General features: G+C 41.8%; 2 protein-coding genes across 2 annotated transcripts; both read right to left on the bottom strand.

The window, feature by feature from the left end:
• Positions 1–13,181: 13,181 nt before the first annotated feature.
• Positions 13,182–21,996, bottom strand: LOC121597673. The gene is made up of 5 exons (XM_041923629.1): positions 21,784–21,996; positions 21,520–21,721; positions 20,899–21,443; positions 13,469–13,755; positions 13,182–13,410 (listed from the first exon to the last, which is right to left on the bottom strand). Exons 3-5 carry the CDS (start codon positions 20,911–20,913, stop codon positions 13,182–13,184), a joined length of 531 nt encoding a protein of 176 aa, XP_041779563.1. The 5' UTR covers positions 20,914–21,443; positions 21,520–21,721; positions 21,784–21,996.
• A 766-nt stretch (positions 21,997–22,762) lies between these two features.
• On the bottom strand, positions 22,763–30,289 carry LOC121597543. Its single transcript, XM_041923366.1, has 21 exons — positions 30,192–30,289; positions 30,032–30,121; positions 29,763–29,967; positions 29,549–29,692; positions 29,287–29,482; positions 29,042–29,222; positions 28,725–28,977; positions 28,398–28,663; positions 27,348–28,325; positions 27,085–27,186; positions 26,350–26,472; positions 26,080–26,281; positions 25,845–26,012; positions 25,681–25,775; positions 25,473–25,624; positions 24,855–25,038; positions 24,530–24,785; positions 24,203–24,471; positions 23,532–24,133; positions 23,139–23,469; positions 22,763–23,072 (listed from the first exon to the last, which is right to left on the bottom strand). The coding sequence occupies exons 1-21, from the start codon at positions 30,247–30,249 to the stop codon at positions 22,789–22,791; spliced, it is 5,139 nt and encodes a 1,712-aa protein (XP_041779300.1). The 5' UTR covers positions 30,250–30,289; the 3' UTR covers positions 22,763–22,788.
• Positions 30,290–72,089: the final 41,800 nt, after the last annotated feature.

The following is a 72,089-nucleotide window of genomic DNA, read 5'->3' as shown; positions in this document are numbered from 1 at the left end:
TCACATTAACTGATTAACGAACAGATGCGTTATTTTCAAAACATAAATAGGGCTTTTTGTAAAAAAAAGATATTATTAACAATCTGTCAAGATTCATTCATAGTTACACAGCCAGTAGGGCCAAAATAAAACTTTTTGTATCGCATAATCCGTAAATTCAGATTTTTTACTTTATATAGCACGCACCGTTTTGAAGAAATCAGCTGCCATACATAATTTCTCTACACATTTTTATATATTTTTTATCTCAATAATCTCATGTGAATAACTTACCCGCGTAGCCTTTTCCCGCTAAAAACATATTCAAAGAAACAACACTTTGTATTGCTTTTATGACGGAACTTAAATTCCAAACAGTTGCATGAGAAGGTACAATTCTTTCGTTCTTCACCATAAGGTGGCCAGACGTGGGTTTTGCTAAGAACCACTTTCATGAATTTGACACCTTTCTTGCTACTACAGCCAAAAATACACAAGAGAAACGTCCCACTTATTTCGTGAGCACTGGAAACGCTAGTCTTATGTAAATTGTTCCCGTTTTGTTGTGTCACCTCAGCAAACAACTTTATTCTTACCCAATGTTCCCGAAAATTAACATGCCTCCTTGTTGCACACAGTTGTAGATAATGTAATAGCAGAATAGCTTGTTAAGTTGCGGTTCTAGGAACAAGAAGGTACATATCTCACATATCTCACAAATGGGTCCTATTTCCTGGAAGTTTTCAAAACACACAGTCACAATGGAAAATTATCCTCGGAAAAATAAAGAGACAGTAAAACATATCTGCAGATGTGTGCGATGTACTGAACGAACAACTCACTCCTCGACTGCAGTCAACCCAGTACCCTCCACCTTCAAGTATTAGCGTCACTTTATCACACGCAAAGCAGCATCCCACACCACCTACCTTGCGCTACGCGAAACACAAAATCCATTTCCGTTTCTGTATTGTCACGAAACCAAAAATATTTCACACTGTTGTCTGTGTGCACTTTGCTTTATTTTGATGCGATTCTATAAATACACATAGAGTGGCATAAACACGCAAAATTACTTTGAACTTTATCACAACTGACTGCATAAGCTTTGCATATTCCAATTTGATAAATGTTTGCAGAAAAAAAGTTATAATCGTTTTATATGGTCTCGTTAAACTCGTTTAGTGAACGCAATTGACCGGAAATTGTTTTGGTTGAAAGATATGAACAAAACAATATCATGTGTTGTCGTTTGGAATTTGCAAAAAATGTTTAATGTAAATTGCAACCAAACACATAATGTATTCGAAAAACTTGATTTTTTTATCTTATTTTTTTGTTTTACAATACGCATAATTACATTTGTAAAGCTCATTCAGACGTGCGAATGCGTCATGAACAACGACGAGCACAATGCGGAATATTTTAATAACACTCCTTTTCTGGTATCAAACTGTGCTCTTTTTGCTTTAAATTTTGATCAGTGAAATATTTTGAAATCCATAGATTTACGAAATTACTATGCCAACTCCAATTTCCCACATTCCAATCGAATTGATTCTGCTCGAATACCGACGTTCATTGATACCATTTCCAATTATTCTCTATGCGTATGGGCTTCACACTCTCTTTATTAAACAAATGAAAAACAACAATTTTCATGAGCTGGTTCACATGCACCAGATAAAGCAAAGAGTGGAAATTGATTTCATCAATCGGAAGGAAACTTTACAAATTCTTGCGATAATTGAAATGCCACCGGCAAGTCACACCGAGCTCATAATCGTCTTTTTTGGTCGCAATCATTCTTCGTTTCATCATCAGAGGGTGGTTCTACGAAGTCACCTGATGGATGGAAGTGAGTAGCAGAGAAACTTTTGCTTCTCAATTTTCCGATACCTTATCGTGACGAGCCATATCGACGACGGTCGTTCAACATGATGTGCAAAGAAGTCTTCAGGTATAAGCACACACACATGCATACACATAACGAAGTCAATGTGGTACCACCATTATGTGCTTTTGGATAGCAATTGTTCTTATATTTATTCGCTTGAGTCTAGATTTAGAACAAAGCTGATTAATTATTCAAAATCATATAAAATATGTCACAAAATATTACTTAAAATGTGATAATAGTGACTGTTGGAAAACGTTTGCTTTCCGTGTAAAAAAGTGAGAGAATAAAATTCTTTAGGCTACTTCAACGCAGTGCCAAAAATAGTGTTTTAGGCCGAGGGGCCATGGGGATTCTCAACGCTTATTTTCTCAAGCACTTATGAGTGCTTTTGAGAAATCCTCGTTCTCAGCGTTTGTCGAATCGGAACAAAATCGGTTTTGAGAATCTTTGAGAATCTTTGAAAGTTGACGATGCAGCGATTGGCTTATTGAAATAGGAGCAATTGTGCTATTCGTTTTTCGGTAATCACTTTGCACAATGTATTCAATGTTTATAATTAAAAAAGTAAAAAAAAAACATGCGATCAAAAACATATTTTCTATTTAAAGCTTCAAATAAAGCTTGAGTGGCTAAATCAGTTTCTCAGAGTGAGAAAAATAGACGACGGCCACGGGCTCGCGCCTGAGAACAAGTTTTGAGAGCTTGAGAAACTTAAATGAGTGCTTGAGAATGTTTTCTCAGCTTGAGAAAGCCCCGTGGCCCCGCGGCCTTATATTCTCTCTTATAATCGTTTGTACACTTGTTCGCTTTTTGCCGTTAAGGCACCGATTCCGAGATTTTTCTCCCTTTTTATATGTTTTGAACCGGATCAAAACATCGCCTAGTCTGACAGATGTTGGAACCTTTCAAATGTTCCAACAGTGACTGTGTTCCAAAATGCTACTCTTTTTTTAAACGGAATTAGAATATTGGAATCCAATCATCATGGAAAATGTACAAAAATTAGCCAGTCGTAAAAAGTTTTACAGTAGCATTCTCTTTCTTTTCTCGGAACTGAACTATGAAAACCAACCAATGACTTTAAAAGAAAGCTCTTATAAAATGAACTTGAAATTTGCTAAATATTCATCAAATTACATGCGCTCACTGCTACAAGGTTCTTTCGACTCTGCTTCGGTCCGGTACGCAGTCCAAACGCTGACTCAGTCACAGCCAATTGCATTATCCTTCGAGCCATCACAAAAGTCGATTATACCAATTTCAACATTCTACGGAAAGCTTTGTTTTTGGCTCTCTTTCTCGCTTTATTTCACTTTTTGCTTGCAAAAGTTTGATGCATCTGTGAGTATTTTACATTTTTTGTTTTTCGTTTTGTTTTTGTTAAACAATATTTTATTACATTTCCCAATGTCCGTCTTTTATTTGTTATGAGCTACGATCTAGTTATTTTTCATTTATTCAAAGAATGTATGCAATGCAAACGGGCGATTTCTGTGAATCGTGTTGCAAATAAACGTGTCACCAAGCAATAAAGAAGTATAATATGGTTCTCTCAGTAAACATACTTTTGAATTCTTGTGCCATTCAATTGCAATTTCAAATGTTTTCTTTTACATTTAATGGCTGAGTTAACTTTATTTTACTTACAACTGGTGGCACTTACAACTGTGTAGCTTTTATACTTCAGTCACTGCCCTCAATTCAGTCCTGTCGTTAGCTTACAACTGAGTCCCCAAGTAAGCTTGTTCATAACTATTTCTCATTCCTTTGCTGGAAGAAACGTAATGAAAGTGTCTTGAAGTTTATCCTGAAAAAAAAAACAACTCAAACGAAACGTACACGATTCAGCAGCTACCTCAGTGATGACGAATCGTTAAGCTCACTGCAAGCTGAAATGGTTGAAAGTATAGTGATCCTTATTTCGCGTTATGATTGCTGCGTTATTTTTGCACCTGAGCATCTTTTTGTTTAGAATAATTTAATTCATTCCCTTTGCTAGCTTTAAGCAGTACTTTGACGTTTTTGGTATTGCGTATCGCTGGCTTTCGTGTTATTTTTACTTACCCAAGACGCATCCTACGGCAGTCCAACCGAGTTTCAACTAAAGATAGAACAAATCAGACAAAGTTACCATCTTCAAGTATAATGACCAAATAAATGAATCTTCCTCAGCTGCTTCAAAACGTTGTGTCTCGTTTGGGCCAGTTTTTTTTGTTTCCATTAAAGTTTGCCGCATTAGCACTCGCCGGCGAGAAGGTCAATTTTTGAAATTGATGCCCACCGAACGGAAAGCTTTCCACCTGGCAGAAGTCTCACGGTTTCCGATGCCATTACTGGACCAGAAGTGTCAATGCGGACGATAATCAGATAAGCGAGCCTGTTTAATTACCGCCCGGGATCCGATTTAATAACTCAATCGGTTTGGATCATGACCCGGTTTCAAACAGCTTTTTTGCAAAGAGCTTCAGAGAAGCTGGCAAAAGGCCGTGGGAGTGTGAATTGGAAGATGCCACTTCAAGAAGTCTTCACGATAATCGCTTTGGTAGTGCTCTTTTATGTGAAACTTATTCATTTGCACGGTGCATCTCAACAGTTTTTCGCTTCATAAAAATGAGCATAATAGTCAATGTTCAACATCTTTAGAACGCTCGTTCTTATCTCACTTGAAGCACTTCGCGATGGTTGAAGCTGTTACAGGTACGTAACGAGTCACACGTTCCGTTCAATCGATATCCATTGCGAAAGGGGAGAAACAGAAAAGAACACACACAACCTCGGGAAACCACACTATCAAAACCATTCTGCGGTATAACTTGAGCGACGTGAGGTTTCGCGGCTGAAGCTAAATTGCCATACCAAACCAAAACGGTAATCGATGCGAAGCAGTCGCATTCTCGAACAGTACAGTTAAATGGCAGTGGCATAGAGTGGTGAGACGCATTGCTTATTCTGTCTAGACATTGCGGTGTTGTTTGGGGGAGAAAATGAAATTCCTACCCTAAACTGATCGGGCAGATTCGGTATTTCATGATGAAAACATTCAGCCAACAAAAAAGAGAAAGCCATATTACCTTCTGCGCCATTAACCGAACTCGCCGCTTGAGCACTTGAGAAGTTTTGAGTTTCTTCTTTGCTTTGTTGCTGTACATTCGCGTTACGATATTGCTGTCAACAAGCACGAGGGGTTGATATCACACAAAATCAAAGCGGGTTCATTCCAATGGTAAGGGTTAAAGGATGCGTGGAAAAAGCAAAGCTTAAAAAGAGTTCAGGAGGAAAAAATTTGAAAATCGGTGTGATCATTTAACAAAAAAATCAATACTAGAGATGATGCAATTTAATACAAAACAACTTTCAAACCTCTCAAAGACCCTATTTTCAATGATGGATGAAATTGATTCATTGCCACGTTTTTTCTATTCAGAACATGGTCTCAGGTTTCTTTTAAAAGCGATAATAAGGATCATTCCGTCAGAAAAATAAACGATTCGCTTGAACTCCCATCACATCGTGTTTTCATGAGAAAAATTTGTCCTCAAAGCTGTGATGATACCAGGAGCGACAGATCAACGGTATTGATCGATAAATATAAACACGTACCCTTCGCTAAGCAGCAGCCATAATCCACCTCTAGATCGAGTCTAGGGTAGTAAGAAGGAACCAAGAAATTTTATGCCATCCTTATAAAACCTTATTTATGGTCTATAGAAATAAAGGACCGAAGCAAAAACAAACAAAAAATCAACACAATATGCATTGCTTCAGTAGGTTTAATCACTGGTACTCAAGAGCGCGTTATTTTTGATGTTTTAGCTTGCCAGTCATTTTAACCGCGTGACTGGAATGTTCCGCCATCCCAATTCATCTCGCTTTTGTTGTACCGGCACTTGTTGAAACTGTCCCTTGCCATAAACACTTGCGCGGGATCGCCAAAGAAAACACCGAAGTGCTTCTAGAAAAAAAAAAAACAAAACGAAGACGACAAGCACAGTTATTCGTCGCTCAAAAGATGCCTTGAATTTTCTCTAGCATTCTAAGCAGTGTTGTTCTTTCGAGTGATGAAAATTTTCATTTTCTTATTCTAATACGAAGCAAAATTGTAGAAAGTAAAGCTTGTCAACACGCTGGGGCATAAAATCCAGAAGCCGCAAAGGTCGCGAGTAGGTTGTTTTTATGGCAGATGCTTCTATTTCACGCGGAACACATTTTTAATGGACAATAAATATGATTCTTAATCATGGTTCTATAAGAAAGAATACAATTTAAACAGTACGTTAACGTAGTAAAATTACATTATTAATAGATTTTTCAGCAGAACAGTTTGGGAACGCGTACCTCAAATTTGCGAAGGAGACGCCCAGTACTTTGCCCCAAATACGTTTTGTTTCGCATGGAGACGCATGGTTGTTGTTAAATTTTATGATGCAAAATAATTATATAGCTACCTACAAAAACAGAAAACAAAAAACGCTTGTCAAAGGAGTGCTTCGCTGTGCAAACTACCACTTTTTATTTCACACCTTCACTAGCATGCGGTTTTGCCTTTAATTTGGGTGTATTTCCTGCTGTTTACCACAAATTGTCAATTAAAGCAACACCAACCGCGATTTGCACTTGTTACAGCGTAAAACCGACGTACGCTGGTCGCAATTGAAAACAGGCCCCAACGTTATAGATCAGACTATGGGTGCACGAACCGAGTTCCCAATTCCGAATGGATGTTTGAATTTCGGATAGGTTTAATCACAACTACTATCACAAGGACTGCCGACCACATTTGCCATTAAAGATTCAAATTTTTTTCATTCCCTGTTGGTTTAATGTCATTCTGTGAAAACCATTATATGAAATCAGTGAAAAGAAGAATAAATGATTAATTACTATTCAAGGATTATAGTTACTTTTAATATTTTTCAAACAGATCCCAAAGCTAACGCAGAAATAAAGAAGAATAAAGCTGTTTGCTGATTTTTTACTTTTTTAAACAAAATTCCAGCCATATTTATCAAATGATGCTGTGAAGTACTTTAACAATCCTTTTTTGTATCATAACCTTATCTACACATCATCAACTATCAAGAACGTCAGCAGAAACAAAATTATGCACTGTATGGCTTTATTAACTTGTCACATGTTAACAGTGTTACTTGTCTAATACAATTATCGTAACATCCCTGTTCACCCGTGCAAACGCTCGTTCCAACAATCAAAACGTCCCTCTATCGTTCTCAGTATGCTCACACACACTCACACCTCCTAAATACCAAATACAGCCGAAAGAAGTCTATCAAATTATGAGATAATCGCCTTCCAACTTCCGGTAAACAATGATGCCTGCACCCTTTCAGCCGATTGCCGAACCTTTTCGTAGTAGAGATATTAACAATGAGACAGCTCTAGCATAATAGCGTAACATTTACGTGCTCAACAAAACACTCCCTGCTGGTTGTAGTGTGACCGTGGCACTGCCTCGTTTTCTCGACCAAAAGCTCAGTTTGAGTGCCGGAAGCAGCGTGAGTATTTGAGTGATATTTCTCCTCCCACTTACAACCAACTGAAGTGTAACTCACACGCCACAAGCGAGACAAAACACGTTTGTTTACGTTTCCGGAAAGGTTAGTGCTCTTCTGAGCTGTTCGCTTTTTTCTCTCTTTCCGTCTCATTCTTTCCTTGTCTTTCACACATTATGCTGTTTACTGGAAGGAAAGAAGATTGCAATTTAGAATAACAGCATGGCACTCTGTCTATTTGTTTTTCATTTTTCGATGTTATTTTTACAAACGAATAATAAACCGGAATACAGGAACAGAATTGAAAAACAATTGTTTGTTTGTTTCTTTGTAATTTCTTGAGTGTTTTAATATCGGATAATATTTTAGTTGTTTATTTCCATTTTTAAAGCTTTCAGTCACTGGTAATCTTACTTCTCAAGAACTGTTTCATATGAAATTAATGCACAGTATCGCCAGCACTGTGATAAGATTATCTAGCATGAAAAACATGACTCGATTATGTACACATGTCATGAAGCGGATCAGATCGGTACCATGTAACAGCGGCCTACGGCCAACTTTTTCAATCTAATTATCGATAGTTTCGACCGAAGTTTCTTATCACACCCCACACATGCTGCAAACATGTACCGAGCTCGTTGGCCTCTATCAACCGTTCGTATCATAAAATTAGTGATGGTGACATAAAAAAAAACTACAAACAGCATTATTAACTTGTATGCTCACCACTACCACCATTTTGCCATCCACAAAATATCCTATCAACACTCAGCGCAAGCTCAACATCACATTATGTCAGCCGAAGGGAACGCGTAGCGCTGGGTTATGCTGCTGCTGTGATCCGTTGAGCGATATTTTCCACCACAACAACTCATGGGACACGACTCGGAGTGGAGGAAGTGGGCATAATGCCTATCCTATCACATTATCCCAGCCGCACTGCAACACCAACACTGTGTAAACTGTGCCCGGCAGCAACACAGGCCACCCCGTCGAGCGAGCGTTGTCCCGATGGTCTCCGACGACTAAAACGCGCTGTCCACGCCATGATACAGCTTTATACCCTCGTACTGGCACAACTATACGCACGTGACTGACCCTGCCATGGAAATCTCTCCGTTGTCTCTGTCGCTCTCATCCCACCCAAGTCCCACTTAGTTAGCAAGGACCATTTCAAACCAAACCGACGATGCTTTTATGCGATTTTTAACGCTACAAAACCATTCCCTCATAAAGCGCAAACCGTTTTGCTATTCCCGAAACCCCACCCAGACCACCAGCACTTGCCTTGTGTGAAAAGTCTTTATCTAAGCGGGCACAAACTACGACCCACATAAGTCATCCAGTGACCATTTCAGGTACGGTTTGGCGTCTGTGTAATGCATGCCATAAAATAAACAAGATGTACGCGTTCCGTGGCGCAGATAAGTTTGAGCAAAAGTGCTCATACATGGTACAACTTTTGGTCCTCCACCGGGTCTGTGTTTACAGCGGAAGTGAAGCATAGAACCAGGACTGGAGGGCTAACAGTTTGGCCTTTTCATTGCTAGTTTCCGAATCGCAATGCTGTAAGTTTGTAGTCGGTTTGTCTGTTTGCTTTCCGTTCATACTTGTATCGATGTCGTGAATGTGTGTGTTGTTATGTGTGTTTGTATGAGTGCTTGAAGAAGTTGGTTTAGAATGCTACACTCCGTACAAACACGATGAAAAATAAGAAAAAAAAAACACACAAAAATGGCAACTGGTAATAAAACAACCGAAAGAACCATCGGTTTGTGTCCGTCTGTCTGTCTACGTGTGGGTAAGTTTACGTGTACGATGCTGTGCACAAGCACAAAAAACCTTTAGAACGTTCGATTCGCTCTCGAGAGTGATTCATCAAAAAGATTTTCATGCAAAACAAACATCAGTTTTCGAAAAGCTTACTGTAAAATTCATATTGCCAAAGAGTTGTGCAATTTTACGTAAACTTGCATTTCCAGCTCCCTTAGCCAATCATTGTTTGCCAGAGCAGCACTGTCAATGTTATCGCCACCCAGCACGTGCATCGCTTCCTCAGTTTTTACGATCTCGTCGGACGGTGGCTGGCCATCATCATGGGTCGTAAAGTATAAACAGAACCAGCACAAACAAACATGCCGCCGATTTAACGACGTTGGCAATCAACCCGGCGCTGATCGTCCTCCTTTTCACTGTACGTACCTTTTGGGTCATAAAGTCACAACGACGTGCAGCGCATGAGCTCGACCCGTCTCGGTGCCGTTCTCGTCAATGAGTATGATGTAAACGAAACAACACGCCACAGACACGCACTAGCCTGAATTTGACAACCAACAGGGCGTGGGGCGTTGCGTTTGATGGCTTCGTGAGTTCCGTTGGTTCGTAGTGAAGTGTAAATATCCAACACACCAACAAATTCACATACGGAAGCCAGAACTTTCCACAGAAGGGACACAAACCCAGAATTCTGAATGTCAAAGCGGGTGGAGGAAAGCGTCCCGTGCCTACTTCTAACTTAAGCTCATACAACGCTCGTTCAATTCGTCTATACAGCACTCGAATTGATTTTCCATGAATACCTTGAAGATGTTCAACCAGTTTGCAGATAAAGCACTTAACCGCCGACAACACGCAGCGCTTGTATGGGCCTTACGATGCATAAATGATTGACGATGAATTTATTAAAACACTTTTGCAGGTACTGCACTAACAAACGCGTCAAATCTCGGGATTTTCACGTGCAGCCAAGGGTTTTGATCAATTATTTAAACAACATCCAAGCAAAGGCGAGCAGAATGTTTGAACTGCTTGATGGTCAGCAGCCAGCGATATTGTGCTGCGAAGTGCTCAGAGCATAAATCGCTACTATTAACAATAATCAAACAGAATAGATTAGGAACATTGTGTTTACTGTCTGAATGTTGAAGAAGATTTAGTGTTTTACGTGAAGATCTCTGATTTTGAATGATAAGGAATGAAAATTATGTTTCAAACACAATTTATTTATTAAATTCATTGACGTTATATTGAAGTTAAACATGAATGTTTCTTATGACTTACTCTTGAGAGTTATGTCCAAGTCAAACTCTTCTATCCAAACTGACAAAATATTAACTGAATTCTCTAGAAAACCAATCGAAAACAGCGCTTGTTTTAATTTGTTTGTAATTCCGATTATTTTCCGGTCCTGCTCTCGCTATCCTCAAACAAACCGACGCATTACTTATTGACCACTGATGATATTTCCACAAGACTTCCTACCGTCGATGATCGATTACTCAGCAAATATTGGCGCAGAGTGATTGTAAACGTCCAGGAGCGTAGAGAGCATGTTCAAACATTGTTCAGCAGCTAAAGTTCGGTAGCAAGTCGAACCATATTCGCCTACACCAATACCTTTAGTGCGTAAATTTAAGGAGATAAATTGTACGTGAACTTTATTTGGATACACCAGAGGTCGTTTTATATCAAACTCAATTTGTTGGTAACTTTACTGAATTATTAACAAGAAAACTATTGCTGGTATTCGCAGGAAAATTAGTTCTTCATATCCACCACTGCCATTACTTTGTCCCCTGTATCGTACACAGACTCGCACAGCTAATGTTCCACGCTTCTATCATTAACTGGCCTCCAAAAGATACTCGAAACCAAATGAATCATAATAATTGCACAGCGTGTTTTCTAAGGGTAGCTCTAAGCAAAGACCCTTACTTGCACATAATTGCTACTGCCTGGGGTGCCGCACTCCTTTGAACATGCCACATTTTACGTTGCCAGCACGGGACACTTATACTACAGGATGTGCAAAAATAAATGTTTAATATTTTCCCCCTTGTGCGGAAAAGAAACAAAATGAACTACTGATTGATGGGTGAAGTCATCGTTTGATTATTCTGAGCAATCACTAGCGATGATATTGAATTACCGGTGCGCTCAAATGTGCCACGTGCCTTACATCTGTAAACTCAGCAGGATATTGGGTGCCGGAATAAGAAAGAAAGATATGTGTTACAAATTAAGGAAAATTGGTTAAAATACCATACATTGCCATGTGGATCAATTGATAAGTTTGTGTGAAATAATTCTTAAATAGTATTCAGATTAAAACCAATATATTTAACATTGTAGTAATTCCAGTTTGTTAAAAAAGTCATTATTTGATTTCATACATTTCACCAACTTTTGAACCACACAGTTGATGCAGTAAACCCACAACTCAAGAAACACTAACACTAACCGAGTTTACCAACGCATGTAATTATATTTGCTACTGTCAACTATTCCATGCGAGCAAAAGCAAAACCTTGAACCGTTCCTTGTCAACATCCGAAAACTGCGCGCTACTCGGGCTGTCACCAAGTGTACACACCAAACAACCTCAAGAAATGGCAAGCAGAGGTTCACACGAAACGCAACGTTCGCTTCGCTGCAGGCAAAAGCACCAGTGGCAGCAGCCAAAGGAGATTGTTGTTTTATCTAATTTTGTTTCCAGTTTGGCGTTGCCTTGACGCTTCACGAACATAGGCCTACTCAAGTTTAACGCAGCATATCCGCTGGCGACCCCTACTCTCGCATGCGCCAGGCCGGAGCTGGAGAGCACCTGGGGAGAAAATGTACTTACCTCAGCGAGAGCAAGCAACGTACAACGACCAAGCGACAACAGTTCGCGCAAAGTTGGTCGGAAGGATGGTGGCATTAATTTCCGCTACGTACGCAATCTATCGTTCCACCTACTGGGCTGACGGAAGCTCAAGCTGATTTCCATGAAACCCGAATATAGGAGGCAAAACAGGGGAAAAAAATACTTCGGTGCTCAGAAAAATTGGCTTTTTCAAGTGTTACAGTAAAATAAATAAAGCTTCTCGAACAATCAAAACGAAACAGCCACACTCTCACCAGCCTTGTCCTCCACACCCGCTCTGTAGTACATCAGTCTCAGAGTCATTATGCTGAATTATGTCGCCCGATTGCGTTCATTAGTGCAGTCCCCGTTTGTTGTTGCTGTTGCCAACTCTCAGCTGCGTTCGAAAGCCTTTTTGCTCCCCCTTTAATGCTATTTATTATTCAATTAGCTTTACCATTCGTTTGTTTCTTATCAGTGGCGTATCATCACCATGAGCGTTAATACACTTTCCCAACAACGGGACGCAAGGAACAGCAACTGAAGACAGGAACGAACCATGTGCTGTAAATCGTAGGATGTAATCACATTCGGAGAAATCAATTAGCGTCCAGTTGGGAGAGCATTTGGCGCTCTGGGGCAGGATATCAGACTGCTTCGCCGTACTCGTGATAAAACCATTCGATGTATAGCTGTATGGCTTGGCATTGGAGCTGACTGGTTGGTTGTTGGTACTTTGTCATGCAGTTACATGTGTATGAGATAGGAAACGATTTTGGTAATTGCTGCCAATCGGAATAAAGTGCTTTGTTTTCCTTTGTAGTAGATCTTTAAGCAACATTTTTATTTGCTTCTATGAATGAAACAATGTGACATTTATTAAACAATTATATTTATCATTTTCCATGAAGTCAAAATTATTTTTTATTATTTTATTAAATTATTATTTTTGTAAAACACAAAAAGTTGTCTAAGAAAGGCAAGGAAAAAGTACGGTTTTCATATATTTTTCGACTAATTTCAAGATATACGGCCTCAGCACAATTTTTCGATCGAAAAAATTCGATAGGCGCTCACGTAAACTGTCAGTATAACTATTTCTTTTACACCCCTACATGAAATCGATTCCCATCGAGTTCAGTATTTAGTGTAGGTAAACCATTTTTTAAAAACTTATTAATAAATGTTTTATGTCAAACTCGGGATCGGGCAGTTCCGGATAAAACCAGGGACATGCGGGCGTAAAGTAGCGCAACGTGAAGAAGATTGGGTCCTTCAGCTTCACTATTGCTATATTGCTGTAGAGTGATCCTGGACGATAGTTCGGATGTGTGTAGAGACCTACAATTTCCTTCCATATATCATCTAGCACGATCACGTGAGTGGCTGGTTGGCTGTTTGGGAATAGAAAAAAGCATAATTCTTTCCTAAAAGATCATCCGCTTTACTTACCCCTCAGAACTAGCGCAATCAGCAAGCGTTAGGACAGTATCTTCGTCTATCAAAACACCGTAACAATAGTCCGGTGCCTTAAGCTTTGCATCTTCCCAACCGATCTTCACCGTAGAAAGGAAATCCTCGATCGTGATATGCACTCCGTCGAAGCTTAACGATTCACGGCCTTCCGAGCCCGGCGTAGACTGAACGCAAGCGCTCCCAAAAGACGTCACCGCCACAACGAACGGTGTCACCTTGGCATTGTGCAGCAGCTTCACCTGTAGCGGTCCTCCCGAGTCACCCTGCACGATAGCGCCATAGTTTAAAGCCATTGTTCGTTCCCGATTGTAGCACATCACTACTATTGTTCCGATTGTGGCCCATCACTACCTTCGCGGATCGCTACAAATTGTTCGACGGGTCATCGATCGTTTCGTCATCACGCACACCATTAAAAAATATGCATTATAAATAAAGCGGCAAAGCCAAATTCTAGACTCTCTCTTTGTCATTCAAATCCTCAGCAAGCAACACGCTTCGCGCATCTCAACAGCAACTCCTTGGCAAACACAAGTGGCACAGAACTCCAAGCAAAACCACCCAGCTTGGTACCACAAAAAAGCACACAATCGGCTCTTTTCAGAGCCACCGATTCTTTATTAAGAACATCTGTAAAAAATACAAAACACAACGTAGGGTTCCGTACCAAACATTGGTGCCGACAAACCAGGATTAGATATCCTGAAAAATTGTGTGCGTTCTGTGGCCACCGTGTGTGTTCCAAGTGTAAAGTTGTACACCGGTTTGTTTCATTCGCGGTCGTTTAAGTTCATTCGCGGCGCGTTGCGCTTCTCAAAGCGACACATAGTGTGTATGTGTGCGCTCGCGAATAATTGTGTACCACTCAGTGTACAAAACGCGTAACACAAAGTGTGTGTTCTGTGCGCGTCATTCTCAAACTCATTCGCGGCGCGTAGCGCTTCTCAAAGCGACACATAGTGTGTATGTGTGCGCTCGCGAATACTCGTGTACCACTCAGTGTACAAAACGCGTACCACAAAGTGTGTGTTCTGTGCGCGTCATTCTCAAACTCATTCGCGGCGCGAAGCGCTTCTCAAAGCGACACATAGTGTGTATGTGTGCGCTCGCGAATAATTGTGTACCACTCAGTGTACAAAACGCGTACCACAAAGTGTGTGTTCTGTGCGCGTCATTCTCAAACTCATTCGCGGCGCGTAGCGCTTCTCAAAGCGACACATAGTGTGTATGTGTGCGCTCGCGAATACTCGTGTACCACCCACGGTGCAATACGCGTACCACAAAGTGTGTGTTCTGTGCGCGTCATTCTCAAACTCATTCGCGGTACGTAGCGCTTCACAAGCGACACACAGTGTGTGTGTGTGTGCTCGCGAATAATCGTGTACCACTCAGTGTACAAAAGGCGCTTCACAATTCGTGTGATCCATGCGCATTATCCTTGGTGCGCTATCTCGCGGCGCATATTCTTCGCAAGACAATCAATAATTGTCTGTGCATTTCGCAAAATTTTGTGTACCTCCTCCGAGTACAAAAGTAAAGTGATTTTTTCTCAAGCAACCGTGTTTGCTCAGTGAACATTAAAAATGACAAAAGCAGACAAGCTTAAGTCAAGGCAAGCCAAACGGCAAAGCCTCATTGTGTCTATGCAGCGGCTTGCGCAGTTTGCAAAAGACTATACTCCTCAACAACAACAGCAAATACCCGACCGACTTGATCGGTTGTCGAAAATTTGGGAATGTTTCCAAATGGTGCAGGAAGACTGCGAGGAATGGGACGATTCCGAAAATGCTACCAGCGAAAACGAAGCGTTATTGTCACAAGCAGAGGAGCTTTACTTCGAAACAAAGGCCGCGTTAACAAGGTACATTCCGGAAACAGCAGATCAGGTAAAAGAAGAGGTTACCCGCCCAGCAAACGTAAGTGTTAAACTACCTATCATTTCATTACCTGAATTTTGTGGTGAGCTCACAGAGTGGCTATCCTTTTATGACACCTTTGTTTCACTTGTTCATAATTCTGAAGAAATTTCCAACATCCAAAAATTTCATTACTTGCGTGCGTCCCTCAAAGGGGAAGCTGCCGGAATAATACAACCAATTCCTATTACAGCAGAAAACTATCAGGTGGCTTGGAAAGCTCTTTTGAATCGATATTCCAATAAAGTACATCTTCGTAAAATGCACACACGTGCATTGTTGGAGCTTCCAAAGCTAACCAATAGTCACGCCCCAGACTTGCGACAATTGGCTAACCAATTTCAGCTACACATCGATATCTTAAAACAATTAGAGGAGAGCATTCCTGACAACAGCACAATTTTTGTGGAACTTCTTGCTACCAAATTGGATAAAGCAACATTACAAGCATGGGAAGAACACAACTCCAAGACATCCAGCCAACTCATCCAAATATGACAAACTTCTTGTTGAAAAGAGCTCAAACAATTGAAGCATTAGCGTTGCAGACAGGTAACCGCCCAACACATCTCATTCGAAAATGGGTATACCTAACCATAAATTTTCCAAGAAAATGAGCACTAACACAATTAGTGTGAAACAGGACAACACACACACTTGTCCTGCATGCAAAAAAGATGGTCACACGTTGCATCAGTGTCAATCCTTTATCGCTATGCCATGTAAGACGCGTCAAGCGTTTGTATCACGAAACAAACTTTGTATCAATTGCTTGAGAAGTGGACATTTCTTTCAACAATGCCCTTCTAAGTACTCTTGCCGAATTTGTAAAAGGAAGCATCATTCTATTTTACACTATGAAACGCAAACAAATAATAACCCTGAATCAGAAAGCACCACATCTGAATCAAATATCATGGCAACTTTGCATACAATTAGTTCTGAGCACAGTCCCCAAAACGTGCTTCTCGCAACTGTACTACTACAAGTGGTCGACAAATATGGCCAAAAACATTTTGCACGAGCCTTATTGGACAATGGTTCACAGCCAAACGCAATTAGTGAAAGATTGTGTCAGCAGTTACATTTAACTCGAAAAAATGTTAACGTTTCCATTGTCGGAGTTGATGGTACAAAAACAAGCGCAAGGTATCAAATACAAGCGGAAGTACAATCGCGAATAAATAATTTCGCAACAACAATGAACTTTCTAGTTTTGAAAAAGGTTGCTAGTGACACACCAATTACACCAGTACCAGCTCATTTTTGGAATGTACCTGCTTCATATCAACTTGCTGATCCTCACTTCAGCACACCAGGGCGCATTGACATGATCATTGGGGCAGGACATTTTTATTCATTGCTAGGTCCAGGAATACCAGTAAGCCGGTCTCATGGTACAGTCGTCAACTTGTACGACTTAACAACATGCCCGTCATGGGTTCAAGCCCCAAATAGACCGTGCCGCCATACGTAGGACTGACTATCCTGCTATGGGGGGAAATCAATAAGTCACTGAAAGCCAACCCCACAAGTGGGTTGGCAGGCCTTGACCGGCATCGGTTGTTGAGCCAAAAAGAAGAAGAAGAAGAAGGTCCAGGAAGACAAAAATTACCAAACAACAACCAACTTGTTGAAACTGTGTTTGGATGGATTATGACCGGCAATATTCCATCCAAAAATCAAAACGAAGTTACATGTCACGTAGTAACCATGCATCCCACCATTGAAGAACAAATAGAACGATTTTGGAAGATAGATGAACTTCACAATTCAAGTTATAGTCTCAACGAAAGAGAATGCGAAAACCATTTCAAAGAAACAGTCTCCCGCGACCACAATGGTCGATATATAGTTGAAATGCCAAAACATCCTGATATCACTCAAATGCTTGGTGATTCTAAAAACACAGCTATGCGCAGATTTCAACTACTTGAAAAACGATTAGAAAGCGATACGCATCTCAAGGCTCAATATCACAAGTTTATGCATGAATATATAACGTTGGGGCACATGACTCTAGTCCCAAGAGAACGGGAAGATTGTTCAGGAGCATTTTATCTTCCCCACCATCCTGTGCTGAAGGATTCTAGCTCTACCACCAAGGTCAGAGTTGTGTTTGACGGCTCTGCCAAAACCAGTACCGGTAAATCACTGAACGATGCCTTACTAGTAGGGCCGGTGGTACAGGAAGAATTATTGACATTAATTATCAGATTTCGAAAATATGAAATAGCACTCATAGCTGACATCGAAAAGATGTATCGGCAGGTTACTATGAATCCAACTGATCGACACCTGCAGAGAATTTTGTGGAGATTTGACAGCTCTCAGCCCATTCGAACTTATGAGTTAGGAACCGTAACCTACGGCCTAGCTCCTTCAGCCTTCCTAGCAACGCGCACTCTAATACAACTTGCCAATGATGAAGGTGATACGTATCTCAAAGCTCGTTCCGTGATTAAAGAAAACGTTTACGTAGATGATTTGCTAGCAGGAGCAAATAACATCCCAGAAACAATTGAACTACGCAATCAGCTGAATGCTTTGCTACAGAAGGGTGGCTTTCTCCTTCGCAAATGGTGTTCCAACGCTCCAGCAGTATTAGCTGACCTACCACCTGAACTTGTTGCCACCCATTCTTCCGTCAATTTTGATCCAGATGAAAGTATCAAAACCTTGGGCATATGCTGGGAGCCTATGTCAGACAAATTTCGTATCAACATAAACATTAATATAATCAAGAGCCCTTATACCAAACGAAAGGTTCTATCAACCATAGCACAACTATATGATCCACTTGGATTGATTACCCCTATAACTATACGAGCTAAAATACTAATGCAACAATTGTGGCTATTGAACTTGGATTGGGATTCAACAATTTCCCCATCATTACAAAATTCATGGGCAGAATTTCTCGAGCAAATCCCTACACTTACTAACTTTCGAATTGACCGTTTTGCTTTTCAACCACACTATGAACAAATTGAAATCCATTGTTTTTCCGACGCTTCTGAAAGTGCTTACGGTGCGTGTGTGTATGTACGCACAGAAGACAAACACGGTTCCGCACGCGTAAATTTACTAACATCAAAATCGCGAGTTGCTCCATTGAAACCTTTAACCATTCCACGACTTGAATTATCTGCTGCATTACTTGGAGCTAGACTATTCAAAAAGGTACAACATGCATTAGATATTCCACTTGACACATGCTATTTCTGGTCGGACTCTACTGTTACTCTTGGTTGGCTAAAAGCTACTCCTAGAACATGGAAAACTTTCGTAGCTAATCGAGTAGCTGAAATACAAGAACTAACTCATGGCTTCCAATGGCAGCATGTTTCTGGCAAGGAAAACCCAGCTGATATGATATCTAGAGGAGTAGCGGTGAATGAATTCCTCAGTAGTGATCTATGGCGGCATGGTCCTTCCTGGCTTCGTGAACCCAAAGGCTCTTGGCCCTTGCAAACCCCGGATAACAACATAACCGTAGAGGACGAACGAAAGGTATCTATCCTAACAACTCAAGTGACTGAAATAAATCCAATATTTCAACGTCTTTCTACACTACAACCATTACTTCGTATTTTTGGTTTCTGTTTGCGATTCATTAACAACACTCGCAAATCAAATAAAAGAATATCGCTTAATGTTCTACTGGTAAAGGAGATACAACATGCTAAACGAGCCCTATGCAAAATGGTACAAGCTACTGAATTCTCTGTTGAACTACAAGCCTTAAAAAGAAATGAAGGGTTAGCTAAGGTTTCTTCTATTCGACTTCTTAATCCATTTATTGATAACGATGGATTAATACGCGTTGGTGGCCGGTTGCGCCATTCTGATCTGAGCCACGATGCTAAGCATCCCATCCTCATGCCAGCTTTCCATCCTTTCACTCGCCTTCTAATCATGGATCATCATCTGAAAACGATGCACGGCGGAGTGAGCCTCTATGACACTATCATCTATTCGTGAAGAAATATGGCCATTGAACGGCATGAGAGCCGTTAGAAGTGTAACTCGAACTTGTTTTAATTGTGTAACAGCTAATCCCACCCCAATAATCCAACCTATTGGTCAATTACCAATATCACGTGTAACAATAAATGAAGTTTTCTCCTGCGTTGGTGTGGATTATTGTGGTCCACTTTATTTGCGTCCATCTCATCGCAAGGCTGCATCTCCAAAAGCATATGTATGCGTATTTGTTTGTATGAGCACCAAGGCTGTACATTTAGAACTCGCAGGTGACTTGAGTACCACCACTTTTTTGATGGCCTTGGATCGATTCGTATCACGACGAGGAAAACCGAAAAACATATACTCAGATGGTACCAACTTTATTGGTGCAAAGAATGCATTGCATGAAATTTATCAATTCCTTCATAAAGATAATAACAAAATAACTAATCATTTGTCTAACGAAAACATTCAGTGGCATCTAATACCACCACGTGCTCCTAATTTCGGTGGACTTTGGGAAGCCGCAGTTAAGGTAGCTAAAACTCATCTAGTTCGGCAGCTTGGCACAGCTCAACTTTCATACGAATCCATGTGTACTCTATTAACAAAATTGAAGGATGTATGAATTCAAGACCACTATTACCACTATCACAAGATCCAAATGATTTATCACCTTTAACACCAGCACACTTTTTATTACTCAAGGATCCCCAGGCATTGCCTGAAGCCGATTTACAGCATATACCAACTAACCGACTATCCCACTATCAATTGATACAGAAGTTATCTCAAAACTTCTGGCTTAGATGGACCAAGGAGTATTTAACATCATTGCATAACCAACGTAACATCAGCCGTAAACAACATAAACTTTCCATAGGCGACTTGGTAATCATGAAAGACGATCAACTACCTCCATTGAAGTGGCCTTTGGCACGCATTGTATCATTGCATTTTGGAACTGATGCTGTGGCACGAGTAGCTACCCTTCGGACCGCTTCTGGAATCATGAAAAGACCAGTCTCCAAGATATGTGCCTTAGAGTGCCAGACCGAGGAATAAGTTTTGGGAATTGTTCCCAAAAGGTGGCCGGTATGTTCGTTCCCGATTGTAGCACATCACTACTATTGTTCCGATTGTGGCCCATCACTACCTTCGCGGATCGCTACAAATTGTTCGACGGGTCATCGATCGTTTCGTCATCACGCACACCATTAAAAAATATGCATTATAAATAAAGCGGCAAAGCCAAATTCTAGACTCTCTCTTTGTCATTCAAATCCTCAGCAAGCAACACGCTTCGCGCATCTCAACAGCAACTCCTTGGCAAACACAAGTGGCACAGAACTCCAAGCAAAACCACCCAGCTTGGTACCACAAAAAAGCACACAATCGGCTCTTTTCAGAGCCACCGATTCTTTATTAAGAACATCTGTAAAAAAAATACAAAACACAACGTAGGGTTCCGTACCAAACAGCCATCATTCCAAATATGCTCATTAAGCTTCTTCCACTTACCGGACATGTGTCCATCTTCACATCGCCAGCGCACAGCTGATAGTCTTGCAATCCCTCACGTAGGCCACGATCACCCACCCGGTAGAACTAATCGCACCGGTCTCGCTCGACCGGTTTCAGCGAGACCTTCAGCAGTGTCGGGGATTGCCCTAAACGTGGGATTGATGCCGTATCGTAAGCGTAATTCCGAAACCGTAAGCACAACTCCTACCGATACCGGTTGCTCCCCAGCCGGCCGCTTCCAGCACGTCGAACCGCAGCTCCTCCTCGTTCCAAAGACAGGCGGGTGCAACGGTTTCATTCAATTTATCCACCACCCCGAAGATAGAAGCAACTGTGACCAAACAGAAAGCACAACATGCTCGACAAAGAAGCAACACTTACGTGACCCGATGCTCTAGCTTGATCAGCGCAATGTCATGGTATTTGGCGCTGAAGCCGGATGGGGCAAAATCTCTGCAATCTTGTACTGCTGCGCAAACCGGTCGTCCGTCGCGTTGTACAGATTCAAATCTCCAAAGCGTACCACGTCCGGTGGTTCATTGCTAATGTACACGAAGCAGAAGATTTTGTTTCTATCAATCGGTTCTTCATTCCTTAGAAGCACAACTTTAACAATACTTCAAGTCCGCTGCACAGTGAGCCGCCGTCAGCACAAAGTTCTCCCATATCAGCGATCCACCACAGCTCCACCGCACCGTACCGTCGGGCTGGCTCCAGCCGATCGCGCCTATGTGAGCAAACTCGCGCAGATATGCTGGCCTACCGGCGGCGGGCGCCACCGCCCCACCGCTTCCAAAGCTGTAAAAGCGCAGGTGACAGTCTGCATTTGAAGAAGAAGCTCTTTGGTATAAATAACGCAACGCAGCACAAACACCTACTAACCGTCTAATGTTTCGCGCCCGTTTGGTTTCAGCGCTTCATGCAGTACACCTTGGGCGGGATTCGCTAGACCTGCCAGCTCGCCAGATGGTAGTGAAGATGAAAAACTGTGTCCTTAAAATCATTCTTTTCGCTGATTATTTGTATAGAAAAACAAAAGTACCTAAATTCACCACAACCATACCCCACAATAAGCTCGCCAAGTAGCGTATCATGCTGAAGCCAAACACTAACTGAGTCGCAAATCGTTTTGGAAGCCAAACTAGCGCCGAAATCAATGGAACAAACCTGTTTACGTTTTGCTGAACGTGAGCCGGGGATTGTGCCCAGCATCTTAAGACAAGCACTGACCCGAAGAAAAGAGCCAAGGCATGGCACATTAGGAATGTGGAAAGACGCAAAAGTCTATTTTTAGCACACATTATTTACGCTTTGTTTGCGGATGAACCAGCTTGGGTAGAATTATTATTTACAGACAAGAAATAGTATGATCTAGTGTTTGCGTTGTATCAGCAAACTGTCATTTTTTGGTTATTTAACTTTCTTTTAACTTACTTCAGATTATATTTAAATAATTTTTTTTATTCTTCATTCCAGTGTAACGTAACACCGTTGCCAATGAAGTTTTTTTTCGATGCGGTGTTATAAGTTATTGAAAAGTCTGTTCTTGCTTTGAGAAAATGGGAATATGCTCGATGAATCACATAAGCGACCACACTACTACCATGCTATATTTCACATGCTTTTACATCGTAAAATTGGTAAAAGTGAAAACGATTAAACACTTCAAATGCTGGGAAACCAACAAATCAACTGCTGCATACTTAAAGGTGTTCAAATATGACAATGTGTTTAAGAACATCTATTCGAATACTCATGTGAGATTCTCTGACACACGTAAAACAGATGTACACAATATCATTTTGCTGAGTAAAACATACGTAATAAATAAATATAGATTTAAAAAAAGGTTGCTAAGAAATGTTGTTGCTGTTTTGCTTTTATTTATCACAAAACACTCTTAATCCATCCCACGTATGGTGCAATGCGCGTGTGCAGAAACACACTATTATCGTTCGGTGCACTGTGGCTCGCTATTCCAACGAGATAGTTTCCCGTACCGCGTCCTTTCCAGAAAGCCGGCATGCCTTCATCTAGCTCAACCGTGTCCATGTATGGCAGTTGTTCCACATCTACGCATAATTCGTGTTCGTCCAACGTTCTCCGAAACGTCCGGTCACAATCACTGTTAAATTTTGTGAATGCAAGTGCTGGACCTAGCGTCGATTCTTCTACAAGTAACAGAACGATAGCTGTGTGTTGGTTCTGTGTGAGAACGGGTATTATTTACAACCTACCTGTTAGTCCAACTTGTTCCAGGTAAAACGGCGTGTGCGTTTGGTTGCTCCACAAACAGATCGGACTATTGCCGAACACTGCTTCGGTGCGGTTCAGGACCGTTATCAGTGCAATGTTGTGGCGTTTCGTAGTACTGTCGTACTCTGGATGGACTGTTACCTTCTCAACCACCATCAAGACAATCATTTGAAGCTCACTATTATCTAGCGTTACGTATTCGAGCGTGCCCTTCCCTTCCAGACAGCTGGCAGCGGTCACAAACGTTCTGTTGCTAATCATTGTTGCAATGCAGGACTCCGTTTCTGTCCCTTTGCTCCAATCTAAGGACACCTGTTCGAATGGATTTATAGCAGCATTAGGACGCGTGAAGAGCATATCAACCATTTGCCTACCATGTGATGCGTTGGGTCGAAATCTTTCCCCATGTCATTACGTCCCGTTGCGCAGCTGTCAATCTCTCGCCATTCTGCATCTAGCGCACTCCGTACGTCCTCCCGCGGACAGCACAATACCGATCCACTGCCGCAGAACCGCACCGGTTGGCTTTGCTGAAAGCGGTATAACATTCTCGGACAATTCACGGCACTTGTGCACACACCGATCCCAACGCCGTCCACTGCACACGTGTCACCCTCTTCCAAATCATTGTTCAGGAAGATGAACGCTTCCCCGGGATCTTCCTCAATCTTTTGCGGAAACAGGATCGAATTGAACCACGCCAGATGGGAAGCTAACCGAACGCCGAGTGCCGATTCACCGTAGCCACAGTCACGGCCTGCTAGGTTCAGCGCGTACACGTACGGTAGGCTACGACCGAAACGCCCCACCTCACGCTCTAGCGGCCCACCCAGAGATTGGTGACAAGTACCCGGCACTAGAAACGGTTCGGCTCCGAAGCAGAGATGTTCAGCCGGTGTCTCGTTACGATGCTGCGTACAGTTGGTGCCGTTATGAAGCATTACTACTCCAAGAACATTGATTATGTGGTTCAAAGCTTTCAAGGAAATGATATTGTCATTAGAAGAAGTGAGAGAGGGCTACAGAGCACAGCAGAGCAACTTACAAGCACTTGTCTCTAAATCATCTTCCTCGACGTAAATAGCATGAAGCTCGGACAGCCCACGGCCAGAAACAAAAAACTCCGGCTCAGGAAGGTCTGCACGATCCCAGATGCAAGCTGGTTGAAATTGGAATGAAATATTTAACGGCTCTTTCAGTTGCAGAAGTCCTACGTCTCCATAAAGCGATCCTTCTTTCCAATTTGGATGTATGTAAGAGCGAATGACAGCGTTCCTTTCATTTTCCAGATAGCTTACGTAAGCGGGAGGCATGCTGGAATTGATAAATGATCAACATTGACCTACTATTGACACACAAAACATAACTATACCCATTCTTCCTTGTACAGCGGGCAAGTGTCACGATCGTACTGTCGTCGACGATCACCCCGAAGCAGTCATTCTGCTCTGAATCGTCCGTTCCGTTCCAGTGGATTGCAGCCAGCTGTCGGGATGCCGTTGAAAACAGATGCGCCTCAGACAGATCTATTTGCTCCGAATCTTCCGATTTGTGCAGCAAAACTCGCGGCTCAAACTCACGGTACTGGGCATAGCGTAATGCGCACGCCTGAGGTTGGAATTTCCATTCTACACCGAACAAGATCAGACGTTTATTGGAATGCCAACAAGCATTTATTCCAGAACCGTAAAACTTACCTGTCGCATTTTCTCCGCGATCTTTCAGCACGGACCTTATCCAGGGTACATAGGGCGCAACCCTTGTGTACACTCCGGGAACGGACAAACCGCACGCCAATCCAAATGAAGTCACTCCGACCAGGAAAGGAGTTTCACGCGTGTTGTGTAGTAGTTTTACCTGCAGGGGTCCTCCAGAATCACCCTGCAAAAGGGAGACAATGTAATTCAAGCAATAAGATACTATCCAAATACCTGCAAAGAGCGTTCATTGGGTAGAAAAACATTAAATTATATAATTAATTGAACTAAAGAGTGAAAAAATTACAGCAAGATTCTTAAACAATTTATGTTGCTATCAAACAGAATTGATTAAAAATACGAAGAAAATCGACGAATAATCAAACAAAGTAGGGCACCAAGTTCAGATTTTTTAACAATAACAACTCAGATTTCAATAGAGATAAAGCCAATATAGAGATAAGCAATGGTCACTGACAGCAAGAATACGTCACAAAGATTCGTAATTTTTAACAATTTTAAATTGCAGCGTTACATTGATAGTGAAATGAAGTTTAAAGAACAGTAAAAGTAACGTATATTTTGAATGACTCCTGATTACCAATACAAAGTACTTACCGGACATGTGTCCATACGAGCATCGCCAGCACAGAGCTGATTCGCATGCAAACCGTTCCGCAAACCTCGAAGGTTCGAATAATGCTCATTGCACTGCTCGTTCGCGACCGGACTGAGCGCAACTTTCAGCAGGATTGGAGTTTTTGCAGCAGCTACAAGGAAAAAGAGCGTCACATTTTGCACACCAAAAAAGAACGGCAGTGTCTACCAAAGCCTGTATCTCCCCAACCGGTAGCTTCGAACCGCTTGAAGCGTATCTCATCATCAGTCCACAGACAAGCAGGCGCCACTGTATCATGTAGCCTACACAAAACACACACAGTTTATACAAATATAATCAAACTAGATCGTCACTGCTCCGCTTACACTTACACCACCTCACGCTCCAGTCGCATGAGAGCAATATCGTGATAGCGATTCCGATGCCGGTGCTCGGGATGTCGAATGATCTCTACGATCTTCAGCTGCTGCGCGTACTGATCATCGGTAGCGTTGAAAAGATCCAAGTCCCCAAAGCGTGCCACATCTGGTGCATTTTGTCTATCGGAACAGTAGATTTGGTAGACTCACAGCTTAGCTCCCTCTCTCTCTCTCCGCATTTTCTTACTGAGCATCTTCGACACAGTGCGCCGCAGTTAGAATGTAGTTCTCCCATATCAACGAACCGCCGCAGTTCCAAGTGATCGTGCCATCGGGCTGCGTCCAGCCTATAGCTGCCATGTGCGCAAACTCCCGCAGGTACGTCGGTTGACCAAAGGCGGGTTTTATCATCGATGTTTTACCATATTTGTAGTATCTGTAGTGACAATCTGCAACATAATAAGCACAAAAGTGTGTTAGTTTAAAGTGCTAAAACTAGTGAGCAGAACTCACTCGCCTGTTAAAGATTCTCTTCGGTTGGGCAGTATTACTTTTTTTACGTTGAGAGACTTCATATCCCCAGTCGGAATAAGTGCACTACTCTGTTCAAACAACACAATCAGCCCTAGCGAACAAATCACAAACCACATCTTGTTAAGCGTCAGTCGATCAGTGAGAGCTGCCTGCGATCAGTACGATGTCTTTATAAGTGTTTTGGCTTATCTCTTCTTCATGTTTCCGTTTTCTTGGTGGCGATTAAATTCAATTAAAACATTTATATACACGATTGCAGTTGCGATCCATCACTGTCGACAACGGCCTCGAGAACTGGTTACATGTCATAACAGGCTCTCTACTCGCATTGAATCTGATTAGTTCGTTTGTGTTGCACGTCTGGCTTCGTAGATAGAAAGATCATCGGTATAGCAATTTGTAAAAGCGACAAACAAAAAACAACTGGTTTTGTTGGAGTATTTTTATTTAAGCTTCGTAGGTCTCATCAATCATTAGCCACAAATCAACCTCTTTTAGAAAACAGACTCTTTTTGATGGAAGTTTTTTTTTTGTATATCCTACAGAATACTTTTAATCCACCCAACATACGACGATATACGGCTGTGAACGTTCACCGTGCGATCGCCGGTGGTCACATGACTCATGATTCCCACCAAATACTGCACCTGCGTGCCATCATCCATGACTTCCGACCAAAACAGAAGATCTCCCACGGATACTTTCGTATCGTGCAGCTGCACATCAACACACAGCTGGTTGGAGCTAAGACCTTCCTCCAGCGCCTCACAGTCTCTATTATACATGGCTGTAGGATAGACATACGAGTCAGTTGTACCATCTGGAAGAAGACAAGAAAGAGGGACAGAGAGAGAGAGAGAGAAGAGAGAGAGAGAGAGAGAGAGAGAGAGAGAGAGAGAGAGAGAGAGAGATAGAAAGAGAAAAAAGTTTAATTGATGAAGCAACGAAACGTAGTCACACACTTTGAAGAACACAACTCACTTATCACAGGCTGAATCATTTCGAACGGCGTATGAGTTTGATTCTTCCAAAGACATGCCGGATGTATCGCTATTGTCGATCGATCAATTGCATCTCTCATCTTAATTAAAGCGATATTGTTCTTGCCACTGGCCACATCAAACTCCGGATGTAAAATAGTTTCTTTCACGTTCACTACAGGAGCTGCCTCATACAAGCCAAGTCGAATCACAGAAGGTGCAAATGATTGCTGCTGTAAGCATTTGGCACTAGCCAGAACAGCATTCGAGGTTATGAGTGTTCCTTTACAACTCCACTGGGCTTTAGTATCTCCAATTCCACGCCAACCGACTCCAACAAGATGTGGTTCTATAATATAACCCGAATCAAACTGCGCTTCATTCGTGCTTCCACTACTGGCCTTGATGCGATCCGCACACTCATCCAACTCCCGACCACTGGCAGTCGTTTCGTTCAGCATATTCTCATACGGACAGCAAACAACGGTTGACGTCTGGCAAAAGACCACCCGTCGGTTGGCTGAGAAATCGTATCGTATCTTGGGACATCTGGTTGCCTCCACACACAGCCCTGCCGCACCGTCCACATGCCGGCAGGTATCATTCTCCTCCAACTCCGAATGTAGGAAGTGAACCGATCCACTGTCTTTCCTGTAGTCTGGGAGCAGGACCGATTGCAACCAGCCAATGTGGCTCGACAAGCGTACACCAACTGCAGCGCGACCAAAGCCACAGTCGCGCCCGAATGAGTTCAGTGCGTACGCATAGCGGAACTGCTTGTTGAACTTGAACTTCTTCCCTCCGATTGGTCCACCGGCTGCTTGTTGACATGTTTCTGGCACCAGATAGGCTTCATTGCCAAAGCACAGATGCTCTCCAGTCAATCCGTTCGATAGATTGCTTGAAAACTCTTCCGGATAGGAACATTTATTTATGGGAAGCACATTGGCGCGTGCTACCAGCTGGAAATTTTGTGGTTCTATCAGAAGAAAGAGAAACAACAATACATCAGATCATCCAAAATAATCTTTAATCCATTTCAAGAACTTACCAAACACATCCACCGATGCATTGTGTAGACTGAAGTAATTAAGATCACGCCTTCCGTGCCCGGTCAGCTCAACAATGCTGTCTGCCAGATCACTCTCATGCCATATACAAAACGGGACGAAAGATCCAAAGAACACGAAGCGGCTTCTCACCTTCAGCAGTCCAATGTTGTTGTAATATTGTCCCTCACGATATCCAGGATGGTTGTAATGTTTCACCACGGTATTGCGCTCATTCCCCATGTACATTACAAACGTGGCCCGCTTCCTGAAACACAGAAGGAAATCAATTGTTTGACATATATAGAAATGGCTACCACTTGCATTACCCATGGTTTGTGGTACACTGGGCCAGCGTTAGCACGGTATCCTCGTCTATGATCAACCCATAACAGTCTTCCCGGCTCACTGAATAGCCTCCGAAACGAATCTCAACCATCGCATCGGTATATCGTGGCTCCAAACGCCTTCTGGCCGGTGTCACCACGTCAAGGGTGTCCGTCTTTTCGATCAACACTTGTTTCTGGTACTGTCTTAGATGGACGTAACGCAGAGCACATTCGGCTTCTTTAAATTTCCACTCTGTAATTGAGAGGGTTTAGAACATCGAATATCCTTTACAGCTATTATGATACAGTACACTTACCCCATGCTGGCTCGCCACTAGCTTGAATTGTTGAAACAATCCACTGAACATAGGACGAAACCTTTGTGTAGGGAGTGGAAGTCGATTTTTGGCACGATACATTCGATGGTGCACCAATCGCAACGACAAATGGAGTTTCCTTTCCATTGTGATTTAAAGGTACCTGAAGAAAGCCACCGTCCTTAACAAAAAAGAAAAGTCATTCATGATGCGTTCTGATCGAAACACTCTCAACGCTTTCCTACCAAACATGAATCCAATTCAGTACTTTCAACACACAGGCCCGTACTTTGCATACGATCACAACCATCGAGTGTGGGTCGGACTTGAGCTTTAACAACGTCTGATGCATCTGAGCCACTCCATCCTGCCAGATCGAAAACGTGAAACTTCAGGTCTTCATTGTTCCAAAGACATGCCGGAACAACTGTAGAGCTCAATCTACAAAGAAAGAGCAAAGAACATTTTTGGTTTCACCCAATTTTTCCCCTTCTCGCCATTACTCACTCCACTTTTGACTGCAATCGTAACAGCGCAATGTCGTGCTGCATAATGCCCTCTCTATACTCGGGATGGCGTACAGCTTCCGCGATCTTTATCTCCTGAATCTTACCAGGATCGCCCAATCTCACCACATCTGGAGCCATGGAGCTGTGTTAAAGATTATTTACAAACAATTGCAATATTCCAATCAAATGAAATGAAACATATCGTCACGTACTTGCCATCCGATGTACAACGGGCTGATGTTAGTATGAAGTTTTCCCACACCAGCGTTCCACTACAGTTCCAACGGACCGTGCCATCGGTACCGGTCCAACCAATACGGCCTAGATGAGGAAAATCGCTCATCTTTTGATGAGGCCTTTGGAAGACGGGATAAGAACTTTCCACCAGACTGTGTTTGTAGTATCGCATGTGACAATCTGATCAGCCAAAAACACAAAATGAGGTATTTTTCCAACAAAAGGAACAATTCAAACAACCAACCATCTAACGATTCGCGTACATTGGGCATCATCGTTTGCTTCCTGTTCAATTCGTTCTCCATGTACGCCATAAATGTGCGATCACCATTGCCTGTAAAAAAATACGTCCATAACAATAACTGCCTTTTTAAGCGGCAATCATTATACTTGGAGCAACTTACTGAATCGATTCAACAGCAATGCAAAAACAATCACTACACTTTGCTGTATGCACAGCATCTTACTCTTGATGCTGCCACCGTAACACTGATAATGCGATGCGCTCTCATGAGAACGCGCGGGCAAGTGCGCACACTGTACGACCTTGAACGGCCGCGTTCGTTCAAACAGGTTTCACGGGAAGGCACGGTCATTGGCGTATGCTGTTACACTTGCGCTAGCCGTTTCAATAAGCCGGTTTTTTGTATGTGCAGCAAATGTGCTTCCCGTAGCGTTCGTTCGTTAATCTTCGTTTATTTACTATAGCAAATAAAATACTTGTATTCATTAAGCCGGTCTCGTGGTACAGTCATCGACTTGTGCGACTTAATAACATGCCCGTCATGGGTTCAAGCCCGGAATGGACCGTGCCGCCATACGTAGGACTGATTATCCTGCTATGGGGGGGGGGGGGGAAATCAATTAGTTACTGAGAGTCAAGTCTCCAAGTGGTACAGGCAGGCCTTGACCGACAACGGTTGTTGAAGAAGATTCATTAAGCCTGTTATAAAATCATCACTAGTAACAAGAGTAATAAGAATTTAAAGCTTCTAACTTAACTAGCTGGAAGCTTTCTCCCTTGATTTTTCTAACTACAAGTTAACAGATTCTTTTTTTTTCATAATTGTATATTTTTGCCATTTTGTTAGAGTGAAGGAAACGCCGAAAAGTGAGGATAATTGTTTCTATTTTCTCTTATTTATCAAGGAACATATATTATAAATTGCCGATCGAGCCGTAAATAAGTGAACAAAGCAAAATTTAATAGGTTGGCATCGAGGGTGCACCAAAATATTCGTTTTTTCTTTACTCGCTTGCATCTTGTTTCTCATATGTTCAAACATGTTTGCCCTGATTCCTAAAGGTTTTTAAAGATAGTTTTTGTTTCGAAGAACTTAATTCAAAAACAGTGGTGGCCATCAATAGTTAAAAATCACGTATTTTATTATTATATTGTTATATTGTTACATTAATCAATATTGCCTTGCTATTTAGTCATTTAGCTATAAAATAAAGACTGTCCGACTTTCAGTGGACCATATAATTTTTTTACCTTATATTACATTTTTGCATGATGTTCCGAGATTTTGAACGATATCGATCTGATTTTTTGCAGAGAAATAGCTGAAGAGTGTCTAAAACGATGGTTGTAAAAAGTGGAGTGGTCTAGGAAACTGTTCAGAGTACCGCAAAAGTCAGGTTAAAGGTGAATATAATAGGTGTCCGATATTAGGTGGCCCCCACTGTAAATATCACCGCGATCATGCATAAAAACTGTGTCACAATAAGAATTTTTGATCCAAATAGCGCTCCTTGAATAAATTTTCACTCTAAGCACAATACAGCGCTTGTCGATTTCAATTCATTAAATAAAACAATCATATTCAATTTAAAATCTACTGCGCCACAGTTTCTTCATGAAAGCTTCTTCAAACCAAACGAAAAGTATCACAAGCAAATTGAAATCAAAAGACTGCAGGAACAAAACAGCCTACTCACCATTCAAATACGGAATCGATGCTACAAAAAATGCCCTCCCCTACCATGCTGCTAATGAGCATCCAAGGAACCACCACGGCTAAATACTCTGTCCAAAAAGTGTCCACGATATTCAAAACATAGAGCAACACAGGTTGTTTTCGTCATGGTACATTGGCACAGTGTATAAATGGTATTTTTCTACTCTAATTACTCCCTCAGCGTGCTGTAACTTCCGCCACTTACAGCTAACCAGACAAAAGCGGACCAATTAATTTCTCCCATCAAAAACGCTCCTTATCGAGATCCATCCAGCAACAGTAGTGAAGTCTACAACGGACCGAGTTTCAAAAAGATCCTCCAAAATGGTCCCAAGTCCCAAGCTTACTTCGATTGGTGGCGAGGTATAATTTGACCCAGTTTTGTGTCAGTTTTGTTAAGTCAAAAGCTTCCACGCTAGTCGCTGCCTTTAGTTGAGAGCAAATCATTATGTCTTCATTTTACAGCACGCAGCCAAACACGAATTATGCGCAGTGAAAGGCCGAGTTTTTATTTTTGTCTCAAAGTCATCGTTGTCGTCCTCTCGAGTGGATGCTTGTGAAATGAAATCAGCAGTCACTTGGGCTAGATTTGTTTTCGTGAAAATGACAGAAAGTTTACGCCATAAACCGGTGCAAAGCAGTAATGGCTCTGCACTAATTGGCACGTGAAAAATAATACAATTATTCAGATTCATTATATACACGAGGAAATATCTTTTGTTGTTATGTAAATTTGCAGTCACAAAATACTGTAGCAATAGCACCAAGGGTGTTGTTCTTTTTCAGCTTGTTTCAAATTACTTACTTACTTATCCGGCGCTACAACCGCTTTGCGGTCTTGGCCTGCCTCAGGAGTGTCCGAAACCGCTCACGGTCTCGCGCCTTCGTCTGCCAGTCCGTTATCCCGGCCTTAATGGCGGACGCCTCCACGCCATCTTGCCACCTCAATTTGGGCCTACCACGCCTCCTCTGTCCTTGTGGACGGCCTAAAAAGACTTTACGGGCTGGCTGGTTCGTTCGTATCTATGCGTACCACATGGCCAGCCCACCGGAGCCTGGCGAGCTTTATACGCTGTACGACAGTGAGGTCGCCGTACATCTCGTATAGCTCGTCATTATAACGGCTCCTCCATTGTCCTTCCACACATACGGGGCCAAGTATCCTTCTGAGCATCTTCCTCTCGAACGCGGCTAAGAGAGTTTCGTCAGATTTGGACAGTGTCCATGTCTCAGAGGCGTATGTGAGTACTGGTACTATACAGGTACTATATAGTCCCAGCTTCGTCCGTCGCGACAGGTTCTTTGAGGTGAACTGCTTTTTCAGGCTGTAGAATGACCGGTTGGCAGCCAGCATCCTTGCGCGCAACTCAGCTTCCATGCTGTTGTCGTTGCTGACCTTTGACCCAAGATAGGTGAATTGTGGGACGACTTCAAAAGTGCGTTCACCTATCTGCACGTCACGCCTACGTAGATTCTGATTATTTGTTGGCGGGCCCGCTGATGTTGCCACCATCAGTTTGGTCTTTGCCTCGTTTATCTGCAATCCGAGGTTCTCTGCCGCCTGCTCGATCCCTTGGTAGGCTTCTGCTACATAAGAGAGCCGCAGACCAATGATGTCAAGAGTGCGTACGTTTCATGAGCCCATTTTCAGAGTAGTCCGGGGGCATTGCGTATGGTCGGTATCGGGATGTCCGTTTCGAAAACTTCTGTGGCTTTCCGTAGTCGTTGATTCATGGGACTGGGTGACTGGCCCCGCGCCCACGTGACCGTTTTGTTTAGCGTCGGGTTGCCCCCCCGACGTTCAGGCACCCAGTTTCCCGGGATACCCACCCCCCTCCTGGTTCGCCATGTGCCACCATCCGCCCGAGGGGTTGGGTCAAGCCCGTGTACCCAAGCTTGGATATGTGGAGGCACATGTTACCACTCTGCACGACGAGGACGTGTCGGAATAGGAGTTGGATGGGAGAGCCTGTATTATCCCTCAATGGGGCTTCGGATCCCATCCCATTACAGAGCCCTGGATCAAATACAAACACATATTTTCACAGTGCAATGTTTCTTTTGCTTTTTGTGAACTCATACTCTTGTTTTCTGAACGAAGCTTCATGCTTCTGTAGCCTGAGCCCAACACAAACTTTACCATGCCCACTCGAGGATGATGATTTTGCTTTTTCAAATGGTTTTCTTTTTAAAATTCATCATAATGGTTTGCACTCCAGTTGACATAAAGAACCTTCAACTTGTTTTCAAATCAAAACACCTCGAATAAAACTCACTCTCCACCAAGAAAAAACGCAATTTTGCCTAACGGCAAATTAAGTTAATCAAAATAATATCAAAAATCAATCGTTATCATGTTTACTGCCGCCAAACGACGCAAATATATATTGTAACTCTCGGGAAATCGACAGGCTGGCCAGTTTTCCAGAAGTATTGACACTCATAATAGACCTTTAGTTATTATCCATCTGGTCTTTCGTCCGGTTAAAGCACATTCGGTGGCCAAAGGTCGTCCCAACAAATTTTTTTCAATTTCCTTTTCTATTCCTTTTACTTTATATTCCTCAATAAATACTGCCCGATGCCCCGAGTCAATGTGCAAATGGTGATGGGGAAAGAGCGAGGAAGAGTGAAATTGAAATACCGCTGCTGCTGCTGCTGCTGCTGCAACTGCGTCGCTGCAAATCGATCTCCATTTTTATCCCCGACTCTGTTTTGCGGTAGATAAGCAATTGTGTGATAGCGGAAGATCGAACGGAAATAAATTGTTCCTTATCCAAGCCCTGCAGGCTCTGCTTCAAGAGTGAAGGAGGGGAGAAATTGCAAAGATCATTCTGGTCGGCTTGCGATAAAAATGCATCCTCATTTACCTTTCCCCGACAAGTTCGTATAGTTTGATTTGTCTTTGTTATTTCAACTGTTTCCCTTGCCATTGCGTCCAATTACGCCGTATCCAAGCCCAACTACTCCTAGCCGGTAAAGAAACAAAAAAGCACAAACTCTGCAGCTTCTTCCCTTTCCACCTTTTATAATGATGAAGCTTCACCAAGGAGTTTCTTGCATTCGCGTAAGCTCGAGCTTGTTCCATCTGCAGCAAACGTCTTCACCGGATTCGGATTTCGATAAAAACAATATTGGTGATTGATTTCTGAATTAAATTTCCATCTATTACTCTAGGTCCTGGAAGATCAGATGGTGCACAGTTTCAGCCATTTGCATAAAGAGGCTAAAGGGAAGCAACTTTTTAACTTTTCCTTTGGCTGCTCTCGGTGATTGTCGTTTCGTCGATCGAAAGGTAGTAGCGTATCAGTCTGACTTACGGTTTTGTGTTGCCATTGAAATTGTTGTTTCACTTCACTATGATTATATCAAATGATTTCATGCGACTATTCTAATATTATTCTTATCATTATTTTTTAGTCCTTTTCCAATTCTTCAGACAAGTAATTATTGTGTTTTAACATAGTTGGGTAGACAATGTATTACAAACCGTGTGGCACACACATTTTTGAATAATTATATGATACTTATCCTCAGCAAAACAAAGCATCCTCTTCTTATCCAGCCTCCAACCAAGAACCTTCCCAAGCTCCCTAAAACAAATGATTGATTTCAGGGTGGCTTTCGTATGTCTTCGACCTCTACCTCTGCTAGCTCTTTTGCATCCTTCTTGCGCGGATGTCATCCACCAAGACACTCGTCCACACTCAGCTGCCGAATGTCCTTGTGCTGCCTGGATCTTGTATCGAGAAGCTCCACCTCAAATGATTGATCGAAAGAATTAAATTTCGATCGATAGCTTGGAGTCTTTTTGCTCGAAGGGTTGTCAGCTATCTCTCGTTTATTCCTTCTGTGCTATTGTTCTTCCCCATTCACCCCATTCAGGCAAGAAAGAGGCAAATTGAGTAAAGGTTGCCATCAGGGGTTGGTTTTCATTTGTTAAATTGCATCATTTATAATATACTTGACTCGTCGCATCGAAAGAACCAGCTCGAGGAACGATCGAAACGAGTGTGTCATGGAGGCGCACGAAGCTTGACAGGGTGAGTGACTTCTTTGGCTCATATTTCACTGCTAACGAACTGGAGTGTGCGAGTGTGAACAGGATGGTGTACTAACGTATCGAGTAGGTAAAACATGCACGATGAAGCACATAAATCGTGTCAGATATGGAAAATTATCTCATCCACCTGCTGCAATAAAAATCAAACGATGCATGCTGATAAATATGGAATAAAAGTACAAAACATAACAATTATAAACTTTAAATTAAACCGATGATATGTGAAGAACTACAAGAAAATAACGTAAGCATTTACTTGGTTTCTGACATTTAACATTGATTCGAAGAGAATAATTTATCTCGAATTAAAACAGCAACCGTTTTCATAGAACACAAACTATTTTCTCATACAGTGCTGTCAAATACACGTACTGTACCTGTCAAGTATTTCTTCCAACATTTTGCCTTTCAAACACTAGCTCGAATAAATCCTCAAGAATTATGAGAACGCAAACCACCCCGTCAAGCTCATTGCTCTAATCGGCCTGGTTCAACAGACCACAGACAAACCCATTCATTCTCAACACGCAACTGAAATCTGTAGCAGAGCACCGTTTGCGCCGTATTTGTAGCGTCTGTACGCCCGAGGCACTCTGCTGTGTTTGCCGTTGACGTTTGAGAAATTAAAACATATTTTGTAGATTTCCATAACATAATTAATCAACCCTCTCCCAACATTCATCTCAACGATGGTTCCCTGCGTACCTTCCGGTATCGAATCTGGAGTCGTTTAATCATGAAATACGAGCACTTTTGGGACCACCAAAAACGATTTCATCACCTGACGCACAGGGCTTTTGGGTTGAAATTCGGTTTGCTGTGCTGGTGGCCAGATCCACATCTGGCAGCACAGTTCTGTGGCACCGGTTTCCGGCAAGTTGAATGTCATGTCATTTCTATGAAAATTTATAACCACTCATCTCACCTGCTCGTTTGTCTTTCATTTGAGTCGGGGACGGTGGCAGAATAGTTCCAGAGTCACCATTCGCTGTATGATTTTCCTTCCTTTCTCTCCCATTTAGTCTTCAGTAAGGTTTGCAAACGACACCGGCAGTAATTGAGAGGAAAAGGATAAGGGATCCTTCAAATGATCATTCTTCTTCTTCTTCTTTGGCACAACAACCGCTGTCGGTCAAGGCCTGCCAGTACCCACTTATGAAGTGAGCTTGGCTTTCAGTGACTTATTGTTACCATAGCAGGATAGTCAGTCCTACGTATGGGGGCACGGTCTATTCGGGACTTGAACCCATGACGGGCATGTTGTTACGTCGTACGAGTTGACGACTGTACCACCAGACCGGCATGATCATTACCAGTGAATAATATTTCACGACCCGAGTGGAACTAGGACACGATGTTTGCTTATCTCGATGCGGACACTACCGTCCTTTTGACAGAAACAATAAAGGTTAACTATTGCGGAGGGAAACTCCATGCGGCAGGCACACCTGTTCATATAAATTAAGCAGACGAATGATGATTCCAGCAATGATGAATCTTCTGCGCCTTGTTATTGCTGCTGTGTCAGCAGTAACACTCTAAGCTGTGTCATAAACTTCTGACGTTTTGAAAATTATCACTATCATCAAAGAGAAGTTTGAAAGTAAGTTCATTATCAACCAATATGTCTATCATAGTTGAGTTATGTGCGTTAATACGACAGAAATCAATCTATTCATTGAACATAGAAATGTCAAAGTTTTGTTTTTGCTTCAATATTGTTCAAATATAGTATAGTTCAGAACGAAAAAACTAGAAAAATATTGTTCATTAAAGTTTTTATATCTTTGAACGAAGATAATTTAAACTTTTTCACATAAATTAAAAAGCTGAGCAAAACAGAAAGTCCGTCTGATGTAATCTTTGCAAAAGTACCACTCTACAAATGCAAACGATCAAATTTTCATCGTCTCATCCTACGCAGCAAGTCACATGATTGATTTAATGATAGACATTTGGAGCCGGAGCTATTTGTTCAAAGTGCCAAATGGAATGCAATTAAATTTAATGACTCGGCTGTGTGCGTGTGTCGTAAATGACCGCATGATTACATCGTCCGTTCCTATAGCTAGGCTCGGTGTGGATGCGTAATTGTATCAAAGGTTGGAATTACGATTGATTAAATTTCAACGAAACTATTACGCATTTAGCGCAATGGTATTTGACGAGAAGAGATACGTTTGGTTGGATCTTTGGGCACAATTGGCAATTAATTATATGTTTTGTTTAATTGCAAGCGAATGAAGCCTATATGGCAGTTGCTTTCGAATAAATTAATTGCTGAGAGTGATTAGAATATGTCTTGAAACCTGAAGAATATATAAAATGTTTAAAACACATTTGAATAATAATATAAACCTTAAAAGTGTATTCTTTATGCAAATCTTTTACAAGACAGACTTATAAATTTAACTGTCTCTTCCACAAAAGTCCGCGTACTAGGAATCTTATGCCACAGGATAGGCATAGTTAAAATCCTATATCCAAACGGAAGGAATCTTTTCCACTTTTATTCAAACTACTCAGTTCAGGTAAAGGTTCCATCGTATGCCATAATCCTTTTTCATGCAGGTCCTCCTTAAAATGGCAAACATATAGCACTGCGCTCCAAACCGGTTCACTGTAGCCATCAAGAGCTTAGTGTAAGCGGAAGCGATAAAAAAGGATCAACCATTTAATTTGTTCCCCAAATCCCCCATATTAACCCTTTATTTGCCATGCAAAAGTCAGCAGCCCTGCAGGTGGAGACAAACCCCGGCCTGAGAAGCGTTTAACACAGCAAACTTCCAGCTGCAGGCACTTCTCATTTAAAACGCTACCATACACATTGAAAATAAAGGATTCCATGCAAAAGCCGACAAACAACTTTCAGAATCGGGAAACATTCAGGAGAAAAAAAACAAAAAATCCGATGTGAAACTTTCTGGAATTGGGACGTGAGTAGGATTGTTAATGAGGTTGATTATTATTGTACTTTTAGGAAGCGGATTTGCTTTTGTCCTTTTTTAAGAATAAAATTCGCCTGTGTTCATCGATGTGTGCGAAAGACATCAATCGTATCACTTGGCTATTTGATTAGCGCAGCTCGTCCACCAGCACGTACTGTTCCATGGATGAACCGATCGACAGTTCGAACAGACTATTAGGCATGGCTCTGATAGTCCGAATCGCTGGAAGCATGTTGTGTTTACGTGCTCAAATCCGAAACAACTTTCACCCGGTTTCACTGAAACCTTTTCCCCCTTTTCGTAATTCGAAGTAACCCGAGCATTGCCCGGCTAACTCTGCTAACAAATGGCCCACCAAAGGCCAAAACCTTTTCTACGCCTAACGGCTGTTGATGAACAAGGGAAAGTGATTTTCGGAATCTTCAGGGGTTAAAGATGAAAGCTCCTGCAAGTGGATTTTCCAATGTGCTCAGCTTGGTTCATCTCCATCGGAACTTCCAAGGCTGAGTTTGCGTTCAATTCGTGTCTCCCTGTTCAAGAGCTACTGCAGAGCTGATGGCTCTATTTTCAGCCCCTCCAAATCGTGTTTTCTACATTTTTCCTCGAAACAACACACACTTTATGGAACGAAATACAAACACGCACACCCGCACACACACTAACGGATGGACGCTGGATGGAAAAGGGATTAGACTATGCAAAAACATGCCGCCTGACTTAAAACAACACTATGGCCGCTTATCCCGGTCGGTGTTTTCACTATTTCACCATGCCCATATCCATCAGACGGCCGGAGCCACCCATTCCCAAGAAGCTGTCCGGTTGTTTTGCTTTCCACACTCTGTCATCGGTTGTGTTTGGAAAGCTTTGCTGCTTTGGGGTAAAACGTTTGAGGCTGCCATTTCGTCGTTATCCCGGAATAGCCAATCAGATGGCAAATAAACGTCCAACAAAGTAACACCTACAAGGGGACTTCCCTATCCTTTTGGGAAGAAAACTGTTCGAGAAGAGAGGAGGCTGAAAGTTTCGACAGATGATTTGGACCATCCTTTGTTTCGGGGCAAATTTCCATGAAGAACGTTCGGTCCGGTAATGGTTGGCTTTTGTCCGCAAGTTTGCTGGAATGTCTGTTAACTGGCCCATTCAATAGCCTTTGTGATGGTAAAATTTATCCAAAACCACGTGTTTTGTGGAGGTTTGTTTGGGAGGTGTTTGAATGTTGTCCTGCATGAGGTGGATTAAGATGTTATTAGCTGCTAGGAAGGCTTTCATGAGAGGCTGTTGTCCGAAAAAATATGTCTGCATCATTAACGCTCTTGTCTACAATGTAAAATGTTGATAGGATTAACGCATATCATATAAACGCATTCACTTCAAAAACTGACTTTAATTGCAACATAAAGAGCGTTTTTGCCCTTGCATGTCCTGGTGTAATGTACTTGTCTTTAAACATTCGCTTTCGAAACATTAGAACATTCTTCATCCTGTCACACAATATTATACAACTAAAGATGAAGTCATCCGGTAGCTCGATGACCTAGTCCTTTGACAAAAAATAAACTGACAATTTTTCGAGGATGATTGCAGTGAATGAAAGCCGAGTGAATTAAACCATTAAAGAAATTTATGACTGGTTGTCTGTACTATTATGTTGCTGCTATTTATGATTTTCATCACAAAAACTATTGTTTGCGCTTCGTCGTTGTTGTAAACTGAATCTTTGAAGCATTTTTAATTTCAAGTCTTCACTTATCTGGCTGTAACGCGCACTGCTTTTTCTATCAGTGAAAATTAATTGATGATAGAATACTGCATAACCGAAATTGAATCATACCTAAATTGGTGTCCATCACTATGACTCCAAGTCTTATGTAATAATTTAAGCAACGTTTCAAAATATAAAAACTTTTTTTCTTCTTCCATAAACGTTCGATAAACCGCCACACTCCTTTAGCGATGCTTCCAATAAAGCCGTACACACGATTCAATTTACAACCAGCTGAAACTATTCCCATGCATTTTGAGCAATCAATTTACTCGACACCTTACTGCAGCCCGAACCGTTCAATCGCTGTGAAGCAAGCTCAACGTAGTTCAGCTGTATCAGTGTTCCCACGTCACCTCAAACAAGCGTAATCTTTCACTCGAAAGAAGCGTAGCTGCGCGATGATTTCGCACTAAGAAACCGCCTTCACCTGCACCAAATTCCTTCAATCCGTTCCTCAGTCGAAACTTGGAAGCAATGTTCTGACTCAATCTTACCCCGTTTTACAAAACACCATGTGGCCGCCATGTTTCACTGTGTGAAAGCAACTGCTGCTCCTGATGCTGCTGGTGCTATTGCCGGAAGTTTCTAATTAAAACTTCACATTCTACCTCGCTCGCTTGCGGTAGAAAAACTCGCCCCAAAGCGGTGCTTTTGTAGTGGCAGCTCGCGAGGTTTGTGCTTTCCGGGAGGAGAAAGTTGTCTACTACTACACTTGTTGTTTTTACTCTCTCTTTCTTTCTTGCTCACCCTCTGCTCTACTCAACCTGAAACTCTCAGGTACTTCAACAGTGAACTTTGCGTTTGCGTATGCCAAGCTGCATCGGAGCATTTCAATGCATATGCAGAGTTTTTTGTGTTTATTTTCGAACGAGGTTTCTTCCCCTTTCCGTGTGTATCCAATACGCACAGCTGCTAAGGAAGCGAATTGTTTCTGAATTGTTTCTGAACCTTTTCACATGCGGCGAGGAGTTTTATATTTTCAGAAAATGCACCTTCTGCTGCTTCACTTTGCCTTTACCATCCTACATTGACTCTAACTCGCGTGCGAGCGAAACTGTGCAACATGTGCATGGTGTACCTTGGCTGAAAAGAATAACTCCCGGTGCATCTGCGCTCTATAGTTTTGCAATTTTGCACACGGAAAACTGCTTTTCAAAAGTGAAAAATAAGAAACCCTATTGAAAAAGAAACAACTTCCATGCCATCCTAGAACATGACTTTGAACAACACCTCCAACCATGCCATAATTAAAACTCGATTCCGGCAAGCGAAAGTTTTGTACGCCAATGCCAGTGGAGTGATCGAAGCGCACCAAAAGCCGCCTATGGCTTTTTCTATCCTTCTCCCGTCTGCTGACGTATCGAAGGTTCGGTAGGTGGAAGAATCTTTTCATTGAAGCTTCTTGGGTTTTATTCCAAAGCTCCGTTTGCTTCTTGTACCACTTTTTCAATCTGTTAGCTCGCTCAAGTTTAGTTTTGTTTTGCGACAGAATATTTGTCGATTAATGGATTGGTAATGACGGTTAACGGAGACTTTTAGACCGACAAAATGAAGCACAGTTGCTTCAACTTCTCTTTTGTTGTCACCCACAATCATTTCCTGGCAAAGTGACACAATTTCTGAAAATGCATTTCCTTGTGCAAGCTCAAATTCAGTGCGTTCGGCGGAAAGTCTGTCAATCCACACAAGAAAGCAATCGAACAGTCCTTTTTTCGCCCTTCTCGTTCCTGAGTTTCATTCATTGGTAGCATCTTTATTGAAAATCGAACACCGTCACAACAACCGGTCGATGAAATGTAGTGATTAAGCGCCCTCATGAAAGTTCCTGGCAGCAACTCGGAATGACGGAAAGGCAGAGTGTTGTTGTGAGTGAGCTACATTAAATACACAACGCCTCATTTTCTCGCTCAGCCCTTTGCACCATTTCTCTCCATCTGAACGATAAGAAAGGCTATCCCGGTGCAAAAGCAACACACTCAGTCAAACGACTTATAATGAAGCAGCTGGGACAGACGCCTCACTCAAGGCAACGGGTAGGGTAACAGGAATGAAACGGAAGAAAATCCTCCAGCAAGGAGTGTTGTGCAATAACCGCACCATAGTCGATCTTCGGTAAACGGTTCTTGGTTCACTTCGTTGGTGTGTGTTTGTGCAATCAAATCTCAATTCAAAGCTCCTCCTTCTCCTCTTCTATTTCTGCTTCAACGCTTCCAATATGGCACAAAACAATAAACAGGACCATTTAATTCCTAGAGCATGACGTTGCACCCAGGAGCATTCCTCAAGGGACGTTTTGCTCTTCATTTCCATTGTGTTTGCACCTACAAATACAGGATCGTACACAGTGCAATCGATGGCTTCAAGTTTTGTTGAAAGTGGCTTTACTTAGTCGAAAAGGTAAAGGTACGTCGACAACCGATGCTAAATACTTGTATCTTATAGCATCGAAGCACCATTTCCCATCCCGTTCCGGCTGTAAGATCACACTGGCTCACCAACAACACAGCCAGTCGAGCCGTATTCCTTCAGCGCTGTATACTAATCTCCGAGTGCCGAGCAGTGCAATTGTTTGTCCAACATTGTTGCTAAAGTGCAATTTTTCATCATTGCTCGCTTTTTGGTGCCATTTGTCGGTGACAAAACCTTTTACCTTCGGGATCCTTGGCTGCAATCGAATGTGGTGCGGGAGAGCAGTTTTCAAGCGACGAAATAAATTGGATTCTCGCACTGTTCACCTGATGCAGAGCGAAAGCAGAGACCGGGAGTGGCGCTACATCCGGTGTCGAATCCGGTTTAATTAAGATGAATCGAATACGAACCGAGCTGTGGCACCGTAGTGGAACGGCGATATCAAATCAATAACTTTTCACACAAATCATGCAACCCGTTTCGTGGTCATTGCGGGATTGAGAAATGCAGGTGTAAACTTTAATCAACGAGACTGCAAGGGTAAAGTGTTGAATGTGGTTCCCTGCAATGAGTATTTGAATATACTTATTAGTAGCAGTAATTGTACTAAACAACCACCGCTTGAAGCAGCTAAGAAACGATCCGCAATTAGTTTTAATAGATATAATATTTTTAAAATAATTGATGTATTTTTCTTATTATATCATTTTTCTTCTTTGGCTCAACAACCGATGCCGGTCAAGGGCTGCCAACCCACTTGTGGGGTTGGCTTTCAGTGTCTTATTGATTTTCCCCCCATAGAAGGATAGTCAGTCCTACGTATGGCGGCACGGTCTATTTGGGGCTTGAACCCATGACGGGCATGTTGTTAAGTCGTACGAGTTGACGACTGTACCATGAGACCGGCTTATTATATCATTACTGATATTAAATATATCTCTGATTGTCTATAATTCATTTACAGGTAATTGTATTTTATCTAACTAACTGGTATGATCCTTTTGATATCATTTCACCCACGACTCCAAGGCCACGGGTATTTGCTTTGCTTGGGTTACTCAACCTATTGAAGCTATATAAGCCTACTGGATCCAATATTACGAACCACTACACTACACCACTTGTGAGATGTCTCGGACCCAGTAGGTTCTGGTTGACCTGCCCAACATTACTCATAATGGTTTTTTTCTTTGCACTATCCCGACTCTCTACGGATACGCGATCTGGTGGACTAACAAAGTTGGATATACGTACAGATAGAACCGATAGCAACTTTTAATACATAATTATATATCCACGACAAAGGTTATCACTGGTACAATCGTTTTGCTTGCATCTTAACTGGGTAGCGTATCCATGCTTAACGAACTCAAGTTCCATACCAAACAGACAGACAGACAAACGATCTAGTTGAGAAAGAATGAGATTTTTGGAAAACGATGACACCGTAAAACTATACGTCCCACCTCAAACAATCCTGTTGAGCAACTCGAGAACATCAACGATGAAAGACTAACAAAAAATGCAGATTCTACCGTTCGTATCGTACATTTACTTTCAGATCACTCCGACAGCAGAGTGACACTGCAGCAGGACATATTAAATGCGAATTAAGATAAACAGCGGCCTCTCCTTGCGGCCAGTTTCGTTCCATTTCATTCCATTTGGTTAAGAATGGCTGCTTACAGTTTGCGTTTTATTACTGGTGATTATTACGATAATAGGCTTACAGTTTCAACGAGTGCTATATAATAAACTATGGTCGTATAATTTTGATAAGCGCACGCTCGACACCTTCAAGAAATTATCTCTCTCTCCCTCTCTCTCACACACATCTTTCAAGCGTACGAGATTCACGCGATCCAGGCAATGCCGAGCGATTCTTGTGTGATCCAGGTCGGTCGGTTAAATCTCATGGGTTGAATCAATAAATTGAAAATCATGCCGATTTTCCCATTCGCATCTCGGGCAAAAGGGAATCTCGGTGTCTCAGAAGGAGAGGGTCAAAACAATAAAAAAAGGATTCTCTTATTCTACACCGTCACGTAACGAGCGCCACCCAAACGAACATTAAAACTTGTATGTGCTTTTTCACTCCTTTCTTGCTGCTGTTTATTCCCAATGGGATTGTTGGTCGAGACTTTTTCCATTATACCTTGTCTTTCTCGATATGGGTCTGTAAAAGAAGGTGAAGAGCTCCTCTAAATGCTAACCGTTGCCGCCATCATCTTGTGTGGAACAAGCGATCAGCTCTTCACAAAACCCCTTCTTTTGCAATATCTTGGACTACGATCGTCACGAAAACGCTTCCACACACGATGTGCTTAATTCATTTGTCCATCTGGCTGTTCCGCAGAGGGCCACACCAGCTCAGTTCTGATTACAGTGGCAAGCACTAATGATGGTGAACATTAATTCTTATTCCACCGGTTGGGGTGTACCATCGCCGCCATCGCCGCCGGTAGTGGATGGTCCGGCCGCTGCTCCCACTGCCGAATCCACCTGCGACGCCACGGTAAGTTCGTAGTCGAGCACGGCATGCTTGTACAGTGTCGCTATCGTTTTGGCCGCGGTCAGTATCATCTCCGAGCGGGACACGGACGTGTACGAACGGTGCCATTCGGTGTGTGAGGTCTGTGAGGTATGAAAAATAATAGAGCATGAAAGTTAGATGGTTTTTGGGGGAAAAACACATTGAAAACACAAACATGGGGGAGCACACAGCTCAATGAACAGCGAAATGGATGAAGAAATGAATGACCTTTCGGTTTTTGGGGCTTTAAAACCCAATGATTTACGGCGGGATGCTATCGATGCACTAGAAGGATCCTTAGACAGGGGCAGCTAATCGAGGTGGAAAATTGATAAGTGTACCCTTTTACCACTGTTCACAAATAAGAAAAGATCATGAATTTAAACTCTTGATGCATTTATAGCAGATTTTTTGCTGTAAAAACTGTATACTCAAACACTTAATGAAGCCCTTAACCCATCCCCTTTATTGGAAATAGCTCAACTGTGTGCTCTTTCCTCCTAATCACGTACAGCTATCTAAACCATTCCGATTTACATTACCCGCAACACCACATGCCATTTAATGCATGATTTTGCATTCAAAGAACGTTCGTTGATCCAATCAAATCATCATGATTGTCTCTGTTTGTGTGCTTTATATTAAACAAACATACAACCGGACCGGAAACAACGCGGAAGCACACCTCACGAACGAACAACATCAATCGGTCAATCAATTTAATTGGCAGTTTGTTTAACGGCTGCTCACAAAGTAACACGTAAACTCCGTGCCATTGCTGTTTTGATGGAATAACCGGACAGACCGGTGGACCAAACAGAATGGAAATGAAGCGTTCAATGAGTTCGCTTCGCTTAAACGGAGGGACAGATGCTGGAGCAACGATCGAGACGTAAAGTTTGATGGAACACATTTAAAATCATATTGATCGACCATTAAAGTGACTGTAGAAAGGTTTATCAAGCTCTATTCGATGTGATAAAAAGGAACACCAAGAACCAGGAAAAGTTATTTTTAATCAATTTTCCTTACTTTATTTCTAAATTCATTTACCCACAGATATTTTCTTACAAAATGTCCATTTTCGCTTTTTCACTTAGTTTAAATTTAAAGCGGATTGTTTTATCGATCTTTCGCAAAACAATCAGCAAAGGATCAGACATGCTTTTTCATCCCTTTAAACTTCAAACTAGTGCAAACAAGCGGAAGTAAACGAGAGAACAATTCAGCTCTAACGTTAGTTCCGGCATTCCACCTTAACCGGAAAAACTACCCATCGTTGTCTAGAATAAGCATTCGATGCGACTAGGCACAACGATGACAAATCGAAAAGGCTGCAACGTGATAAAAGAATGGAAGAAAAACTACATCCGCTCGTACTGGCGCTTGTAACGCTTGCAGGCACTGTCTGGGCGATTTTCGACATCCGGTCAAACAGCACCAGCCCTAGCCAACGACTGGCTTCTCCTTCATTCGAATGGATGCCTCGGTGAAGGTAGATTGTGTTCGATAACTTTCAATTTGTGTGTCTGTGCAGTAAGGTTCGAGCGGGTGATGTTGAATTTAGCTGCAGCGCACAAAACGTGACCAAATGGAGCAGAATATTAGGACGTCATTCTATCCCATCGCATCCCATCGGCAACGACCAAGTTAACACGCCCCCATGTGAAAAAAAATTTATAATCCAATTTGGACACTCATTTATATGTTTGTGCCAAACTGATCCATCCCCAGCAGTAAACTCTCTCCCCAAACGAGTGATCATCTTTTATCCAAGCCAATGTTTTACTGTCCAAGCGCTCGCGTCTGTTTATGACCGTTTTCCTAGAGCTTATCATCAACTGGCCTCCGGCCGCCGCAACAACTCATTCGCACTCTATCCTCGGTCTATCTGCTGCTGAAAACCAACCAAAAGGCATCTTACCACATCGAGAAAACGGTAATTCCAAGCGAAAGATAGCCAATCGATATGGATGGTGCGCAAATACCACAGAACGAGCGCCGTTTTTCATCCCGTTAGTAATCGCATTGCTGGTTACTTCCGAATTTTGTGCAATTCGCTAACGATGAAACCGTGAGCCGAATTCTGCATAATCAGGTTCGGTGCAGCCGTTCCCAGTTTCTGCATAATGTCCCGGGAGCTAAGCAGCTGCAACGACCACGGGCGCAAACATTCACCCGGAAGCGTGCACAAATCCCCGGCCAAACAACCTTGACCGTTTGGTCTCGGTTAATCCTTTTTTGAGAGTGGGATGAGAGAAGCCTTCATCTTGTGCAACACCGGACGCGGTTGAAACATGGCACCAAAAGCTAACTCAAACACTAATGCAGCCAATCTCCGGACGACGCATAGCAACACTTTCCGTAGAAGATTAGTCACGAACTTTAGAATGAAAATTTAACGGGAAGGACACAAGCTGGTTGAGTTAGGACTGTATAGAGGAGCGGAAGGTTTTCCATTTAAAAACTTTCGCCGGTGAATGCAGTAATTCCGTACAGATTAAAGATGCGGATACATAACTTTGCAGACACTCGTTGTCGCTCTAACTCCCTCTGAATGTGTGTCTCTCTCCACTCTAGGGGTTTAACAAAATGGCAATCATTACAAAAACGCATAATCTCATTACGTTCGGGAAACACCCCAGCCTTCCTTTCCCGTTTGGAGAGATGTAAGCGATTCCAAAACGAAACCACACAAAATCAATAAGTAGCAGATATACAATAAAATTTAATTAAAATCATCCCATTTCATCGAACGACGCACAGTGACATTGAACGATAAAGGTCGGTATATCGAATTGTCCTTTTGCGGGATGATTTGATTTTTTGTAGCTCTCGTCCAGTAATTAAAACAAGCATTTTCAGCCGGCAAATTCCAAACGGTAGCCATGCGGAAAGATTTTTCCACTGGGGAATAATAAGCAGGAGAGTGGTTAGGATGGAAACAGTTCTGAAATTCTGGGAAAAGAGGAACAAGTTCAATCATTTAGGTAATGTAATCATTTCAATCTTTTGTCGCTCAGTCTCGTTCCAGTGTAACTTGCTGCATAAATAATGTGCTAAGCATGATTGCATACTTTCAGGCGTTGCGTCTTTCGTTGCGTGTTGCATTGAAAGTGCAAAGTGGAAAGCTTCCCCAGGCTCTGGGAAATTCTTGTACTGTATTATACATGCACTTACAACTTCCCGAAGTGCCAAAGCTTATTATAATTCATAGAGTTAAGTTAAGTGGAGGTAGTTACGGGATATATTGTTTAATAATGTAAGTATGCTGACAGATTGCATACCTTAGGCGCATATGTCGTGTTTTAAGCAGGAAGCTTCATGTTTTACCTTTTGTTACATCTATGAAACGTTAAGCACACAAGACAAGATAACCCTTGATCAATTTGGGATAAAAACGGTCAAATGTTCCCTTTTTTCTTCATCATCTGGGAGTAAGGAAAGTGGAGGAAAATGGGAAAAATCAACCGAAAAGGTACCGAACAACCCCAGAAGGCATTTCACAAAATAGAGCCTTTATAGCAAACAACATCACAATGCTTTTAATAGATTGTAAGTCCATTTATACGACATTCCATCATCTCCTTGTAGAGCAAATTTCACGCTCCGTCTATGCGTAGGCTTATGGTTAAAGATACCATTTTACCCTAGAATACCCTTTTCCTTTCCTTTTCCGCTTTGATGCATTTTATCGTCGCACCAGAATCGACCAGCCAAACCACGACATACCTAGAAAGATGTCTCCGCCAAAAGGTAACACCTTCACAATATTGTGACCTAATCAACTGAAAATAACATCCGGCAGTGAGAGCCGCAACTCCAAGAAACTCCAAAAGGTTCTTGGGAATTCGTCCTTGCGCGTACGATAACGCTCGTAAACGTTCAAAGAGCATCCGAAATTAGTCTGTGACCGTACATCGTCTTTTCCGACCCAATCACACGGAACCGAAAACTAATTAAACGTGAGTAGCGTGTGTGTCCGCGTGCTCGTATGCCGCTTGAGGGAACAATCAATTAAAATCGAGCCCGAAACTCCCCAGCGGATCGATATTCAATACCAGAGGACGGAGTTGTTACGGAAAGTTGTAAGTGTCTCGCAACGGTGCAAGCTGAGCAGATTTGAAATACAAGCCAAGTTTGGTGTGGGTGAAGGGGCAGCTCCAACGGGGCATCTTAACGTACCCGAGACTCGTTGTCAGAGACACGTCCTCATCAAAGTGTAATCAACTATTCACAAACATGATTTTGATGCTACGAACAGGAACATCTCCTATCGGACAGATAATACGTAATGCTTGCACAATTTTGTTACTAGCTTGTATCAGAAGGGTCAGGTGATGGTACAGTGATTTCGCAACAGGACCCATCCCTTCCCGTGTCCCGTGGAAAAGGGATCAAAATCGAACGTTCAATTACCCGATGATCCCAAATCCTACTCACCTTAGGCCTGATGTGTACATATTAAACTAGACCTCTGTGAAACGATGTATACATAAAGCCTTTATCGGTCGATTAGTTCCATCAACAACGGTTACCATATCTAGAACGAACACATCATGGCCTGTAGGCCTCTTTTCAGCAAACATCTCGTACGATTCTATCGACAAAGGGTTATTGGGGAATAATAGTTTCAAAATCGGTGCAGGCAGGCAGAGTAGAAAAAACGAGCAGAAAATCCAAACCTGGAAGATGTTCTTTACTCGTTACTTAACAACGTACAACATCCAGACATTTTAGAGGCAACTATCATTAGATATCGTCTATTGTCTGTCCCTCGAATTTAGGTTCTTCTGCAATCTCTCACCACAGCAATGTCTGCAGAATCATTACCAAAGCTACTCACAAATAGTTCCAAATCTTGCAATATACATACTCAGCTCAGTCATCAACAGCTGCCGTGGTAATGAGTATCCAACAATCGCTTACCAGCTCTAAATGTTCCTTGTGGATGGACTTCAACATACCTTCCTTGAATTTCTTTCCCAACTTCCCTGAGTTCTCTTTCGAGCTTACAAAACAAGCGAGATTGATTCTAACTACAACAATTACACACAATCAGCAATGGTCGAAAACTTTTGGGCCATTAGTATAACGACCATTAAACGACCAATCAGTGGAGGTGATTTTGAGTCCAAAATTTTCAATGCTTCAATGTCAAGTGTTATCTTCGGTGTGGACATCAGAAACTGATGATGATCAAGATTTTACAAGTTCGAGGCTGTATCGTATTTAAGTAATCGTATTTCAAATCCTTAAAGAACGGCATAACTTGACCCAGTTAACAGTAACGATACTGTTGAAGTTTAAATAACCGATATTAAACTTTGTAGAATGATTCAATTGCTCCACGCTCTTGGCCTCCGCGTAAAACGTCATAAAAACATTTATAGTCTCGGTCTTCGAACTGCAAAATTAGTTCCCTATTTCCTCGGGTAAAGTATCCATTATTCAACTGGCACAACATCAGCAACTACACTTCAAACTCTGGACGTTAAAGTACAGCAACAAACGGCACACAAAGGCAGCGCCGTCAAATGGCCAACCAAATCCACTTCAACTTTAACCAATTTACTGAAAACTTTCAACACGACCCGAAAACGAGGACCAAACAGAATGACCGTCGGCTGATGGAGCACTTTGAAATTTTCGTCAACGTCCACCCGGCGTTAGGGCAGGCTGCGGATGAGAAATATAAGTGGCAAAAAATGTTCTCTTTGCAGGACAAAATTTTAACCCAGTGTGATCCGTTGATGAGTCTGCTTGTATGTATTCCTCGTTTGCTGGTCTAAAATGTATAATTTTTGGAAGAACTTCATTCAATGAAGGAACACTACACACGATCACTGTTGTGATCGGTTGCACCCGAAAAAAGTGGTTTACTAGCGTACAAAACGTTTTTTATCTCGTTCTGCACATCATCACTGTCCGCAAAGGGGTATTCCATCTAGACCTAATCTTGCCATTTCCTGTCACAACCAAATAAAAAAGAGAACGGACAACATTGCAAACGTGTCGTTTGTGCACCTCACAGTAGTTAGGATGTAGGGAGCTAAGGGACATTGCATCAAGAAAACGACCGAGACGGAACATGCGCACGTTACTAGCGCAAAAACCACCCGAAACGAGGCGTCCCCGGTGCAAGGTCTCTGGTGCATGTAATTGATTGGAATTAGATGGAGTACACACTGTGTAAAATGGGAAAACTTTCCTGCGCACGACGACGATGACGACGGAGCAAGTTACTCAGACACACCGGTTGAAATTGACTGCACCCCGTGCGGAGTGTCGCAGCGTAACAGTCTTCCTCTACGCGATATCATGCTGAGTCACCTGGTGCAACTTTTACTCGCTGCACAAAAGAGCAGTAGCGGTGGTGGTATTAGTAGTTCTTGGTAACTTTATCACCGAAGAAGGAAAAACGCATCGGGCATAGACCTTCACCTGCGCCTGCCTGGGCCTAAGCGAATGGCACCAGTAAACCACCAACCACCAGCCAGGGACATACATTATTTTAATAGGCAACCACGTTGGGACCACTTACACACACACATACACACGTATACTCCCCCAAATAACACAAGATTTGCTATTTTTCATTTGCCAAGACCGTTTTCCTCCGACCCTGAAACGGTATCGCTACGAAACTCATGGTAATGAGTTAGCCGGAAGTTTGCAATAAACCGAGCGACACCACTGCTGCCAGCCTGAAACTTTTAAAGCGGAAGCAAAAGTACGCGCACATGGACGCAACCTTTCCGGAACATCTTTTTGTCTAATATTTGGCCCCAGTTTGACGCAATAAATCATGAGCTGCTTGCTGCATCCACGCGGAGATCGATCCACCTTTGTACATCTGGTTTAACTCCACATTATTTAAATCGGATGCAGTTTAAGTTATGTTTGCTTCCACTACAAACAGTGCTTGGAAAAGCTTTATTTTCGACGATAAAAGAAATAAGTTATTATAATCGCAAAAGCCGCTCGCTGCAACACATTGGAATGAACTTTCTAATGTGTACATAATACCATAGAAAGAACTACAAATACTAAGAACTAATTTTACGGACAGACCACTGTCTGTTGTAGGTCCAACGGTCGCTTCGAGTTCGCTGAAAACAATTGTAATATTCGCATTTCCAATATTCATTTCAGATTTAGCTTACAAACATGTGGGAAGTGTATTAACGTCCATTCCGAGAAATTAATTATAAAAGTTCAAATGAGAGTTTCGTTAGTGGTTGGTCATCGTTTTCATTACAAACTCATTTCAATGTTTTGTATAAACTGAATCTACATCATTATTCAATAAACTATTATCAAAAATCCTATCTATTTGACGATACGTCATCGTCATGATCCATTCGTAAAATTTGGCCAGTCCGTTGAAGCCAGACGATCTTAATACGCTGAACAACAGTGTGATTATTTTATTTTTGACCATGCTGGACGCTTACCAATAACAGCGTGATCGATTATGACGATGTTAAGGACGCGAACCACTAGGATTTAACTAAAATTACGTCCTCTGTTCATCGTTCTAGAAAGATACATGAATCTTCAGCATGATGCATTGATGGATGTTTTATATAAATTAACGAACTCCTCATCGTACCAGCTACGAAGATGAGAAGATTGTGCTCTCTTTTCTAAGAAGAACTAATTAGCGATCGTTTGTTAGCTGCTTCAGGCGGTGGTCGTTTTGCAAAATTCCAACTATTCATGAGTTTATTTTACCACCCATTACATCGGGATGGCAACAAACTTCAACACGTTACTGCTACAGCCACATTGAGATAAGTTTACACCTGCATTTCTCAATCCCGCAATGACCACGAAACGGGTTGCATGATTTGTGTGAAAAGTTATTGATTTGATATCGCCGTTCCACTACGGTGCCACAGCTCGGTTCGTATTCGATTCATCTTAATTAAACCGGATTCGACACCGGATGTAGCGCCACTCCCGGTCTCTGCTTTCGCTCTGCATCAGGTGAACAGTGCGAGAATCCAATTTATTTCGTCGCTTGACAACTGCTCTCCCGCACCACACTCGATTGCAGCCCAGGAACCCAAAGGTAAAAGGTTTTGTCACCGAAAAATGGCACCAAAAAGCGAGCAATGATGAAAAATTGCACTTTAGCAACAATGTTGGACAAACAATTGCACTTCTCAGCACTGGGGGATTAGTATACAGCGCTGATGGTATACGGCTCGACAGCCAGTCATGTTGTTGGTAAGCCGGTGTACGGTTACGGCCAGAACGGGGTGGGAAATGGTGCTTTGATGCTATAAGAAACAGGGATTTAGCATCGATTGTCGACGTTCCTTTACCTTTTCGACTAAGTAAAGCCATTTTCAACAAAACTTGAAGCCATCGATTGCACTGTGTACGATCCTGTATTTGTAGGTGCAAACACAATGGAAATGAAGGATGCAACGTCCCTGGAAGAAAAGGTCCGGGTGCAACGTCGTGCTCTAGAAATTAAATGGTCCTGATTATTGTTTTGTCCCATATTGGAAGCGTTGAAGCAGAAATAGAAGAAGAGAAGGAGGAGCTTTGAATTGAGATTTGATTGCACAAACACATACCCATGAAGTGAACCAAGAACCGTTTGCTGAAGATCGGCCGTGGGACGGTTATAGCAAAACACGGCTTGCTGGAGGATTTTCTTCCATTTCATTCCTGTTGCCCTACCCGTTGCCTTGAGTGAGGCGTTTGTCCCAGCTGCTTCATTATAAGTCGTTTGACTGAGTGTGTTGCTTTTGCACCGGGATAGCCTTTCCCATCGTTCAGATGGAGAGGAATGGTGCAAAGGGTTGAGCGAGAAAATGAGGTGTTGTGTATTTAATGTAGTGCTGTACATGCTCAACAACACTCTGCCTTTCCGTCAATCCGAGTTGCTGCCAGGAACTTTCATAAGGGCGCTTAATCACTCCATTTCATCGACCGGTTGTTGCGACAGTGTTCGATTTTCGATAAAGAAGCCAGCAATGAATGAAACTCAGAAACAGGAAGGGCAAAAAAAGGACTGTTCAATTACTTTCTCCTGTGGATTGAAAGACTTTCAGCCGAATGCACTGAATTTTAGCTTTCATAAGGAAATGCATTTTCAGAAATTGTGTCACTTTGGAAGGAAAAGGAAGCGGGTAGAAAGGAACGAGAAGTTTAAGAAACTGTGCTTCATTTGTCCGGTCTGAAAGTCCCCGTTCATCGTCATTACCAATCCGTTAATCAACAAATAATCTGTCGCAAAACAAAACTAAACTTGAGTGAGGTGAGCAGATTGAAAAGGTGGTAGAAGAAGCAAACGGAGCGTTGGAAGAAAACCCAAGAAGCTTCAATTAAAAGATTCTTACACCTGCCGAACCTTCGATACGTCAGCAGACGGGAGAAGGTGAGAAAGAGCCATGGGCGGCTTTTTGTGCGCTTCGATCACTCCACTGGCATTGGCGTACAAAACTTTCGCTTGCCGGAATCGAGTTTTAATTATAGCATGGTTGGAGATGTTGTTCAAAGTCATGTTCTGGATGGCATGGAAGTTGTTTCTTTTTCAATAGGGTTTCTTATTTTTCATTTTTGAAAAGCAGTTTTCCGTGTGCAAATTTGCAAAACTATAGAGCAAAGATGCAGCGGGAGTTATTCTTCTTAGGAGAGGTACACCATGCACATGTTGCACAGTTTCGCTCGTACGCGAGTCAGATTCAATGTAGGATGGTAAGGGCACAATGAATCAGCAGAAGGTGCATTTTCTGAAAATATAAAACTCAGCACCGCATATGGGAAGGTTCAGAAACAATTGAAGGTCCGCTTCCTGAGCAGCTGTGCTTATTGGATACACACGGAAATGGAATGGAAGAAACCTCGTACGGAAACAAACACAAAAAACTCTGCATATGCATTGCAATGCTCCGATGCACCTTGGCAAACGCAAACGCGAAGTTCACTGTTGAAGTTCGGTTCGCCTACAGCTACCCGTGGGCCGAGGAGGCTGAGAAAAGGAGAGAGAGAGAGCCACGGAGAGTAAAGACAACAAGTGTAGTAGTAGACAACTTTCTCCTCGCAAGAAGCACAAACCTCGCGAGCTGCCACTACAAAAGCACCGCTTTGAGGCGAGTTTTTCTCCCGCAAACGAGCGAGGCAGAATGTAAAGTTTTAATTAGAAACTTCCGGCAATAGCACCTGCAGTCAGCTAAAACGGGGTAAGATTGAGTAAGAAAATTGCTTCGAAGTTTCGATTGAGCAACGGTTTGAAGGAATTTGGTGCAGGAGAAGGCGGTTTCTTAGTGCGAAATCATCGCGCAGCTACGCTTCTTTCGAGTGAAAGATTACGCTTGTTTGAGGTGACGTGGGAACACTGATACAGCTGAACTATACTGACCTTGCTTCATAGTGATCGAACGGTTGGGGCCGCAGTTAGGTGTCGAGTAAATTGATTGCTCAAAATGCATGGGAATAGTTTCAGCTGGTTGTAAATTGAATCGTGTTTACAGCTTTATTGGAAACATCGCTAACGGAGTGTGGCGGTTTTTCAAACGGTTGTGGATTTAGAAAAAAGGTTTTTCGATTGTAAAACGTTGCTTGAATTAACACAGAAGACTTGGATTCATAATGATAACACCCACTTAGGTATGATTTAATTTCGGTTATGCAGTATTCTATCATCAATTAATTTTCACTGATAGAAAAAGCAGTGCGCGTTACAGCCAGATAAGTGAAGACTTGAAATTAAAAATGCTTCAAAGATTCAGTTTACAACAACGACGAAGCGCAAACAATAGTTTTTGTGATGAAAATCATAAATAGCAGCAACATAATAGTACAGACAACCAGTCATAAATTTCTTTAATGGTTTAATTCACTCGGCTTTCATTCACTGCAATCATCCTCGCAAAATTGTCAGTTTATTTTTAGTCAAAGGACTAGGTCATCGAGCTACCGGATGACTTCATCTTTAGTTGCATAATATTGTGTGACAGGATGAAGAATGTTCTAATGTTTTGAAAGCGAATGTTTAAAGACAAGTACATATCACCAGAACAAAGAAGGGCAAAAACGCTCTTTATGTTGCAATTAAAGTCAGTTTTTGAAGTGAATGCGTTTATATGATATGCTTTAAACCTATCAACATTTTACATTGTAGACAAGAGCGTTAATGATGCAGACATATTTTTTCGGACAACAGCCTCTCATGAAAGCTTTCCTAGCAGCTAATAAAATCTTAATCCACCTCATGGAAAACAACATCCAACACCTCCCGAACAAACCTCCACAAAACACGTGGTTTTGGATAAAGTTTACCATCACAATGGCTATTGAATGGGCCAGTTAACAGACATTCTAGCAAACTGCGGACAAAAGCCAACCATTACCGGACCGAACGTTCTTCATGGAAATTTGTCCGAAACAAAGGATGGTCCAAATCATCTGTCGAAACTTTCAGCCTTCTCCCTTTTGGAACAGTTTTCTTCCAAAAAGGATAGGGAAGTCCCCTTGTAGGTGTTACTTTGTTGGACGTTTATTTGCCATCTGATTGGCTATTCCGGGATTACGACGAAATGGAAGCCTCAAACGTTTTACCCCAAAGCAGCAAAGCTTTCCAAACACAACCGACGACAGTGTGTGGAAAGCAAAAAAACCGGACAGCTTCATGGGAATGGGTGGCTCTGGCCGCCTGATGGATGTGCAGATACACTTGGGCATGGTGAAATAGTGAAAACACCGACCGGGATAAGCGGCCATAGTGTTGTTTTAAGTCAGGAGGTATGTTTTTGCAATATCTAATCCCTTTTCCATCCAGCGTACTCCGTTAGTGTGTGTGCGTGTTTGTATTTCGTTCCATAAAGTGTGTGTTGTTTCAAGAAAAAGTATAGAAATCACGATTTTGAGGGGCTGAAAATAGAGCCATGAGCTCTGCAGTAGCTCTTGAACAGGAAGACACGAATTGAACGAAAACTCAGCTATGCAAGTTCCGATGGAGATGAGCCAAGCTGACTACATTGAAAAGTCCACTTGCAGGAGCTCTCATCTTTCACCCCTGAAGATGCCGAAAATCACTTTCCCTTGTTCATCAACAGCCGTTAGGCGTACAAAAGGTTTTGGCCTTAGGTGGGTCATTTGTTAGCAGAGCTAGCCGGGCAACGCTCGAGTTGCTTCGGGTTACGAAAAGGGGAAAAGGTTTCAGTGAAACCGAGTGAAAGTTGTTTCGGATTTGAGCACGTAAACACAACATGCTTCCAGCGATCCGGACTATCAGAGCCATGCCTGATAGTCTTTTCGAACTGTCGATCGGTTCATCCCTAGAACAGTACGAGCTGATGGACGAGCTGCGCTAATCAAATAGCCAAGTGATACGATTGATGTCTTTTGCACACATCGATGAACACAGACGAATTTTATTCCGAAACTCTCTCGAAACTGCTCTCGAAGGACAAAAGCAAATCCCCTTCCTAAAAGTACAATAATAATCAACCTCATTACCAATCCTACTCGCGTCCCAATTCCAGAAAGTTTCACATCGGATGTTTTTTTTTCTCCTGAATGTTTCCCGATTCTGAAAGTTGTTTGTCGGCTTTTGCATGGAATCCCTTATTTTCAGTGTGTATGGTAACGTTTTAAATGAGAAGTGCCTGTAGCTGGTAGTTTGCTGTGTTAAACGCTTCTCAGGCCGGGGTTCGTCCCCACCTGCAGGGCTGCTGACTTTTGCATGGCAAATAAAGGGTTAATATGGGAGATTCGGGGAACAAATTAAATGGTTGATCCTTTTTTATCGCTTCCGCTTACACTATGCTCTTGATGGCTACAGTGAACCGGTTTAGAGCACAGTGCTATATGATTGCCATTTTAAGGAGGACCTGCATGAAATAGGATTATGGCACGGAATGGGGCCTTTACCTGAATGAGGTAGTTTGAATAAATACGGAAAAATTGCTTCCGGTTGGTTATACGATCCTGTGGCATAAGATTCCTGGTACGCGGACGTTTGTGGAAAAGACAGTTAAACAGTACAGAGACATCACAGTCTATCTTGTAAAAGATTTGCATAATTAAAACACTCTTCTTGTTTTTATTGATGTTCAAATATGTTTTAAACATCTCTCATATTCTTCAGGCTTCAAGACATATTAAAATTGCTCTCTTCAATTTATTCATCCGAAAGCTACTGAAATGCAGCCTACATTCGCTTGCAATTAAATAAATACATAATTTATTGCCATTTGTGCCCAAAGATCCAACCAAACGTCTCTTCTCGTCAACTACGATGGCGCTAAATGCGTAATAGTTACGTTGAAATTTAATCAATCCTAATTCCAACCTTTCGATACAATTACGCATCCCAACCGAACCTAGCTATAGGAACGGACGATGTAATCATGCGGTCATTTGCGACACACGCACACAACCGAGCCATTAAATTTAATTGCATTCCATTTGGCACTTTGAGCAAATAGCTCCGGCTCCAAATGTCTATCATTAAATCAATCGTGTAACTTGCAGCGTGGGATGAGACGATGAAAATTTGATCGTTTGCATTTGTAGATCGGTACTTTTGCAAAAATTACATCAGACGGACTTTCGGTTTCGCTCAGCTTCTTAATTTGTGTAAAATAGTTTCATTTTATATTCTTGTAAAGGTATAGAAACTGTCATGAGTAATCTTTTCTGATTGTTTCTTTCTGAACTATACTATATTTCAACAATATTGCAGCAAAACAAACCTGATTTGACATTTCTTTGCTCGATGAATAGATTGATTAATGTGGTATTAACGAACAAAGCTTCTCAACAATGACTGACACATTGGTTGATAATGAACTTACTTTCAAACTTATCTTTCATGATAGTGATAATTTTCAAAACGTCAGAAGTTTATGACACAGCTTAGAGTGTTACTGCTGACACAGCAGCAATAACAAGGCGCAGAAGATTCATCATTGCTGGAATCATCATTCGTCTGCTTAATTTATATGAACAGGTGTGCCCGCCGCATGGAGTTTCCCTCCGCAATAGTTAACCTTTATTGTTTCGGTGAAAAGGGCGGTAGTGTCCGCATCGAGATAAGCAAACATCGTGTCCTAGTTCCACTCGGGTCGTGAAATATTATTCACTGGTAATGATCATTTGAAGGATCCCTTATCCTTTTCCTCTCAATTACTGCCGGTGTCGTTTGCAAACTGAAGACTAAATGCGAGGGAAAGGAAATCATGCGGTGAATTGTGACTCTGGAACCATTCAGCCACCGTCCCCGACTCGAATGAAAGACAAACGAGCAGGTGAGATGAGTGGTTATAAATTTTCATAGAAATGACGTGACATTCAACTTACCGAAAAACGATGCCACAGAACTGTGCTGCCAGATGTGGATCTCCTGCCAGCACAGCAAACCGAACTTCAACTCGAAAGCTCTGTGCGTCAGGTGATGGGATCGTTTTTGGTGGTACCAAAAGTGCTCGTATTTCATGGTTAAACGATTCCAGATTCGATACTGGAAGGTATGCAGGGTTGGGAGAGGGTTGATTAATTATGTTATGGAAATTTACAAAATATGTTTTATTTCTCAAACGTCAACGTCAAACACAGCAGACGCTGCTTCAGGCGCACAGACGCTACAAATACGGTGCAAACGGTGCTCTGCTACAGATTGCAGTTTCGTGTTGAGAATGCATGGGATTGTCTGTGGTCGGTTGAACCAGGCCGATTAGAGCAATGAGCTTCACGGGGTGGTTTGCGTTCTCATAATTCTTGAGGATTTATTCGAGGTAGCGTTTTGAAAGGCAAAATGTTGGAAGAAATACTTGACAGGTACAGTACGTGTATTTGACAGCACTGTATGAGAAAATAGTTTATGTTCTATGAAAACGATTGCGGTTTTCATGGTAGCTGTTTTAATTCGAGATAAATTATTCACTTGGAATCAATGTTAAATATCAGTGACCAAGTAAATGCCTATGTCATTTTCTTGTAATTCTTCGCATATCTTTGCTATGTTTGAAAGTTTATAAATAATTTGTTTTGTACTTTTATTATATATTTATTACCACGCATCGTTTGATTTTTATTGCAGCTGGTGGATGAGATAATTTTTCATTTCTGACACGATTTATTTGCTTCATCGTGTACATTTTACCTGCTCCATACGATATCACACCATCCTGTTCATAATCGTGCACTCCAGTTCGTTAGCAGTGAAATATGAGCCTAAAAAGTCACTCACCCTGTCAAGCTTCGTGCGCCTCCATGACACACTTGTTTCGATCGTTCCTCGAGCTGGTTCTTTCGATGCGACGAGTCAAGTATATTATAAATGATGCAATTTAACAAATGAAAACCAACCCCTGATGGCAACCTTTACTCAATTTGCCTCTTTCTTGCCTGAATGGGGTGAATGGGGAAGAACAATAGCACAGAAGGAATAAACGAGAGATAGCTGACAACCCTTCGAGCAAAAAGACTCCAAGCTATCGATCGAAATTTAATTCTTTCGATCAATCATTTGAGGTGGAGCTTCTCGATACAAGATCCAGGCAGCACAAGGACATTCGGCAGCTGAGTGTGGACGAGTGTCTTGGTGGATGACATCCGCGCAAGAAGGATGCAAAAGAGCTAGCAGAGGTAGAGGTCGAAGACATACGAAAGCCACCCTGAAATCAATCATTTGTTTTAGGGAGCTTGGGAAAGTTCTTGGTTGGAGGCTGGATAAGAAGAGGATGCTTTGTTTTGCTGAGGATAAGTATCATATAATTATTCAAAAATGTGTGTGCCACACGGTTTGTAATACATTGTCTACCCAACTATGTTAAAACACAATAATTACTTGTCTGAAGAATTGGAAAAGGACTAAAAAATAATGATAAGAATAATATTAGAATAGTCGCATGAAATCATTTAATAGAATCACAGTGAAGTGAAACAACAATTTCAGTGGGAACACAATTCCGTAAGTCAGACTGAGACGCTACTACCTTCCGATCGACAAAACGACAATCACCGAGAGCAGCCAAAGGAAAAGTTAAAAAGTTGCTTCCTCTTAGCCTCTTTATGCAAATGGCTGAAACTGTGCACCATCTGACCTTCCAGGACCTAGAGTAATAGATGGAAATTTAATTCAGAAATCAATCACCAATATTGTTTTTATCGAAATCCGACTCTGGTGAAGACGTTTGCTGCAGATGGAGCAAGCTCGAGCTTGCGCGAATGCAAGAAACTCCTTAGTGAAGCTTCATCATTATAAAGGGCGGAAAGGAAAGAAGGTGCAGAGTTTGGGGGGTTTTTCTTTGCCGGTTAGGAAAAGTTGGGCTTGGATACGGCGTAATTGGACGCAATGGCAAGGGAAACAGTTGAAATAACAAAGACAAATCAAACTATACGAACTTGTCGGGGAAGGGTAATGACGATGAATTTTTATCACAAGCCGACCAGTATGATCTTTGCAATTTCTCCCCTCCTTTACTCTTGAAACAGGACCTTTAGGGCTTGGATAAGGAACAATTTATTTCCGTTCGATTTTCCGCTATCACACAATTGCTTATCTACCGCAAAACAGAGTCGGGGATAAAAATGGAGATCGATTTGCAGCGACGCAGTTGCAGCAGCAGCAGCAGCGGTATTTCAATTTCACTCTTTTCTCTCTCTTTCCCCATCACCATTTTCACATTGAATCGGGTCTTTGGGCAGTAAATATTGAAAAAAATAAAGTAAACTGAATGGCAAACTGGTAAAAGGGCCTTCCAGCTAGGATGATCGTCCCAGCTTCCTGGTTTGTCGCGGCAGGAAATTGAAAACAATTTGTTGGGACGACCTTTGGCCACCGAATTCGCTTTCAAACGGACGAAAGAGCGGATGGATAATAAGCAAAGGTCTATTATGAGTGTCAATACTTCTGGAAAACTGGCCGGTCTTTCTATTTCCCGACAGTCACAGTAACAATTTGCGCATTTTGGTGGCGGTAAACATGACGATGATTGATTTTTGGTATTATTTTGATTAACTTAATTTGACGTTGAGCAGCATTGTGTTTCTTCTCGGTGGGGAGTGTGTATTATTCGATGTGTTTCGATTTGTGAACAAATTGATTGAACTTTATGTCAACTGAAGTGCGAATCATAATGATGTATTTTTATGCGAAAAGCATTTGACAAAACAAAATCATTATCCTCGAGTAGGCATGGTAAAGTTTGTGTTGTGTTGTGTTCACGCTACAGAAGCAAGAAGCTTCGTTGAGGAAACAAGAGTAAACTGATGTGCCAAAGGAACATTGCACTGTGAAAATATGTGTTTGTATTTCAAACAAGCTTGAAAAGATCAAAACATCCTTGGTGCTATTGCTACAGTATTTTGTGACTGCAAATTTACATAGCAACAAAATATTTTCCCTCATGTATATCATGGATATGAATAATTGTATTATTTTTCACGTACCAATTAGTGCAGAGCCATTACTGCTTTGCACCGGTTTATGACGTAAACTTTCTGTCATTTTCACGAAAACAAATCTAGCCCAAGTGACTGCTGATTTCATTTCACAAGCATCTACTCGAGTAACTTTGAAACTCAAAAGTACAAAAACTCGGTCCTTCTCTGCGCATTATTCGTGTTTGGCTGTGTGCTGTAGAATGAAGACATAATGATTTGCTCTCAACTAAAGGCAGCGAGTAGCGTGGAAGCTTTTGACTCAACAAAACGGGACACAAAAGTGGGTAAAATTATACCTCGCCACCAATCGAAGTAAGCTTGGGACTTGGGACCATTTTGGAGGATCTTTTTGAAACTCGGTCCGTGGTAGGCTTCACTACTGTTGCTGGATGGATCTCGATAAGGAGCGTTTTGATGGGAGAAATTAATTGGTCCGCTTTTGTCTGGTTAGCTGTAAGTGGCGGAAGTTACAGCACGCTGCGGGAATGGTTAGAGTAGAAAAATACCATTTATACACTGTGCCAATGTACCATGACGAAAACAAACTGTGTTGCTCAATGTTTTGAATATCGTGGACACTTTTTGGAGAGAGTATTTAGCGGTGGTTGTGCCTTTGATGCTCATTAACAGCATGGTATGGGACGCATGTTGTGTAGCATCGTTTCCGTATTGGAATGGTAAGTAGGCTGTTTGGTTTCTGCTGTCTTTTGATTTCAATTTGCTTGCGATACTTTTCGTTTGATTTGAAGAAGCTTTCATGAAGAAACTATGGTACATTAGATTTTAACTTGAATATGATTGTTTTTATTCTATGAACTGAACTCTGTCGAACAAAGCAAAATCTAAACTAAACTTAACTGGTTTTAGAAAACTTGGTTTTATTATCGATCGAGGAAAAATTAAATAATTATCCATCCTTATCCGTTTTAAATGAATGCAATAAAAAATTATTTGGATTTTTTTTATTGAAGGAATTTGAAGGTATGTATTGTAATTTTTATTTTTATAGTATATAATTATTTTACTGTTGAATCTCATAGTTAAGGGATACCCCTTCTTAGATTGAGAGTTGAAATAGAATGACTTCTCAAAACAAAACAAAGCCGTTTTACATGCGGAGTTTAACGTCACCAGTCGCAAGCACAATATCACTTGAATTAGGTTGAAAGTTGCCGAACTTAGCGAAATATCCGGCCTGTCTTTGGGCCTATCAAACTCATTAGCTGTTCAAAATGATTCAGCCTATGATAAGTTCGGATATTCGTTACTTACCAATACTTTAACAATGAAATTCAACCGTCATGTAAAATAGAGATTGCGACGCTTCAATGCGTTTTAGCGCCAACCAGCTGTAAGTTGATGTGCATCCACCCAATACAGTACAGTGTTGGTAAGAAATAATGAGCGCCATTGCTGCTAGTAGTTTATTTCAGATGTGTAACCTCAAAGTGGCACAGCTTATCTGTTTCAATACGTACAGAGTAACCAGTAACTTATGAGTCTGGCTATGCATTTAGAGATACTAAATTTAACTTGATTGATACCTAGAATGAGGACATCAACCAGCGATAAGCCGAAACATTTATAAAGACATCGCACTGATCGACCGACGCTCACCAAGACGTGGTTTGTGGTTTGTTCGCTAACTATCATTGCGTTGTTTGAACAAGGAAGCACTCTTCGTTCGTAACTCTACCAATATAGAGGAAGTAATACTGTCAAACCCTAAAAATCATTTATAGGTATCATGCTTCTGCAGTAACACAATTCAGTCCATGTTACTAACTGTATTGCGTGGTTATGGCTGGAAAATTGTCACTACAGGTACTATAAATAAGCTAGACTAATTTTCACCAAACCCTTACATCGATCAACGGTCTAGATGCTCTTTAAAAAAAAATGAAAACAAGAAGACTAGAAACTGAGCTCAAATTATGCTTTTAGTCTGTAAATAATAATTCCACATTATACAATTCGTCCGCAAACTGTGCGTTAATAGTCTAAGTCAACAATAGACTAGCACATCTCTCCACATGCCATGTGCGCCTGTCTCAGCACTTGTCGTTATATCTTCAGTGTTTGACAGGGTGAAATTATAGCTGCTCATATTTTTATCACATCATTACAGTAGATTAAAGAAGTTATATACTAATAAATTGAATCCTTGTAATAGCAATAATCAATTATTTTGCAGTCCTCGTTAGTTAACACCACGGAATCACAGGAAACATCGGAAAATAATTGTAACCTTCTTCTTCTTTTGGCTCAACAACCGTTGCCGGTCAAGGCCTGCCTGCACCCACTTGTGGGTTTGGCTTTCAGTGACTTATTGATCCCCCCATAGCAGGATAGTCAGTCCTACGTATGGCGGCACGGTCCATTTGGGGCTTGAACCCATGACGGGCATGTTGTTAAGTCGTACGAGTTGACGACTGTACTACGAGACCGGCTTAAATTTGTAACCTACACTCATTTAATGAACTCTGTGGAACTTTGACTCGTGAAAGATCACAAGGCACACGAGAGGCTGTCGAACCTGCTTTAAAGGCATTATGAATTGTTTCTTTTATGTAAACTTTGATTTTCTCGTTTTATTCTTATTTCACATTTGCGTTCATTCATTCTTCATGACGCGTTTAGTAAGATTCCCTCTAATGACTTTATCTTTAAACTTTTCACTAAATATTTAAATCAGTTGACGGAGCTCTGTCATTTCCATAACTGCTAAACGCTCTGATCGAAGGCAAAGAAAACTTTTCGTCAAACATTCTTATTTGAACGATTTTTCACACCACTTCATTGTTAACAATTATTTAGGCTAGATCGGTTGTTATTATCACAGCATTTCAAAGATAACAAAAAATCTGTGAACGAGAGAGATGCTAATAAAGCAACCAAAGCACTTTGTTCCGATTGGAAGCAATTACCACAATCGTTTCCTATCTCATACACATGTAACTGCATGGCAACGTACCAACAACCAACTAGTCAGCTCCAATGCCAAGCCATACAGCTATACATCGAATGGTTTCATCACGTGTACGGCGAAGCAGTCTGATATTCTGCCCCAAAGCGCCAAATGCTCTCCCAACTGGACGCTAATTGATTTCTCCGAATGTGATTACATGCTACAATTTACAGCATATGGTTCGCTCCTGTCTTCAGTTGCTGTTCCTTGCGTGCCGTTCATAGGGTTGCAGGGAAAGTGTATTAACGCTCATGGTGATGTTGCGTCACTGATAAGAAACAAACGAATGGTAAAGCTAATTGAATAATAAATAGCATTAAAGGAAGAGCAAAACGGCTTTCGCACGCAACTGAGAGTTGGCAACGGCAACAACAAACGGGGACTGCAATGCTAATGAACGCAATCGGGCGACATAATTCAGCATAATGACTCTGAGACTGATGTACTACGAAGCGAGCGTGGAGGACAAGGATGGTTAGAGTGTGGCTGTTTCGTTTTTATTATTCGAGAAGCATTATTTCTAGTTCTGTTTAACTTGAAAGTGCCTCTTTTTCTGTGCACCTAAGTATTTTTCCCCTTTTTTGTCTCCTATATTCGGGTTTCATGGAAATCAGCTTGAGCTTCCGCCAGCTCAGCAGGTGGAACGGTGAATTGCGTACGTAGCGGACATTAATGCCACCATCCATCCGACCAACTTTGCGCGAACTGTTGTCGCTTGGTTGTTGCGCGTTGCTTCCTCTCGCTGAGGTAACCACATTTTCTACCCAGGTGCTCTCCAGCTCCGGCTTGGCGCATCCGAGAGTAGGGGGCGCCAGCGGAAATGCTGCGTTCAACCCGAGTAGGCCGATGTTCGTGAAGCGTCAAGTCATGGCAACGCCAAACTGGAAACAAAATTAGATAAAACAACAATCTCCTTTGGTTGCTGCCAGTGGTGCTTTTACCGGCAGCGAAGCGAACGTTGCGTTCCGTGTGCACCTCGGCTTGCCATTTCTTGAGGTTGTTTGGTGTGTACACTTGGTGACAGACCAAGTAGCGCGCAGTTTGCGGATATTGAAAAGAAGCAGTTCAAGGTTTTGCTTTTGCTTGCATGGAATAGTTGACAGTAGCAAATATAATTACATGCGTTGGTAAACTCGGTTAGTGTTGGTTTTTCTTGAGTTGTGGGTTTATTGCATCAACTGTGTGGCTCAAAAGTTGGTGAAATATATGAAATCAAATAATATTTTTTTTCATAAACTGGAATTACTACCATGTTGAATATAATGGTTTAAATTGGAATATTATACACAAAATATTTCACACAAACTTATCAATTAATCCACATGACCATGAATCGTACTTTAACCAATTGGCCTTATTTTGTTACAAAAATCTTTTTTCCTCAATATTTTTTATTACAAAAATCTTCTGGCACCAATCATCCTACTAAGTAGACAGATGTAAGGCACGTGGCACATTTGAGCGCACCGGTAATTCAATATCATCGCTAGTGATTGCTTGGAAGAAATCAAACGATCACTCCAGTCATCACTCAGTAGTTCATTTTGTTTCTTTTCCGCACAAGGGGGAAAATATTTGATATTTATTTTTGCACATCCTGTAGTATAAGTGTCCCGTGCTGGCAACGTAAAATGTGGCATGTTCAAAGGAGTGCGGCACCCCAGTCAGTAGCAATTATGTGCATGTAAGGGCCTTTGCTTAGAGCTACCCTAAGAATAAACAAACGCTGTGAAATTATTACGTTTGCTTTGCTTAGGAGTATCTTTTGGAGACTAGTTAATGATAGAAGCGTGGAACATTAGCTGTGCGAGTCCGTGTACGATAAAGGAGAGAAAATAATGGTAGTTGTTGATTTAAAGAACTATTTTTCCTGCGAATACCACCAAAAGTTTTCTTGTGAATAATTCAGTAAAGTTACCAACAAAATGAGTTTAATATAAAACGACCACTGGTGTACCCAATTTAAAAAAAATTAAGCGTTAAAGTTCTTGGTGTAGGCGAATATGGTCCGATTTACTACCGAACTTTAGCTGCTGAACAATGTTTGGACATGCATAACCTCTCTACGCTCCTGGACGTTTACAATCACTCTGCGCCAATATTTGCTGAGTAATCGATCATCGACGGTAGGTAGTCTTGTGGAAATATCATCAGTGGTCAATAAGTAATGCGTCGGTTTGTTTGAGGATAGCGAGAGCAGGACCGGAAAATAATCGGAATTACAAACAAATTAAAACAAGCGCTGTTTTCGAATGGTTTTCTAGAGAAATCAGTAAACATTTTATCAGTTTGGGTGGAAGGGTTTGACTTGGACTTAGCTCTCAAGAGTAAGTCATAAGAAACATTTATGTTTAAATTCAACAAAACGTCAATGAATGTGATAAATTTGATGCGTTCGAAAGATAATTTTAATTCCTTATCATTAAAAATCAGAGATCTTCACGTAAAACACTAAATCTTCTTCAACATTCAGACAGTAAACACAATTTTCCTAATCTATTCTGTTCAATTATTGTTAATAGTAGCGATTTATGATCTGAGCACTTCGCTGCACAATATCGCTGGCTGCTGCCCATCAAGCAGTTCAAACATTCTGCTCGCCTTTGCTTGGATGTTGGTTGAATATTTGATCAAAACCCTTTGCTGCACGTGAACATCTTGAGATTTGTTGCGCTTGTTAGTGAAGTACCTGCAAAGGTGGTTTAATAATTTCATCCGCATTCATTTATGCATCGTAAGCCTCATAAAGGCGCTTGTTGCAGTCTGCGGTTAAGTGCTTTATCGGCATACTGATTGATCGTCTCCAAGGTATTGAAAATCTATTCCAGTGCGGTGCATACGGATTGAACGAGCGTTATGTGAGCTTAAGTTAGAAGTAGACACGGGACGCTTTCTTCCACCCGCTTTGGCATTCAGAATTCTGGGTTTGTGTCCCTTCTGTGGCAAGTTCTGGCTTCCGTGTGTGTTGTGTTTGGTGTGTTGGCTATTTACACTCCACAACTAACGAACGGAACTCACGAAGCCATCAAACGCAACGCCCCACGCACTGTTGGTTGTCAAATTCAGGCCAGTGCGTGTCTGTGGCGTGTTGTGTTTCGTTTACATCTTACTCATTGGCGAGAACGGCACCGAGACGAGTCGAGCTCATGCACTGCACGTCGTTGTGACTTTATGACCCAAAAGGTACGTACATCGAAAAGGAGGACGATCAGCGCTGGGTTGATTGTCGACGTCGTTCAATCGACGGCATGTTTGTTTGTGCTGGTTCTGTTTCTACTTTACGACCCATGATGATGGCCAGCTACTGTCAGTCGAGATCTTAAAAATGGAGGAAGCGATGCACGTGCTGGGTGAGCATACTATCGACGGTAAACGGTATTGACAAACAAAGCTGAAAAATGCAAGTTTTCCTAAAATGGCACAACTTAATGGTGGTAAGAGAACTTAAATTTTATAGTAAGTGTTTGGAAAACTAATGTTTGTTTCGTAGGAAAATCTTTTTGATGAAATGATTTCGAATTTTGTGGACTCTTATAATAAAGACGCATTGAGCTGTTCTTCCCTTACTGTTCGTACTTAACACAACATCCTAACTGGTAAGAAACCGGTTAAGAAGAAAACTTTCCCAATATTAGAACCAGGTCGCCAAAACCGATGAAGAACGAGACCATTTTATAACTTCGCCCATCATCGCTCCATACGACTGGATGTGCGTCGTTGCGTTTCAGCGTTCCGAGAGCGAATCGAACGTTCTAAAGGTTTTTTGTGCTTGTGCTCAGCATCGTACACGTAAACTCACCCACACGTAGACTGATAGACGGACACAAGCCGATGGTTTTTCCGGTTGTTTTATTACCAGTTGCCGTTTTTGTGTGTTTTATTTCGTTGTATTCGTTGTACGTGTACGGAGTGTAGCATTCTAAACCAACTTCTTCAAGCACTCATACAACACACATAACAACACACACATTCACGACATCGATACAAGTATGAACGAAACGCAAACAAACAAACCGACTACAAACTTACAGCATTGCGATTCGGAAACTAGCAATGAATGGGCCAAACTGTTTGCCCTCCAGTCCTGGTTCTATGCTTCACTTCCGCTGTAAACACATACCCTGTGCAGGACCAAAAGTTGTACCATGTATGAGCACTTTTGCTCAAACTTATCTGCGCCACGGAACGCGTACATCTTGTTTATTTTATGGCATGCATTACACAGACGCCAAACCGTACCTGAAATGGTCACTGGATGACTTATGTGGGTCGTAGTTTGTGCCCGCTTAGATAAAGACTTTTCACACAAGGCAAGTGCTGGTGGTCTGGGTGGGGTTTCGGGAATAGCAAAACGGTTTGCGCTTTATGAGGGAATGGTTTTGTAGCGTTAAAAATCGCATAAAAGCATCGTCGGTTTGGTATGAAATATTCCATACTAACTCAGTGGGACTTGGGTGGAATGAGAGCGACAGAGACAACGGAGAGATTTCCATGGCAGGGTCAGTCACGTGCGTATAGTTGTGCCAGTACGAGGGTATAAAGCTGTATCACGGCGTGGACAGAGCGTTTTAGCCGTCGGAGACCATCGGGACAACGCTCGCTCGACGGGGTGGCCTGTGTTGCTGCTGGGCACAGTTTACACAGTGTTGGTGTTGCAGTGCTGCTGGGATAAAGTTATAGGACAGGCATTATGCCCACTTCCTCCACTCCGAGTCGTGTCCCATGAGTTGTTGTGGTGGAAAATATCGCTCAACGGATCACAGCAGCAGCATAACCCAGCGCTACGCGTTCCCTTCGGCTGACATAATGTGATGTTGAGCTTGCGCTGAGTGTTGATAGGATATTTTGTGGATGGCAAAATGGTGGTAGTGGTGAGCATACAAGTTAATAATGCTGTTTGTAGTTTTTTTTTATGTCACCATCACTTATTTTATGATACAAACGGTTGATAGAGGCCAACGAGCTCGGTACATGTTTGCGGCATGTGTGGGGTGTGATAAGGAACTTCGGTCGAAACTATCGATAATTAGATTGGAAAAGTTGGCCGTAGGCCGCTGTTACATGGTACCAATCTGATCCGCTTCATGCCATGTGTACATAATCGAGTAATGTTTTTCATGCTAGATAATATTCAAAGTGCTGGCGATACAGTGTATCAATTTGATGCGAAACAGTTCTTGAGAGCTAAGATTGACAGTAACTAAATGCTTACAAAATTTGAAAAGAAGAACCATAATAAAATCTGTAAATCCAATGAAACAAATATTGAAATGTATTTCAATTCTGTTCCTGTTTTCCGGTTTATTATTGGTTTGTAACAATAACTTCGAAAAATGAAAAACAAACAAACAGAGTGCCATGCTGTTATTCATCATCGCTCTTTTCCCTTCCAGTAAACAGCGTAATGTGAGAAAGACAAGGAAATAATGAGACGGAAAGAGAGAAAAAAGCGAACAGCTCAGAAGAGCACTTACCTTTCCGAAAACGTAAACAAACGTGTTTTGTCTCGCTTGTGTCGCGTGAGTTACACTTCAGTTGGTTGTTAGTGGGAAAAGTTCAGGCAGGACGTGAGTTCCACATTCCTGACCTTGAACGGAAGACACGCACGCGTATATGTGTGAGTGACTGATAGTGAAAAGGAGAAATATCACTCAAATACTCACGTTTCTTCCGGCACTCAAAATGAGCTTTTGGTCGGGAAAACGAAGCAGTGTCACGGTCACACTACAACCAGCTGGGAGTGTGTTGTTGAGCACGGAAATGTTACGCCATTATGCTAGAGCTGCCTCATTGTTAATATATCTGCCATGAAAAGGTTCGGAAATCGGCTGAAAGGGTGCAGGCGTAATTGTTCACCGGAAGTTGGAAGACGATTATCTCATAGTTTGATTGACTTCTTTCGGCTGTATAATATAGGAGGTGTGAGTGTATGTGAGCATACTGAGAACGATAGAGGGACGAGTTGATTGTTGGAACGAGCGTTTGCACGGGTGAACAGGGATGTTACGGTAATTGTATTAGACAGGTAGCACTGTTCACATGTGACAAGTTAATCAAGCCGTACAGTGCAGGCCTAATTTTGTTTCTGCTGACGTTCTTGGTAGTTTATGATGAGGTTATGATACCAAAAATGGTTTTTCAAATTCTTCCATAGCATTATCTTATAATTTAGAATGGAATTTTGTTTAAAAAAATAAAAATCAGCATACACGTTACACTACACTTTGGGATATAATTAAA

Source organism: Anopheles merus, chromosome 3R (assembly GCF_017562075.2).
Source record: "Anopheles merus strain MAF chromosome 3R, AmerM5.1, whole genome shotgun sequence".
Taxonomy (NCBI): Eukaryota; Metazoa; Arthropoda; class Insecta; order Diptera; family Culicidae; genus Anopheles; species Anopheles merus.
The sequence above is the reverse complement of the archived record's forward strand: the minus strand, read 5'-3'. Positions and strand labels throughout refer to the sequence as shown.

Coding starts and splice junctions, on each gene's coding strand:
- LOC121597673 (XM_041923629.1), bottom strand. Junction 13,411..13,468: donor GATTGCGCTAGTTCTGAGGG/GTAAGTAAAGCG, acceptor ATTCCCAAACAG/CCAACCAGCCACTCACGTGA.
- LOC121597543 (XM_041923366.1), bottom strand. CDS start 30,249: ATGCTGTGCATACAGCAAAGTGTAGTGATTGTTTTTGCATTGCTGTTG. Junction 26,282..26,349: donor CCGAAGAGAATCTTTAACAG/GCGAGTGAGTTC, acceptor ATTATGTTGCAG/ATTGTCACTACAGATACTAC. Junction 24,472..24,529: donor CGCTGTACAAGGAAGAATGG/GTATAGTTATGT, acceptor TATCAATTCCAG/CATGCCTCCCGCTTACGTAA.